Source organism: Lithobates pipiens, unplaced genomic scaffold (genome assembly GCF_037356315.1).
Source record: "Lithobates pipiens isolate NorthernLeopardFrog02 unplaced genomic scaffold, aLitPip1_a1.2 Scaffold_13, whole genome shotgun sequence".
In the NCBI taxonomy this organism is placed as follows: Eukaryota; Metazoa; Chordata; class Amphibia; order Anura; family Ranidae; genus Lithobates; species Lithobates pipiens.
Window position 1 is genome coordinate 154452604 of NW_027507718.1, and position 60948 is coordinate 154513551.

The 60948-nt window shown below is 47.8% G+C and overlaps 7 pseudogenes; all 7 read left to right on the plus strand.

Annotated features, from left to right (window-relative positions):
• The first annotated feature begins 48377 nt into the window (after window positions 1-48377).
• Window positions 48378-48496, plus strand: LOC143979857 (5S ribosomal RNA; annotated as a pseudogene).
• Window positions 48497-49015: 519 nt separating this feature from the next.
• Window positions 49016-49133, plus strand: LOC143979826 (5S ribosomal RNA; annotated as a pseudogene).
• A 1110-nt stretch (window positions 49134-50243) lies between these two features.
• LOC143979662 (5S ribosomal RNA) lies at window positions 50244-50362 on the plus strand (annotated as a pseudogene).
• Window positions 50363-51143: 781 nt separating this feature from the next.
• On the plus strand, window positions 51144-51262 carry LOC143979850 (5S ribosomal RNA; annotated as a pseudogene).
• Window positions 51263-51781: 519 nt separating this feature from the next.
• On the plus strand, window positions 51782-51900 carry LOC143979771 (5S ribosomal RNA; annotated as a pseudogene).
• Window positions 51901-52420: 520 nt separating this feature from the next.
• On the plus strand, window positions 52421-52539 carry LOC143979412 (5S ribosomal RNA; annotated as a pseudogene).
• A 1054-nt stretch (window positions 52540-53593) lies between these two features.
• On the plus strand, window positions 53594-53702 carry LOC143979793 (5S ribosomal RNA; annotated as a pseudogene).
• The last annotated feature ends 7246 nt before the right edge of the window (window positions 53703-60948 follow it).

The following is a 60948-nucleotide window of genomic DNA, read 5'->3' on the forward strand; positions in this document are numbered from 1 at the left end:
CCCTATGGGCGGGCCGCCACTGCCATAGAAAGGTTATCTTGTACCAGTCCAGTTGTTCCCAGCCCTATCAAGGCTCATACAGAGGGTAGATTGCGATAATCCACCATCCAGAGATGCTGTCAGGTGTGTGCCTGCTCCAGTTTGCCTGTCCAAGATGACATGCATTTGTGTCCGTGCTTGTGTACCCACTTCTATGGCCAGTCAGCATGACACTGATGCACACCTCTGCCAGCGGCTCTGTATGGAAGATGACACTAATTCTGTATTTTAAATTATTTTCTTGGAAGTTATTTTTTTAGGATCCTTTCAAACATGTGCTTGGGTTATTTGAAGTGTTAGCTCCATTTTTGTTTTCTAGGTGCTATTATGTTCATTGCTAAGTATAGCTGCTTATTATGCCCAGTGATATGCTTAAGACACTGACCTGAATTTACTTTTTCTGTCGGTTATGCTGCTTGCAGGAATAATAGGCAGAGTATAGTTGATATTGCTCAGTCAGACACTGCAGCCAGCACTACCGAGTATTTTTTTTTACCTACTCGGCTGCCTGTTCTGTACATTGCTGGCATTGGCTCAGTTTCCCAAATAGTCCTGATTCTAATTGCACTGTCTTTGATGCTCTAAAGTGGTGGGGTTGGCAGCCTATGGCCTACTCTAGCAGTCACCTGTCTGCGATTGACTGACTGTTAGATCCAATACTTTCTGAAAAATACCACAATTTTTAGCTTGATTCTTCAATAAAGTTGGATTACTCCAACATCCATTTATGGACACAGTGCTTCTGTAAACGTATGTGTGGGTATCTTTCAGAGTGGCTCTACAGTGGATATCCCTGGAGACGCAATGTCTTTTTTTATTGCAGTGCACAGGTAGGCAACATGTCAAAATGTTTTCTATCTTTTTTTCCACTTTATTCAGTCTCCTTTGCTTTTTCATTGGGGTTTTATTCTATCACAGCCTTGATTCTACAATAAAGTTTAAGTGGGATTACTGCAACATACGTGCAGAGTGGTTATCCCTGGCCTTTCTGGAGATGCAATGTATTTACTGCAGTGCACAGGTAAGCACCATATGTCAAGATGTGATAGATAGAGATATAGATATAGATTATATAATTTATTTTTTCACTTGATTTGTGATGGATTAGAACTATAAATTCGTTCTTGGTTATCTGCTGCTATTCCTAATTAAAAAGTATAAATGTGCATGCACATTAGAAGTAAACACTCTCTGAGATATGTTCAGCTCAGGCTACTTCTAAATACTGATTTATTGGTGGGCGGTGTTAATATTTTATACAGAAAGATACGTCATTACTATGTCAGTCTAATTGGTACATCTTATTGGTTACAATACAAGAGAAATGAAGAAACTTGATGCTTGAAGTTTGGTTGAAGCTGGTTCTGTTATCTCGAATGCATTCTTTTAATGCGTGGGATGTAGGGTGTAGACGCCATCTTGGCTCCGCAGAACAGGGTCAATCTGTATGCTACATAATAAGTAAGGAGCATGGGAACATGTATACACATAAGCAAATAGACATTTTCTGATTATCATTATGTACATTGGATTCCTTAACAGTCCCCCCTAAAATGTCTATTTTCTTCTGTCCCTCATCTAAAGGTCCTCCTCACCTGGCCCATTCTCCTCAGCAACTCTTTTTAAGCTGTATATAGAGTTGGGCAGCAACTAGTTCACTACCCCCCTCGATACAGCTGGAGAAGGGCAATCAGGTGCTATCTACCCCTATAACCCTAGAGGATTGTGAGATTTTGGACAGGGAGTGACTGTAGAGGAGTGAAGGGTTTGTCACCCTCCATCATAAGAGGGTCCTCTTCTTCTTAGTGGAGAAATGTAGGTGGTCTGTTGTCTACAGCCTTGCTCATTAACTTCTTTACGAAAGGTAGAATACAGCATACAATCGGGGGGTAAAAGAACCAGGATTATTAGTACTGTTACCCCTATCTGGGCGACCACCTTCTGCCACCCACTCATCCAGCTAAAATATTGATCCCATGGGTCTGTAATACCGGAGTTCTTCTTCAACTCCAATGACAAATCTTCTAATTTCTTTATAGCTAAAGTTACTTTACCATTTGGGCCGGTATTATCAGGAATGTAGGTGCAACAGGTTCCCGTTTTTTCTATTTTTACAGACACCTCCTTTCTCAGCTAACAGCATGTCTAAGGCCATCCGGTTCTGGAATGTCATGTAGGAAGTGGGGGGTAACTGGTCAGCAATTCCCTGGCTTTGAATTCATCAGGGACCCCCCTTGGGACCCCTATAGCATCTATGTACACATGAGGGTCAAAGCTTCCGGAGAGAGCTGCTCGCTTCCTCCTCTGACTGTGTGCTGGGTCAGTGTATGTATCAGGGGTATTTTCTGCTAGGATATGGAGGGGCGTAATCACCTTTTCAGGGCACATTCACCGGTCCAGATACCCTCTAATCTGGTCCTATGTTTCAACCCACTGTCCCTCCCAGGAACCACAATTCTGGCCCCAGTAACTGTCTGTAAAACACACATATTACCATCAGGGATGTCTCACCTTACCAACAGGGATGTCACTGTACCAATGGCATTGCCATGAAAGAGTCAAATGGACAAGGTACTATGTCACAGTAATCAAAGGTAAAGGTGGTCACATGTGTACCTGAAGAGTTGTACCAAAATGTAATTATGTTATCATTTTTTGTGATGACCCCCTCCTGGGCCTCCCCCCTAGACCAAACAGAAAAAGAATATGCAGCATGGTCGTCATGAAGTGGGCGGGATCTTGTCCTTGGGGGTGGAGCTTTCTTGCAGTGGGAGGCGTGTATTCAGGTGTTCTTCCCGGCCAATTCCACTGAGGTGGCTGTGGTCAGCAAAACGTGGAATGGACCATCATATCTGGGTTCAAGAGAATGTTTTCTCACAAATTTCTTTACCAGCCCCCAATCTCCAGGCAGTAGTTGGTGTGTTCCTGTATCTAATTCAGGATCTGGAATGGAAGAAAACACCTGGACATGCATTTGGGTTAATTCTCGTGATAATGAGGTCACATAATTAGTCAACACATCAGATTGCAACTGTAACTGTTGTGGAAAGTAACAGCCAAGTCTGGGGGCTGAACCAAACTAAATTTTATAAGGGAATAGGGCATGTCACCCACGAGGAGTGTGTCTGACACTGAACAGGGCAATGGGCAAACTGTCTGGCCGACTCATGTTAGTCTTTTGGGCCATCTTCTAACATCCTGTTTTTCTAGTGTCCCTTTCATCCTTTCTACCTTCCCGCTACTTTGAGGGTGGTAAGGGGTGTGTAGAGCCAACTGAACCCCCAGTGCTGCCCTAATCTTTTGTAAGGGTAGTTGTGAAGGCTGGGCCTGATCGCTCTCTATCACCTCTGGGACCTCAAATCTACATACTATCTCACTCAGTAGTTCCTTAGCTGTGGTCCTGGCAGTCATGTCCACCTCCACTAGGGGGCGTATTCGAATCTGTCACTCCTTTGGCATTTGGGAGTGATCAATTTGTATCCTCTGGAAGGGGTATAGAGCTTTTGCCAGGTGCTTCTTCTGTGCCTTTTCTGTACATTCTGGGTTACATTTGTCACAGATAGTGCATGATCTGCAGAAGTTGTTGGTCAATGAAGTAACTCATAAGTTCATAAGAGTCTTTGTCAAGTGGGCAGTTCCATTTCCCCATTGCACCATGGCTGGGTACATACTCCTGGGTAGACAAGGCTTCTTGTTGCACTCGAATAGTCCATCTCTGAGAGTTCCTCTTCTCCGTTTCCAGCTTTCCTTCTCATCCAGACTTGCTGCTTCCTGTAATTATTTCAGATAAACTCTGTCCACTGGGAGAGTCTGTAGGGTAAGCATGGAGTGGTCTTCTTCTACCACCCTGCTGTCCACTTCCCGTGGACCACTGGCTGTCTGTTTGGCAGCTGAATCGTCTAGATTGCCTCAAGCTTCCTTCGAGTTTAGTTTGTCGTGTGAATAGTCACTTGGGTTGGGAGAAGCAGGGCGTCCATCAAGTCCTTGATGGCTGAGCTGTTTCACAGGTGTTCCTGCAGCCATCAGGAACCCTCTGTCCTTCCAGATAACACCAAAATCATGGGCAACGCTGAAAGCATATCTTGAGTCCGTATAAATGTTGGCTCTTTTTCCCTCTGCCAATTTACATGCTGTAGTAAGTGCTTGCAGCTCTGCCACCTGTGCAGACATCACCGGTAATAAGGTTTCAGTTTGGAGAACCGAGTTTTCAGTGGTGACCTGGATCCTGCAGGGGTATTTCACTCATGGTGGGGATATGCATGGTTTTCACCCGCATTAGTTCGATGCAGTCATGGGGTGACAAGTCAAGACTCGACTCCTCCTCCTTACCCCCCTCGAGAAGTGGAAGAAGGGTGGTAGGTTTCGGTGTTTGACAAGGTAATAGAGTAATACTGTCTAGAAGGTGGGAACTCAGGAGTCTCAAGTGTCTGGCAGTGGACGGATGTTTCGGCTGGATCTTGGTTGAGTATGGGAGCAATGTCATGGGGAGCAAGCAGAACAAGGCAGAGTCCGAGAGCCAAGTCCAAAGTTTTGTCAAACAAAGCTTGTGCAGCAAAGACAGCTCACAGACACGATGGGCCTCCTCTTGCTATCGCATCCAGCCGACAGGAATAATATCCTATAGGGCATTGGCAGATGCCGTGTGATTGGGCGAGTACACCTGTAGCATGTCCCAGATGTTCAGATACAAAGGGCTTGAACGTTTTGTCGTAGTCTGGGAGCCCTAGCACCAAAGATGGTGTACTTGAAGGCCTCAAAGTTGGATATTGCTTCAGGAGACATCTGGAAGGGGTCTGATTTCAGGGCATCATACAAAACTTGCATCAGTAGGGAGCCTTCTGAAATCCATGCTCTGCAATAGGAAATTAGTCCAAGGAAGGAATGAAGGGGCTTCTGGCCTTGTGGCAGTGGTATGTCAGAGATTGCTTACACCCTGTCTTCAGTGAGGTGTATTGTCCCATGGGACAAGACAGTGTCCAAGAACAATTACAGATGTTGAGCACCACTGCAATTTGGGCTTTGAGGTTTTGCAGCCCTGTTTGGCGAGATAGCACAACTGGCTTTCTGAGGTGACTTCAACAGTGGGTAAGTCAGCTGCACAGTGGAGAAGGTCATCAACATATTGGAGGAGAATCACTTCCAGGTGATCCTCTTGTTATATGTCAAGGATGATAGCCGTAGCATTTGCAAACTAGCTTGGAGAGTTCTGTGCCCCTTTTTGGCATAATTGTCTGGGTACGTTGCTGCTTCTTTTCGTGGGAGAAGGCAAAGAGGTACCAGCATGAGGGGTGAAGGTGGACACTGAAGAGAGCGTTCGCATGGTCCACCACTGTGAGGTACTTTGCAGTCAGGGACACCCCCGCAACCAGCTTGTTCTCTTTTAGGGGTTCTCTTCTTCCTAGAGAACAGAGGTGTGTTGCCTGGAGATGCGCAGGGTATCAGGGCTCCATCTGACACGAGGGCCTTGACATGCTTCAAAATAGCTGCAGATTGAGCTAACTTTAGGGGGGTTATTGTGGTTTCCGGGCAATGATGTGCCCTCTTTGAGCTTGACTGAAACTGGTGGCACCTTTAAGTGACCAATGTCTTCCGGGCCCGTGGACCATAGACAGGTAGGAATTCCGTCAAGTACTTATTTTGGTATTGAACTTGGAGTCATTGCTTAATGAAGTGTCATCAGGAGAGGCAGAGAATACAAAGCAGATGAGTCTTCCAAGGATAGGGGAGTATGTAACTTCACCCCCCCTTCAGGTGTGAAAATGATTGATGCCTGTAGTCTGGACAGCACATCAGCTCCTAGTAGATTCAAGGGACATGTAGAGGACACCACAAATCTGGTAAGCAAATCAGGAAATGTCCTCACTTGGAGAGGCTCAGTGAGTGGACTGGAGCGGGGCACCCCATCCACTCCTACGCAGGAAACATCAATAGTGGAAAGGAAAGAATTATCAGGCAGGTCCTCAGCCCTCAACACACTCCTGGCTGCACTCATGTCAATGAGAAAAGTGGTAGGTTTTCCTTGTATAGGTAACGTGACCTTTGCTAGGGGTCCCCCAGTCTCATTTGAGGACACTGTCATAAGGGGTGACACGGGTTTGCCCATTTCCTAGCATGAGTTGGGGCGTGGTGGTGAAGGTTCATGTCCACGTTGCCCTTCGCGGGGATCCCTGTCATGTCTCAGATGTCTTGGGGCTCTGCATACTCTTCTGATGTGACCCCGCTTCCCACAGTTGTAACAGATGATCTTTTCCCTGGTATTGGGCAGTGGTGGTGGACGAGTGTAGGCGGGATCTTCGTCTTGTGTTACCATGAGGGGCGTTGTTTTTTTTTCCTTTTTGGTTTTCTATCCCTCTGGCCACCAACGGTAAATTGGACATTTTCATTGAGCGATATTCAGGGCGGGCCACCATCAGGCTTTTTCCTGATATCCTCTCTGAGTCCTGAGACAAAAGCAGATGATAACACGTGTGTGTGTGTCTTTTCATAGAGGGAGAAGCCCAGATCATCAAAGGCCTGTATGAGTCTAGCATGATACTTCTCCACAGACTCCCCTTTATCTTGGGCAATATCTTGGATTGTGGTGGTCTGATCTGCCAATTTCTCCTTTGCCCAGTCGCGGAGTTGTGCACAGAACTCCAAGCCTGAGGTATAAGAAGTGGCACTTGTCAGGCAGACATCATAGTAGGGCCGCCTGCATAACTGGCCAAAAGACATGTCCTGCTTTAATTTGGCATAGGCTGATCAAGTCTCTCCAGGCAGCTGAGTAAGCTTCTTGTATCTGCACTATCCTGCGGTAGAAGAGCATTGGCTGTTTCTCTGGGTCAGGCAGACTTGTCACTAAGGTTGCTGCTTGTGATGGGGTAAAAGCGACATACATCACCAGTGCCCCTTCTGGTAACCGAGACTGGTGTTGAGGCGGGGGGGGGCTGAGAATGGGCACTGTTTCTCATGGTTGTCAGCATATGTTTGAGATCCTCTCGGAACTGTGAGTCCGGAGCCGGATTAGGGGTTAAGACAGCAGGTGGCCTTGCTGCCTGTTGTTGGCCTTCCCACTCGGACGCTTCTTCATCATTAACATATCCGGCCTGTGAAGGTAGTGCTTCCATATTAGGGAAGACAGGTGTGTGGTAGGAACCATCCTGGTTTAAATGGGAAGAACTGGTTATATGCCACGGCTGGGCCTATTGGGTGTACCAAGATGGCCGCCGGCAGTAAGTGCACTGGGCTGTGCCTGAAGCGAGGGCTTGGGTGTACCAAGATGGCTGCTTGGGAGTGGTCACAGTGGGTTATGCTCGGGTTGGGGTGGTGAGAAGGGAGTGGGCGTTAGTTGTCCCTCTCCTCCTTCGTTCCAGTTTTTTTGTATATGGGGGCGGTACAGCCACATTTAACTCTGTGATACACATACATAGTACAATTTGCATCTTTCTTGATTTCCTCTTCTATCCAACCTTCTTTGTGCAATGCCCTTGCCGTCCTGTACCATGCTTCTGCCACATCCAATAAGCCGTTATCACACAGACTCTACTTTTTCTTCTTATCAGCACATGCCATTCTTCTGCTTCTTGCAACATCTTCTCTCCTCTTCTAATATCACATTCTAGCATTCCCTTCTCTCTCTCCTTCTCTCTCTCTCTCTCTCTCTCTCAGCGGACGGCTTAAGAGGAGAATACAGGCAACAAAGTGGTTAATACTCCTCTGACTGCTGTCTTATCAAAGAATTCCTAGGGTGGGGGCTCGCATCCCTGCGAGAGATCTGTCTCCTCGCACACTCCTGACTACACACTCCTGACTGTTCGAGGGTCAAAACTAGCACGTCAGAGGTGGTGTGGAGCAGTGGCTTATGGCCCAACTGATCCTTCAGGTAGCCACTTTCTCTCACTGTCACCCTCTTCGTGTATATCAAACAGTAATGGACAAATACACACACACAGTACAGGACATGACACCTGACACTCTTTGAACTGCAAAGATAGCTCTCGGGAAAAGCTCACCTGAGTCACAAGACTGCCAAATTCCAGCTAGCCTTCTTTCAAACTGCCCTAATTCACAGCTTGAGATAAACCCTCAAGGAAAGCTTTCCCGAGCAGAACATTCATAGACGTTTCGCAAGACTGCCACATCCGCAAGTCTTCTTTCAAACTGCCCTCTTTCACAGTTTGAGATTAACCCTCAGAGGTCCTACACAGCCAACCTCGAGTAACCCCGTCTATAAATGCCTGCAGAATTCCACCCCACCACTAGAGGTAGAATCTAGGGGTGAGGATGGACACACGCCTGCAGCTGCACTTTCAGTCTGCTAAATCTGCAGCCCTTCAGAATGACAGACACTGAACAGATAATAGTCAGCAGAAAACCATTAGCAGGTTCGTTAAAACGGCTTCAGGCGAGAAATAAGTTACCTGCCTCTTTGAACAATCGAAAGGAGCCAACAAGACCAAATCAACCAGGCAAACCAGAGAAGTCGTACAAATGGTAAGGATAAATATGCTTACCGTACTGTTAGGGCTGCGCGCTTAACCCCCTTCTCTGATCTGGCCAGCCGGTCAGTCCTGGAATGCGGTCTCCCTTCGATTGTGGCCTGAAAGCCGCCCCACACACGGGCGCCAGTTGTGATGGATTAGAACTATAAATTAGTTCTTGGTTATCTGCTGCTATTCCTAATTAAAAAGTATAAATGTGCATGCACATTAGAAGTAAACACTCTCTGAGATATGTTCAGCTCAGGCTACTTCTAAATACTGATTTATTGGTGGGCGGTGTTAATATTTTATACAGAAAGATACGTCATTACTATGTCAGTCTAATTGGTACATCTTATTGGTTACAATACAAGAGAAATGAAGAAACTTGATGCTTGAAGTTTGGTTGAAGCTGGTTCTGTTATCTCGAATGCATTCTTTTAATGCGTGGGATGTAGGGTGTAGACGCCATCTTGGCTCCGCAGAACAGGGTCAATCTGTATGCTACATAATAAGTAAGGAGCATGGGAACATGTATACACATAAGCAAATAGACATTTTCTGATTATCATTATGTACATTGGATTCCTTAACAGATTCAGTCTCCTTTGCATTTTCATTGGGATTTTCTACAGCTTGATTCTATTACAGCCTGTCTACATTTACACCATCAATCATCTGATGATCATTATTGATCTTGACCATGGGTCTTCAAACTGTGGCTCTTGGGGCACTATTCTTTCTACCGACAACCAACTGTCATAAATACACTGACCCCCAACAAGGATGGGGCAATATTTTGTCCTACTGATCACAGGCTTGCACTCCAATCCTAAATTATTGCTTACCCCCAATGCTGAGACATTTTCTACTCCCCTGTGCCACAGGCAGTACACTGGAACTTTTGGAGATCTCTGGTCTAGAACAACCACATGTTATTACTTTTTCAGAGAAGAGTTAAAAGGTACTCCTTACCTGGTTGGAGATTTCACTTCATTTAATCTTCTGGAGGCGCAACAATAAGTGTAAAATCCCTTTTTTATAAAGGGGTGAAAATCCATAAGTCTCCATGAGAAAATTGTAGCTGCATTACTGCATCCAATTTTTGGGGATTATCAACCAAGCAGTACTCCTTGGGCTGCCTGAAAGCTTCACAACAGTACTCGCTTGTTCTTCACAAGGCAGTATCACAACAGTACTCGCTTGTTCTTCACAAGGCAGTTCAGCAGCATACACGCGATTCCAGGAGCAAGAGTGAGCACATTGAGGCTGGAGTGAAATGCATGCAAAGAGTAATGGCCGCTCAGCCAATACAAACATGTCAGGCCGACAGCAACTGATCATGTTTTCATGTAGTCACACACCAAGGGGTGACGTGTGTTTAAGGGCGGATGTATGATTTTGGACAAAGCTGAATGCATCCAGGTTTCAACATTGAATCTTAAGAGCAGGCAACAAAGTGCTAGCTAGGCTTTATATTACTAAAATATTATACGTTTTCCCCAAATGTGAAAAATGGACAGCAATGAATGGCTGCAGGGACATGTGACCTAACATGTTTACACTATACATTTTACTATTTGGTTAGGGAAAATGCATGTATCTTTGGGCTTCCATTGATACCTGAATATTGTTTGGGAGAATAAATTGCTTGTCTGGTATGGACTATGTAAAGTGACAGGCTGAGGCTGACCATACAGTGTACAATTTATTTGAACCCTTTCACTGTCCGGTCCATATGTCGTACAGACCTGACAGCAGGGGTTATCGCAAACAATCCAGTGGCTGCAGCAGCCAGTGTATTTGGCTCCTGCCAGTGAGGGGAGAGCGGGACCAAGCAACACTGTCAATGTACAGTATGAAAATGATGCAGTTGGGCAATAAAAAGGAATGGCAAGAATCAACCATCCAAGAGATGTGCCACTGAGCAGCTTTAATGCTAATATTTGGTGAATTTAAAGTTGGTGAATTTAAAGTTGGCACACAACACAAGATGTACGAAGCCCCATCGTTTTCCAGCACTGCCATAACCATCTTAGGCATGGAGTTCACCAGAGCTTCACAGGTTGCCACAGGAGACCTTGCACTTTTCTTCCTTCTGTTTGAAGATGTTCAATAGGATTTAGGTCTGGAGACATACTTTGCAAGTCCATCATCTTTACCCTCAGCTTCTTTAGCAAGGCAGTGGACATCTTGGTGGTGTTTTTGGGGCCATTGTCCTGCTGGAATACTGCCCGGCGTCACAGTACATGTTGGCATTCATGGTTCCCTCAATGAACTGTAGCTCCCCATTGCCAGAAGATATCATGCAGTCTCAAACATGACCTTCCCACCACCACGCTTGACTGTAAGCAAGACACACTCGTCTTTGTACTCCTCACCTGGTTGCCACCGCACACGCTTGACACCGCACACGCTTGACACCATGTGAACCAAATAAATGTATCTTGGTTTCAATAATCTATGTCCTTAGTCTGCTCATCTTCAGCAAACTGTTTGCGTGCTTTCTTCCAGGATGACTGCCATGCAAACCAATTTGATGCAGTGTATGGTCTGAGCAATGACCGGCTGGTCCCAAAGGCATAACCTCAGGATATGACGCTGAGCATGTGCATTTCTCCTGTATTGTCGCATGAAAAGATATAATAAAATATTTACAAAAATGTGACGGGTGTAATCCTCATTGTGGTGTGTAGCTGTATGTACATTATCTCACAAAAGTATTGTATACACAATGCTGACTGGATAGATAACTTAACATCTGGACCAACTGTTGGATAACGAAGTGCCCTCTTTGTCTTGTCTGATTCAAGGAATTACTATAAAAAAAGCACAAAGTTACCCTCCTAACACAGGATAATTACAGGTTACAGGTCCACAGGTGCCTAACAACATCCGCTACAGTGTGAGGAGCCACTTCTTCAGAGCGCTTTGCAAGTGCTATTTTTAACGCCTCAGTGAGAAAGTAGCCTAAAACGCATGGATTTTTCTTGCATGCTGATGCTTCAAAGTTGGGTAAATGCAAAAGGTCTTAAAATTCTTAAATATATACTCTAATGTGCCAAATTCTTCCATCTGCCCTGGGAACCCCTAATAATGGCCACAGCAGGTGTACACACCTGGAAACTCAGCACAGGGATGGTGGGAAGCCTACATAATGGGCATAGCAGTTGTAAGTTGTATAGACGTGGGACACATCACCAGGATGGTGGGAACCCCTCATAATCACATCAGGTGTAAAGACCTGGGAAATCATCACAGGTTTGGTGCCAGCAGGTTTACAGAACTGCACAGGGATGGCGAGAACCCCTCATGGGTCTGTACACCTGTGCCCAAGCACTCAGCACAGGGATGGTGGGAACCACTCACAACTGGCACAGCAGCCAGCAGGTGTACAAACATGGGAGCCCCTCATAATGGGGAAAAAGTTATACAGACCTGGGAACAGAGCACAGGGATGGTGGGAACCATTAAGAATGGGCACAGCAGGTGTACATAACTGGGAACTCAGCACAGGGATGGTTGGAACCACTCTTAATGGGCACAGCAGCCAGCAGCTGTACAGACCCAGGAGCTCAGCACAGCAACGGTGAGAACTCCTCAATGTGCACATGTCTACAGATACGGGAACTCTGCACAGGGATGGTGAGAACCCCCTCATAATGGGGTCAGCGGGTGTACAGACTCAAGAGCTCAGCAGAGGGATGGTATGTACCACTCATAATGGCCACAGCAGCCAGCAGGTGTACAGACATGGGAATAACCAGTGTACAGATCCAGGAACAAAACACAGATCCCATGCCATTGTATATCGCTGGGGATACCCTTCAAAGCAAACTATTTCAAGAGATGATCACACTGAAGTAGTGACTACGTTAGAAGAAGGGCTGGCTCTATTACGGACATGTGACATCATTCCAGAATCTTCAACAGTTACCCCAGCTTCCACTGCTACACCGACAAATCCTGGCCAAACAGTTTCTCGCAAGCACAAAGCTAAGAAATGAAAATACACTGGTTGAACACCCTACGCTACCACTTTAACGCAACGTTTTAGTTCCTATGGCCACTTAGATGGCTAAGACATTATACTTCACCCCAAATATTGTTGGGCAGTCCTACTGCCTCAGAATTCAATTCGTAATCCCTCTTTTTACTCCTACTGTTTGGGATACAGACCTTTACCTGTTTCTACTATGTTTATTTTTGCTAGTTTTGGTTTGCTTTTTTGTTTTTACTCCTCTACTCTCTCCAGGATGGACCTCAGTACCAAGCATGTTTACTTCTTGTCACTCTGCGGAACTGAACCCTCGAATATGGACTCGTGGATCTTTTATAGACGTAATCACGTCCAATACGAACGCAACTACCTATCATCCGATAGTAAGGTAAAATGTTGAACATAATCTCTTTTAACACTCACGGCTTAAATCACCCTGTGAAAAGAACTGCTCTATGGAAGGAAGCTCTGAAACTGCAGGCTGATATTTTATGCATCCAGGAGTCCCATCTGCTACCATCTGATCAGTTTCGATTAAAACATCCCAGATATCCCCAAATCTTTTTTGCTTCTGCTACACAAAAAACCAGAGGAGTTGCCATCGCCATTAGAGATACTGTTTCTTTTAAAGTACTGGAGACAATCCCGGATAAGGAAGGGAGGTATTTGATCTTAATAGGAGATATAAACAACAAAACCTACACAATCGTTTGTCTCTATGCTCCAAACTCCCACCAGATGCGTTTCCTAAAACGGCTATTAAAGAGGATATCCACTGTTAAGAAAGGGGCCTTGGTGGTTTTTGGAGATTTCAATCTTACCGCCGACTATGCAATCGACACTACCACTAAGTCCAGATGCCCTTTGTCTTCCCTACAAACGCTCTTTCATTCGGAAGAGCTCTACGATGCCTGGAGGTGTCAGCACCCAGGAGAAAGGGACTTTTCATTCCACTCTGCCAGACATAATTCCTACTCTCGTATTGACATGATTTTAGTAGATAGAGTTTTGTTGCAACAGCTGTCCTCCTCCACCATCCACGACATCTCATGGTCTGACCACACTCCAGTGTCATTCGCAGTGGCGGAGGGGAACGCTTATTTGGGAGATTTTGTGTGGAGGGCCAATTCTAATCTGCTCAGGGTACCCGAACATGCGACCTTCATATCAAACAAATTAAAGGAATATTTTGAAATGAATTCATCCTCAGTCTCTGACCCGTCAGTTCTGTGGTGTGCCCATAAGGCATACATAAGGGACATAATGATACAACTAAATTTGAGAATTAATTAACAAAAAAACTAAACAACTAGATCTCCTATTACAAGAGATTAAATCACTTGAAATCCAGAATAAGGTCGCACCCATGGTTTCTCTGGCAGATAAATTGACCAAACTCCGTTGTGATCTTAGACGTATGCTTTTAGAACGCTATGATAAATATATCACAGCTATTAAGGTTAATCATTAGGCTCTGGGCAATAGAGCAAGTAAATTACTGGCCTATATTTTAAAAGAACACAGAGCCCGTACCAGAATCCCTTATATTAAATGCTCTGTGGGCAACGGCAGGATCATTTATCCTAAGGGTATTGCTGATGCCTTCGCTAATTATTATTCTACCCTGTACAACCTCCAGCAGGATGGAAACACCTATCAACCCTCAGAATCAGACATACAAGGTTTTTTGGAGGAGATAGCTCTCCCGGCCCTTTCCCGGGAACAACAATCTTTAAATGCACCAACCTCACCACTAGAAATACAGAAAGCAATCCACTCTCAACCGATTGGCAAATCCCCAGGTTTTGACAAACGATAACGAAAGTGCAGATTCCGAAAAACGAAAGATCCGACATAAATAAATGCTTTTTTTCGTTTTCGTTGTTACAACAGTTCGATATAGAATAGGAGATTCGAAGTGACCGTTCGATATAGAATAGGAGATTCGACATGACTCCATATGTCTATTGAACCTGTGGTCGAATGTGCCTAAGTTTCGTTTACCTCTATTACCTTAGGAGATTCGACGTGACTCCATATGTCTATTGAACCTGTGGTCGAATGTGCCTAAGTTTCGTTTACCTCTATTACCTTAGGAGATTCGACGTGACTCCATATGTTGTCTATTGAACCTGTGGTCGAATGTGCCTAAGTTTCGTTTACCTCTATTAGTCCTATTATATAGAAAAGCTTCGACAGAGAGTAAATATTCGACATAGAGAGAACAGAATCGACAGAGAGAAACGATACTGGAATTGGGTGGGGGAAGTAAAATAAAAATAAAATAATGATGATGATGAATGTTATTGGCTGATTGTAACCAGAGAGGAGGAGCAGTAAACTAACAGAACACGTGTACAGCCAACTTACATTCACTTACGATTTGCTAGCAGAGAAAGACAGACACACTGAATTATTTCAGAAGACAATCAATCTTAGCTAGTCTGTTTGTGTTCCTGAATCATTCAGCAATCAAGCATAAGCACAGCAGCAGAACAATAGTGAAGCAAGCTACAGTTGAACTTAGCTTTTTCCTAAAAATCTGATGCTATAGTGTTAGTGTGAGAAGCTTAGTGATTCTAGTGTTGCTGCTATAGCCTCAGAGGCTGCCTGTGTTGTGTGGGGATCTATTAGACTTGTGTTACCTGTCTGATCATCATCACTGTGATCGCTATCACCAGTCCACCTGTTTCTGTTCAAACGAGTACTAGTATATAATATATATACAGAAATAGCAATGTACCGTTCTGGAAACGCGAAGGCAGGTAGAGGTAGTGGTCGTGGACGCGGTCGCGGTGGACGCCTTGCTAAAAGAAGTGGCAAGGTCTCTGCTACTAGTGTCTCTGACACTTCTGCCACCACAAACATGCTGTCCACAACAGTGGGTGTGTCACGTACCTGGTGGTAGAGCCCGACTTGCAGAAGGAGACCTCTCTTGCAGCTCCGACTCGAGAGCCCTGGTAGTGTATACAGGTGACTCAGGAGTCAAGAGGAGCACGAGTGTCTGGCAGGATCAACAGCTGGGTAAGGAATGCTGGATCGGAGGGGAGCTGGAAAGCAGGCAGGTGCAGGAAGCTGAAGCAGGACAGCAGGCAGAGAGGTTGTAGCCGGACACAAGTGCAGGAGTTCTGGCAGAGGTAGGACTTCAGGCAGATGCTGGAACCAGTACAGGAGATGGGCAGCGGATGGCACCGGAACAGAAGGCTGGAAGCAGAGTCGTCAGGCGAGCCGGGTCGGAGGTCAGGCGGACAGCAGAAGTACCGAGGATCAGGCAGGTGGATGGTCGGGCGAGCCAGGTCAGTAAGCGGACAGGCAGCAAGGTACCGAAGGGATAAACAGAAGGGAGGTCAGGCAGGCCGAGGTCAGATGCAGGCGGATAGCAGGAGCAGTAGGTAAACAAGCCGGGTCAACAGGTCACAGGAAGCAGGTTCTCAGGATCAGGGTACTAGCACGCTGTAGATCAGACAGCAAGAACTGGATGTGACCAACAGGACTAAATAGCCCGCCTGGCGCCAACGAGCGCACACGCGCGCGCACGCGCGCACCCGCGGACGCGCGGCGGAAGGTCCGGGCTGATCGCTGCTGGCAGGATCTTCGTGACATTGCCCCCCCTCAAGGGGCAGCCTCCGGATGCCCAACCGGGCCCATCTTTCCGGGTGCAATCTTCTGAAAGCTTGGATTAGGGTCTTTGCATGGATATTTTCCACAGGCTCCCAAGAATTCTCCTCCGGGCCGTAACCTCTCCATTTAATTAAAAATTGAGCTTGGTTATTCCTTTTCCTACAATCCAGGATAGCTTCAATTTCAAATTCTTCCTCCCCGTTCACCATTACAGGGTCTGGGGGGTTCACATTCCAGTCGGGAAAAGGATTGGGGACAAAGGGTTTCAACAGGGAGACGTGAAAGACAGGGTGGATCTTGAGTGAATCCGGGAGCTCCAGCTCATAGGCTACCTCGTTGATCCTCCTCCTTACAGTGAAAGGGCCCAGGAATTTGGGGCCCAATTTCCTGGAAGGACACGACAATCGAAGATTTGCGGAGGATAACCATACGCGGTCACCTGGTTCGAGCAGCAATTCACCCCGCTTCTTCCTGTCGAACACTTCCTTATTCTGTTCCTGGGATCTTGCCATGGTCTTCTGTAGTAGTTGGTTGTTTGAAGAGAAAAAATTTATAGTCTCCAAGACTGCTGGCACAGAACATTCGGGAATGGAATTAGGAAGGAAAGCTGGATGAAACCCATAGTTAGCAAAAAACGGACTTTGCTTGGTAGCAGAATGCACAGAATTATTATAGGCAAATTCGGCCAACGGGAGCAGTGTGATCCAGTCATCTTGGGAATAGGATGAAAAACAACGGAGGTATTGCTCGAGAGTCTGATTGGTCCTCTCGGTCTGACGTAATTCCCAGGACTCTACACAGCGCTTTACAAAACCGTGAGGTAAATTGCACTCCGCGGTCAGACACTATATTAGTCGGGATTCCATGGAGTCTAATTATTTCCCTGATAAACGTCTGGGCCGTTTCGGATGCAGAGGGGGTACCCTTCATCGGGATGAAGTGGGCCATTTTAGACAGCCGATCTACCACCACAAAGATGGCAGTATGCCCAGCTGCAGGGGGCAGGTCGACGATGAAGTCCATAGACAACATCTTCCACGGCCTATCTGGGATGGGCAGAGGTTTCAGTAACCCCCAAGCTCTGGACCTACAGGTCTTGCTCCGGGCACAGGTGGTGCAGGACTCCACGTAACTCCTACAGTCCTTAAGTACTTGGGGCCACCAGAAGGTACGTTGAACAAGATCAGCGGTCTTATAGGCACCAAAGTGCCCTGCTAGAGCATGGTCATGGCAAAGTTCGAGAATGCTCACTCGCAAGCATTCGGGTACAAAGATCTTGCTGCCGTACCAAAACAGTCCATCCCTGACCTGTAACTCAGTTCCAACGGTGGGTGTTGGTCCCATGGAAGCTTGTTTCAACCGTGAGAGCAGATCTTCCTGTAACAGGAGAAAGTTCCCAGGGGCCAGGATAGTGTCAGGGGGTGGAGTTCCTTCGGATTTGTGGAACATCCTAGAGAGGGCATCGGGTTTCGTGTTCTTGGAGCCGGGCCGGTAAGTAACATGAAAAGAGAACCTGGAAAAGAACAGGGCCCACCTAGCTTGTCGCGGTCTCAGCCTCTTTGCAGATTTCAGGTACTCCAAGTTCTTGTGATCTGTGTAGATCAGGATAGGATGAGCAGCTCCTTCTAACAGGTATCGCCATTCTTCCAGGGCAGATTTAATGGCCAGTAATTCCCGATCGCCTACGTCGTAATTTCTCTCCGCGGGGGACAGCTTTCGGGAAAAGAAGGCAATAGGAAAAAGTGAAGCTTGGGTACCTTGTCGTTGGGAGAGGACAGCTCCAACAGCGATTTCAGAGGCGTCTACTTCCAGGACAAATGGTAGGGAAGAATCGGGGTGTTTTAAGACATCCGCGGAGGTAAACAGTCTCTTGAGGGACTCGAAAGCGACTTGAGCTACCGGGGACCAGTGAAAACGCACCCCTTGCTTGGTTAGCTGCGTGATTGGGCAGATGATAGTGGAGAACCCCTTGATAAATTTTCTATAGAAATTGGCAAAGCCAACAAAACGTTGGACCCCTTTCTTGTCAGTGGGAGCTGGCCAATCAAGGATTGCAGAAATCTTTTGTGGATCCATCCTTATGCCCCATACACACGAGAGGGATTAAGTCTGACAGACCTCCAAAGGAGTTCCGCCGGAGTTCCGACGGAGTTCTGGCGGACTTTTCGACCGAACGGACTTGACCACACACCATCACACCAAACTCCGACGGAGTCGAACGTGATGACGTACGACTGGATTCGACGTAGGAAGTTCATAGACAGTAGCCAATAGCTGCCCTAGCGTCGGTTTTAGTCCGTCGGAGTAGCACACACACGAGCGAATTTTTCGAAGGGGACCGGGTCCGGCGGAGTTCCGTCGGGAAAATTTGAAGCATGCTTCATTTCTAAAGTCCGTCAGACTTTTGCGAAGCTAAAGTCCGTTGCAGCCCACACACGATCGGATAGTCTGACGGACTCGGTCTGACGGACTTTGGATGTTGAAAAGTCCGCTCGTGTGTACGGGGCTTTATTCCTTTAATGGAAATAACTAGGCCCAGAAATGAGATACTCTCTTGTTCAAACGCACACTTTTCAGCCTTGGCGTACAGCCCGTGTTGCCGGAGCCGGTTCAGGACACATTTAACGTATTTGCGATGGGAATCTAGAGAAGGGGAAAAAATGAGGATATCGTCAAGGTAAACAATGACAAACAAGTCTAAACAGTCCCGGAAGACATCATTAATAAAATACTGAAAGGTAGCGGGAGCGTTGCACAGTCCGAAGGGCATCACCCGATATTCGAAATGCCCAAAGCGGGTTCGAAAGGCTGTCTTCCACTCATCCCCACTTCTGATACGAACCAGATTGTAGGCCCCTCTGAGATCCAGCTTAGTGAAGATAGAGGCGGTTCCCAGTCTCTGAAATAATTCCGGTACCAGAGGAAGCGGGTATCAATTCTTTATAGTTATCTTATTTAACTCTCTGTAATCGACACAGGGTCGGAGGGTATGGTCTTTTTTTTCCACAAAGAAGATGCCTGCACCCGCTGGAGAAGTGGAGGGTTGAATGAAGCCTTTCTTCAGGTTTTCGTCTATGTATGTCTTTAGGGTTTCCTGTTCCAGTTCGGTCAGTGGGAAGATCCTGCCAAAGGGAATTTTAACCCCCGGGAAGAAGTTCAATGGGACAGTCATATGCCCGATGGGGCGGCAGAGATTCTGCCCCCTTCTTACTGAAGACATCTAGGTAGTCGTGGTATACTTCGTGAACGGATTGGCGAAGCTCGGAATCGGAATCCAGACATAGTAGGGTAGAAGATTCGCCAGAATTTTTCAGGAGACAGTACTGCTGGCAGTAAGGAGAGAAGAACGTGATCTCCCCAGTGACCCAGTTAATAGCAGGGTTATGGGCCGGCAACCATGGCATGCCAAGGATGATTGGAAACAAAGGAGATGGAATGATGTCCAAGCGGAGCAGTTCCTGATGCAGGTTAGAGACAGAAACTGAAATGGGGGTAGTCTCTTGCGTAACTGGTCCAGATCTTATCGTGGAGCCATCGGCCAGGTAGATGGAGAGTCCTTGAGCCTTGTACAGCAAAGGGATTTGGTGTTTACTGGCAAAAGAAGAGTCCATGAAACAACTACAAGCCCCCGAGTCAATGATAGCGGGGACCTGCAAAGTCTTTCCTGGGAGCTGCGACGAGACAGAAAGGGCGAGGTGAGAAGAGGTCTTAAGCCAAGCAGTAGTAGAGCCAGACGAGACAGACATGCACTTACGAAGCTTGGCCGGACAGTTCCTGACGTAGTGCCCAGGTTCTCCGCAGTAGAGGCACAAATTGTTGACCCGACGACGTTGGCGCTCCTCCACCGTAAGAGCAGGGCGAAGGACTCCGAGCTGCATAGGCTCAGAGGTATCAGGTGCTGGAACAGGACCAGGAATGGGAGCCGGATGAGAGTAGTTAGGTACCCGAGGCAGCATCCAGGTGGGGCGAGTGAGCCCAGGACCTCTTTCAGCTCTTCGCTCCCTCAGCCGTCGGTCAATTTGGATGGCCAGATTAATCAAGGCATCCAGAGTTTGTGGGATTCCCACACGGGCCAGTTCATCTTTCAGTGGGTCTGAGAGCCCCATCCGAAACTGGTAGCGAAGAGCCGCATCGTTCCAGTCCGTATCAGTACTCCAACGGCGGAACTCAGCGACATAGTCCTCTACGGCCCTACGCCCTTGCTGAAGGGTATGCAGGGGGGCTTCGGCCGTGGCGGAGAGCTGAGGGTCCTCATAGAGCTGGGCCATCGTATCGAAGAAGGTGGTCAGGTTGGTTAGGACCTCTGCTTTCTGTTCCAGTAAACGATGAGCCCAAGCTTGAGGATCTCCCAGGAGTAAGGACACCACGAATCCCACCTTGGTGGCTTCAAGTGAGAAGGTGCGAGGCTGAAGGGCAAAGTACAGTTCACAAGAGTTCCGGAACGCTCTGAATTTACTTCGTTCCCCGGAAAACTTTTCAGGCATGGGAACCCTTGGTTCGGGAGGCAGCATTACCACCGTTGGAGAAGGGGTGCTTGAGCCGGCAGTAGACGGAAGAGACCCCTGAGCGGTTGTGGGTGAAGTGAGAGCTTGGACCCTTTCCTCCAAACGCGTGTAACCCTCCTGGAGACTCTTAACAGCCTGGGTGAGGCCAGCCAAATGCAGACAAAGTTCGTCCATGGGAGAGGCTCCCTGCGCGGGCTCGGACATGGCTGTCTGATACTGTCACGTACCTGGTGGTAGAGCCCGACTTGCAGAAGGAGACCTCTCTTGCAGCTCTGACTCGAGAGCCCTGGTAGTGTATACAGGTGACTCAGGAGTCAAGAGGAGCACGAGTGTCTGGCAGGATCAACAGCTGGGTAAGGAATGCTGGATCGGAGGGGAGCTGGAAAGCAGGCAGGTGCAGGAAGCTGAAGCAGGACAGCAGGCAGAGAGGTTGTAGCCGGACACAAGTGCAGGAGTTCTGGCAGAGGTAGGACTTCAGGCAGATGCTGGAACCAGTACAGGAGATGGGCAGCGGATGGCACCGGAACAGAAGGCTGGAAGCAGAGTCGTCAGGCGAGCCGGGTCGGAGGTCAGGCGGACAGCAGAAGTACCGAGGATCAGGCAGGTGGATGGTCGGACGAGCCGGGTCAGTAAGCGGACAGGCAGCAAGGTACCGAAGGGATAAACAGAAGGGAGGTCAGGCAGGCCGAGGTCAGATGCAGGCGGATAGCAGGAGCAGTAGGTAAACAAGCCGGGTCAACAGGTCACAGGAAGCAGGTTCTCAGGATCAGGGTACTAGCACGCTGTAGATCAGACAGCAAGAACTGGATGTGACCAACAGGACTAAATAGCCCGCCTGGCGCCAACGAGCGCCCACACGCGCGCACGACCGCGCGTGCGCACCCGCACGCGCACGGACGCGCACGCGTGCACCCGCGGACGCGCGGCGGAAGGTCCGGGCTGATCGCTGCTGGCAGGATCTTCGTGACAGGGTGCCACCACCACCACCACCAGTTCTACTATGAGTTTTCCTGCCAGACCACCATCTGCTGCTGCTTCCACTGCCAGTGCAGTGCTTCCTTCTGCTTCTACAGGTGTCATGGCTTCTTATTTTTATGGGATAGGCAAGAAACCTAGTGTAAAACAAGTGGCGTTGCCTGTACACTCACAACCACCAATCACACAGCCAGTGACACTGCCCAGCTCCCCAAACAAGCAATTGAGGAAGACAGCAGCAGAGACAGAGTGCGAGACTTTTATATCATTGTCCCAAGAGAATGATTCTGAATGTGATGCTCCTCTTTCCCCAACCACTGCAGACGTTTTATACACTCTTACCCCACAAGAGTTGCAGCATGACGTAGAGCACGTGCAAGAGGAATATTCTGTGAGGAGTAGGACAGGTAGCAGTCCACTTTTTTCATCTGCTGCTAACTCCCCTTCTCCCTCTGTTATTATAGAGGAAGAATCCTGTGATGATAACACCGACCTCCCCAGCACCCCTGCAACAGCTTCCACCACTGGTGTGCTACCTGCTGCAGCTATATCAGCCCATACTACTACTAGTGATCAGGGTAAAGGGGCTGCATCCCGCCGCAGCAATGTGTGGAAATACTTCCAAACAGTGGAAGGCGGGTTCTTTGCAAAGTGCAAGTTGTGTGGGAAGCAAGTCAGCAGGGGTAAAAAGTTGGGACATTTAACCAACGCTGGTATGAACCTGCATCTCAGAAATCACCACAGTTCTACTTTACTGCGGGCAGAGGCAGAAAAAGATGGTAGAGCAGGAAGCAGCATAACAGACTCTGACTGTACTGGTGGTACCTCCTCAGCCACACCACAGACTCAGAGCACAGCCCATAGAGAGGGTTCAATTAGGACAAACCGTCCACATGCAGTAGTTCCACTGCAGGCCCAATCAGGCTCCTCATCCTCCCAAGGACATTATCAGCCCACCCTAGATAGTTTTGTTGGCTTTAGCTCCAAGGGCATGTCAAAACAGCAGGCCAACAAGATCACCCGCCTCATTGGCCAATTCATTGCTGTTGGAGGAGCCTCTTTTCGCATGATTGAAGGGGAGCCATTTAAACAGCTGATGCATGCCGTTGCTCCACGATACGTTATTCCTGCACGAACAACTTTCAGCAGAAAGATTGTTCCAGCACTGTACCATTCGTGTGCTGCATTATTAAAGGAAAAAATGGCCAAAGCTGAGGGTCAGACAATACATTTGACCACTGATTTGTGGACAGCTCCCAGCGGTCAACATGCTTTCCTGTCTTTGACTGCACACTGGTGGCAGGCCACTGTGCCTGTTGGTGGTGGCACTACTGCAAGAGCTCAAACTTCATCAGGAAGCAGGTCTGCAGCTCAAGACCAGCAGGGTTATCAAGCTTTCCTGCTGCACACAGAAGTCTGCGATGATAGACACAGCTCTGCCAACATATTGCGGGCAATTAGAGCGATGTTGGCCAATTGGTTTGGAGAGCAGGCAGACACCAATGTTTCTGTTGGGTTCATAGTGACAGACGGAGGTTCAAACATGGTCAAAGCACTCCAAGATGGATCTTTTGTCGGTGTGCGCTGTTCTGCACACATACTGCATTTAGTGGTCAAGGGTGCAATCCCAGTGGAGAAAAACAACAAGATTGCTCACATTTTGGACCTTTGCAGGAAAATTGCAGGGCATTTCCACCGCAGTGTAGTTGCTAGTCAACTGTTGAGGGAGGAGCAAGAACAATCAGGGCTCCCCATACATCGCCTGAAACAAGATGTCAGCACCCGGTGGAACTATACCCTGGAAATGCTGGAACGCATTTTGGAGCAAAAGACAGCCATCCACAATATATCATCTCACCATAGCATTGGGATTGATTCCACACTGGGACGTGATGACTGGTGTATAATTGGCCAGCTTGTTTCTGTCTTAAAACCTTTTCGCAATGTGACGGAAAACTTGAGTCAGAGCAATGCCAGCCTAGGACAGGTCATACCCTTGTTTACCTATCTCATTGATAAGATGCGATCATTCCTAGAAAGCAGTGAGCCGGTTTGTGGCAGCCCACTTCATGCCGATGTAGCGTCTTTCATCAGAAAGCTACAAGACAATTTAAAAGATCGGCTAAATGACCGTGTCCGCAAAAGCCCTGAACTCATGCTGGCTACCCTGTGTGATCCCAGGATCAAAGGTAAACTGGCACTCAGAGACAACAGCCTTTCCTACTGGAAAGAAAAACTAATTGAAAGAGTCCATAATTTGCAGCAACAAAGAGGTATGCTGAATGAGGCCGATTTGGAACATTCACCTGCAATGACTGCTATTTCAAGGCCTGACACCATCACTCAAAAACAACTGAGTGGAGCATGTGCATGTTGGGTAGAGGCACTTGACAATCTGGTGGATGCAGGTCAAGCAGCAGGTAATCGAGAGGAGAGCAGTGCCTCTGAAATGGTCAGGGCCTACCTATATGAAGCCCCTTTGCTTCCTACAGAGGACCCTTTGACCTATTGGGATGGTAAGAAAAGTGTGTGGGCTGGTCTTTGCCTGGTTGCCCAGAAACTACTATCCTGTCCTCCAACCAGTGTGCAAAGTGAGAGAGTTTTCTCTATTACTGGGAACATCCTTAATCCACACCGTGCACAACTAACACCCCATTTGATGGAACAAATAACTTTCCTCAAATTTAACCTCCCCAAGCTGGGTTACCCTACCCTTAACTTGTGAGACCCGAATTATTGCCACCATGTGAAGAAGATACATGGGGCTCAGAGGAACCATCCAAATGTTGAGGAAAAGCATTTTTTTTTATTTTCTTACCACTTGAAGTTGACATTCACAATAGCAGTTCTCTTCGGTGTGACCCCAAGATTTAAATAGAATTTGTTTTTGTCAAGCAATCCAATTACTCTCTTTATTCCTTCCATCATCCTTTTTTGTAATGAATGTGTGTAATTGTGTATGTGTAGAGTGACTAGAGTGTGTGTGATTGCATGAATGAATGTTGTGTGAATGGACAGTAGCAAGGGTTGAAGCCTTGACGTGGCGCTACTGCTCACGTGTTGCTGTCTTTGTACATACAAATAGCAACCTGTGCTAATTTAACCATTTTTTTGTATGATGGTCTGGAAATAAGAGACAATGATTATTATTGATGGAGCGACTGTCAACTCAAGGATCAGAATATGTTACCAACACAACATAGAACAAAGAAACATACAGCTGGAAACGTGATTCTATGCAAGATAGATTAGTTGGTCACTGCTGAGCTGCACCCAGATGCCCATGACCCCTCATATTTGCCATCTCTGACCCAGGGGACACCAGGGCCCTCTCTGATCCTCTGCCTGTAAGGTCTCCTGAGACCAGGTGACAGATGCACTCCATAGAAGTTAGAAGTGCACTGCTAGGTACAGGTAGCTGATCTTAGGACTGACTGCTGCGGATTGTACCCAGGGAGATTCAGGACACAGGTCTACAGGATCACTAACACAGATCCCAATGGGAGCTGGAGCATAGATTCCCCCTGGGCGCGGAGTCTAAGAGCCAGCAGGTGTTCACCAGAGCCTCCAGTGGTGAGGATGGACTTCGCAGCAGTCTGGCTCCAGGTCGCGGCCCCTAGGGTCTCACAGCTCACACTCTCAGTAGACTACAAGAGAAGGAAGCAGCAGGCTGGGACAACAATGATAGTAAGGGTATAAGGCAGAGTTCAGGGCAACTAGCAGACTGGAACAGAGTACACGCCAAAGGTTCCGGGTCACAGGCAGACAGGGATGGTTGTGGACATGCCAAAAAGTGAAGGTCACAAGCAGACAGGAATCGCTGAGAACACACCAATGTCAGTAACAGAGACAAACATAGAGCACACAGCAAGCAGGAACCCAACCACACCTTGGATACTTTAGTGGTTTCTAATCACTACTAGCTTGCGGTGCACAGGTTAATATAAGGTTCCCTGATAGGGCCTGGGGTGGAGCCATGCTAGAGGAGAGGTTATAAAAACCACCAGGTGGAAGTGTCTGGCCTCTTAGTCTGAACACATGAGGGGAGGTATTGGTAAGCAGACAGAGGAAGATCACTGCATAACAAATAACAATTACACCGCCTGTTTCATGACCATCTGCAATTGTCTGAAGTCACTGGTGTGAGTAATCTACCCTGCTGCCATGTTACTCAAGCCCTGGAAATGATGCCTGCCCTTTGAGCTGTTTCCCCTTGTGATTGAGCTAGCCTCAGCCTGTGAACCTCTGTCCAGTTAACTGTTGCCCTCATGATTGCAAGCCTTCAACCTATGCCCTGTAAACTGTTGAGGGCTGTATGGTTAAAGCGGAGGTCCACCCTAAAATGGACCTCCGCTCATCGGAATCCCCCCCCCCTCCGGCGCCACAATCGGCACCTTTCAGGGGGGAGGGGGGTGCAGTTACCTGGATAATCCAGGTAACTGCACCCACTTCCGGGCTAGCTCTCTGCGGAACGAGCGTAGGTTACGCCCCCGTTCCGCAAGCGCCCGCCCCCTTCAGCAAGTGCCCCGCTGCCTGCTGGGAAACACACAGCTCCCAGAGGCAGCGGGGACCGTCCGGATTGCGCCGCGCGGCTCGCGCATGCGCAGTAGGGAACCGGGAAATGAAGCCGAAAGGCTCCATTTCCTGATTCCCATACCCAAGATGGCGGCGGGACCCGGCAGCCGAGCGAGCGATCGGCTTCGGGTGCCGACATCGCGGGCGCGCTGGACAGGTAAGTGTCACTATTTAAAAGTCAGCAGCTGCAGTATTTGTAGCTGCTGGCTTTTAAAAAAAAAAAAAAAAAACGCGGAGTCCCGGTGGACTCCCGCTTTAACCCCTGCTGTAACTATCTGCTGTGTATTTTGGTGGAGGGAATGCTGAAAGGCGTGACTGGACACCAGAGGCGTAACTAGAAACCTCAGGGCCCCGATGCAAGAAATCAGGAAGGCCCCCCCAAAAAGCATTATTTTGATACTTTGTTTTTTTTTTTACAATGTATAACAAAAGTAAAACATTTCTGTTTCTGATTTAAAGTTACCATAACTGTCAAGAGGAAGCTTCTATGAACAACTTTATCCATGCCCAAAAAATGCAGCCTGCCCATGTCCCCCAATGCAGCGCGTGTCCCCCAATGCAGCGCGTGTCCCCCGTGCAGCCTGTGTCCACCAATGCAGCGTGTGTCCCCCAATGCAGCCTGTGACACTAGTTCAGTGTGTGTCCCCCAGTGCAGCGTGTGACCCCCCATGCAGCTTGTGTCACCAGTGCAGTGTGTCCACCAGTGCAGCCTGTGTCCCCCAGTGCAGCGTGTGACACCAATGCAGCGTGTGACACCAATGCAGCGTGTGTCCCCCAATGCAGCCTGTGACACCAGTTCAGTGTGTGTCCCCCAGTGCAGCGTGTGGACACCAGTGCAGTGTGTGACCCCCCATGCAGCTTGTGTCACCAGTGCAGTGTGTCCCCCAGTGCAGCCTGTGTCCCCCAGTGCAGCCTGTGTCCACCAATGCAGCCTGTGTCCACCAATGCAGCGTGTGACACCAATGCAGCGTGTGTCCCCCAATGCAGCCTGTGACACCAGTTCAGTGTGTGTCCCCCAGTGCAGCGTGTGGACACCAGTGCAGTGTGTGACCCCCCATGCAGCTTGTGTCACCAGTGCAGTGTGTCCCCCAGTGCAGCGTGTGGACACCAGTGCAGTGTGTGTCCACCAGTGCAGCGTGCCGTGTATCCCCCAGTGCAGTGTGTGTCCCCCATGCAGCCTGTGTCCCCCGTGCAGTGTGTGTCCACCAGTGCAGTGTGTGACACCAATGCAGCCTGTGTCCACCAATGCAGCGTGTGACACCAATGCAGCGTGTGTCCCCCAATGCAGCCTGTGACACCAGTTCAGTGTGTGTCCCCCAGTGCAGCGTGTGGACACCAGTGCAGTGTGTGACCCCCCATGCAGCTTGTGTCACCAGTGCAGTGTGTCCCCCAGTGCAGCGTGTGGACACCAGTGCAGTGTGTGTCCACCAGTGCAGCGTGCCGTGTATCCCCCAGTGCAGTGTGTGTCCCCCATGCAGCCTGTGTCCCCCGTGCAGTGTGTGTCCACCAGTGCAGTGTGTGACCCCCAATGCAGCCTGTGTCCCCCAGTGCAGCCTGTGTCCCCCAGTGCAGCGTGTGGACACTGGACACCAGTGCAGCGTGTGGACACCAGTACAGTGTGTGACCCCCCATGCAGCGTGTGGAGCCCAGTGCAGCCTGTGTCCCCCAGTGCAGCGTGTAACACCAATGCAGCCTGTGTCCCCCAGTGCAGCCTGTCTCCACCAGTGCAGTGTGTGACCCCCCATGCAGCCTGTGTCCCCAGTGCAGCGTGTATCCACCAGTGCAGTGTGTCCCCCAGTGCAGCCTGTGTCCCCCAGTGCAGCCTGTGTCCCCCAATGCAGCGTGTGGACACCAGTGCAGTGGTGGTACTGCAGGGGGGCAATGGTGGTACTGGAGGGGCACTTCTTACTAATCCCATCCCCCCACCGATCTCATCCTTAAACACTGTGCAATCGCAGAGGGGAGAGCTCCTCCGTCGCCTTCAATGAATTGGTCAGCCCAGTTTTTTAAGTGTCTGCTCCACATCCCTTACAGTATCTCTGCCTATGGATAGGCGGGGGCAGAGCGCTTCTCTCTCACAGTCTCTCCCCTCACAGTTGATGAAAGCCCCCCTCCCCGCGGCATGAACCCAACAGACACAAACCCCCGACAGGCAGGTGGGCCCTTCACGCGTCGGGCGGGCGGCCAGTGGGCCCCCTGAAGTGGTGAACTACAGGGCCCTATCTCCCGGTAGAGGAAGACACCTAAGGGGCTCAAAGGTCCCCCTCTGAACCCTGAAGCTATTGAGACAAGCTCGCCTACATTTTACCTTGTTGGAGAAGATACAGGAATTGGCTAACTGAATTTAAGAGAGTATGGTGCAAAATCACCTCCCGTTGATGCCTTATACCATAAATATCTGAAGCCCTTATGCCAACCGCAGGCTCCTATACATATAAAAGTGTGATGTCGATGTGAAAATCGCTCTATCTGCCTAGAGAAATACTTTCTTGTGGTTCTCCTTTTTCTTCCTGCATATTTCTCTTGGGGTGCCCCCATGAAGAAATGTAAAAAATTGATAAAGCTCCTAAGGAAGCGTTGACCAAAACACGAAACATGTAGAGCGCCAGAATATATTTAAGATCGGTTCTGTAATTAATACCCTGTCTAGCGTAATCCTTTCTTATATTGAATATTAATGTACAATTTTTCATTCTTCGGGCATATACTATATATATAACTAATAGATAGATATGGTTAGGTTATTGCCTAAAATGTACTAATGTAGACAGGATATAAAGCAGTACTTGATATGCTTTTACTCTTCTATATTTTATACAAAAATATTTTTTTCTATATTCCTTTTCTTTTCTTGTTTTTTCCCTTTTGTGTACTTAAATATAATATTATGCCTAAAAAGTCCAACATAACCAACAGTTTTTTGAGGTTTTTTGCTGTGTGGGTTTTTCTCCCCTTTCCCTGTTTTTTTCCCCTCATTTTGCTTTATTTCAAGCTATTTAAAGGATGTGGCAATTGGATTTTTTAACTTGGAGTGTATCCACAGAAACCACCCTGTGATAGATACACACTACTTTTATTGTTAACTACAGGGCCCAGTCACGCTTGCGACTGTTGCGACTCTGATAATTTCGCCACTGCTGGACACAATATACATGGGATTACCCTCTGCACAGTGAAATAGTGTAGAGAGAAATCTCTTAAATTTTCTAAGTTCAGCCTGATGGTTAAATGTAGGAAAAGCACAATTATAAGGCCTCTACTAAGTTTATAACTATAAATGGAGTAGTTCATTTAGAGAAACAACATCACATACATATCATAATGAATCGAACTAGGAAAGCAAAACTCAAGAAAACAAGTAGTTTTAAACAACAATTTTTTTAATGTAGCAAAATATAAAAACATACAAAAATATATACAAATAAACTAAAAAAAACTATTTACAGATCCTGATCCTCCCCCGACCTGGTGAGCAGACGCTGTAGGGACATATTCATCCCAGCCATCTGCTCACCAAGGTGCCGAAGGCTCCTTCGGCACCTCTCCAGAGCCACATACTGACGGCGATTGTGGAGGCCCAAGGAACGCCCTAGCCTCCTCAAATAGGCGTACTGCCTTTCTTGGACCTCCAAAATGCGCCGCAGATAATCTATATGTGGCTCTGGAGGGGGGGGGGAGGGGTGGGGAAACCGCGGCTTGAGGCACGGAGGAGGAGGAGGCAGCACCCATGGCTGTATCCAGGTGGGGGGAGGATACTGGAGGATGGAAGGGCCCTGGAGAAGCTGCTGAGGAAGGACGGTCAGGCCAACCAGACGCGGGCAGGTTGGACTCATCCACATCCACGGGGTGAAGTTCAAGGATAAAGACTTCACCTGTGAGGAAAAGGAAATACATTAGATAGATAATACAATACATACATTACACATGGCTTCTGCACTCTAACCATACATAACATGGTAACATGGGGACGGTTACTTTGATTTAGTTCATCGGCGCAGAGCACTAGCCTATTGTCAGATTAGCTCAGTGTCATGAATTTTGGTGATACACAAACAACTGTGTTAGGCTGCGATTCCACTACGGGTTCCTCCATCGCACCCGACTCGCACAACAGTTCACAACGACATATGCGAACTGCTGGGGAGTGTCATACAATGTTAATGACACCCCCATTTCAGTTAGCATGTCGCACTGCAAAGTGTCAGTTTGGACATGAATCAGATCGCATGGGTGCCATGCGATCCGATTCTGGTGCGGAAACAAAAAAGGTTCCAGTGCGAGTTTAGTCCGAATGCGATACGATTTCAGTCATACTATCTGTATGGCTGAAATCTCATTGCACGGACATCGCCTGCAATTTGCACTGCAGTGGAAATCGCATGCGATTTTGCACTATGCAGCAGTGTGAACTGGCCCTGAGCCTAGGTTTCCACAAATTTGATGGATAGCAATGTTAACTGTGAAGTTGACTCAGAATGCAGTTCACATGCACACTAACCCCGCTTTTCATTTAGGCCATTTTAATGTGACTTGAGGTCCATATACCTCCAGAATACACAGGCATGGCTTCAAGTTACGGCAGAATCGTGCAACTTTCAGGCTTTTCAGGCCAACACAGCCTGAAATTTGTACAATTCTGCCGCAATTTTGATGCGACTTTAAAGCAATGCCTGTGTATTCCAGAGGTCTATGCATCTCAAGTTGCATCAAAGTGGGACCAAAGTAGTGCAGGGACTACTTTGAAGTCGCACAGATACGAATACAAAGTCGCAGGACAAGTTGCACAAGTGGAAATGGAGCCTAAATGAAAAGTGGGTTTTTGTGCATGTGAACTGCATTCTGATGGGCCAACTTTCCAGTTAACATTGCTAGCCATCAGATTTGCCCGTAGCCTTTACAGCGCATGCGCAGGAATGATGATCAGATTTTACTACCACTACCATGAGCTAGTTTCACACTTGTGCGACTTGAAAGTCAAATGCTTTTGCCATGATTTTTGCCATGACTTGAAGCAATGTTTGTGTAATCTTGATGTCTCTGCCACAAGTCGCATCAAAGTCAGACAAAAGTAGTACAAAAACTACTTTGAAGTCGCACAGATATGAACTGAACTCGTTGGTAATCATGGTGTGTGGCTTGTCATGCGACTTTGCAGTCTCAAGTCGCAGGACTAGTCGCACAAGTGTGAAAGGGCCTGAGGCTGTCCGTACCACCTGATCACTGGTTTAGTGTATTTTTTTTACTGGTGGTGACTCGTGATTCTTTCAGTGTACTGGGTTCTAAAAACTGATATGACTCTTTAACTCGGTAACAACTTGTATGATTCTTTATTTAACCACTTGCCGCCCACCCTATAGGCAATTGACGGCGGCAAAGTGGTTTCATAATCCTGACCGGACGTATTATGACGTGATCAGGATTATGAGCTGCTGCGCGCCCCCGGGGGCGCGCATCGCGGCGATCGTTGTTGCGGGGTGTCAGTCTGACACCCGGCAACTATGATCTCGGTAAAGAGTCGTAGTCGTACTCGTAGACGGAGACTCTTTACCACGTGATCAGCCGTGTCCAATCACGGCTGATCACAGTGTAAATGGGAAGAGCCGGTGATCGGCTTTCCCTCACTCGCATCTGTCAGACGCGAGTAGAGGAGAGCCGATCGGCTGCTCCTCTGACAGGGGGGGGTCTGTGCTGATCGATTATCAGCACAGCCCCCCCCGAGGATGACCACACTGGACCACCAGGGACACCACCAGACCACCAGGGAAAAGGTAATCCTCCCTAGACCACCAGGGATGCCAGTTAGCACAATGGGTGCCAATCAGTGCCCATAATGGATGCCAATCAGTGCCCACAATGGGCATCACTGATTGGCATGCATTATTGTTTGGCACTGATTGGCATCCATTACTATAGCATAACACCAATGCCGCCTATGAGTGCCCACCTGTGCCGCCTATGAGTGCCCACCTGTGCCGCCTATGAGTGCCCACCTGTGCCGCCTATGAGTGCCCACCTGTGCCGCCCATCCATGCCGCCCATCCGTGCCGACCATCTGTGCCGCCCATCCGTGCCAATTTGTGCCACCTATCAGTGTCCGTCCGTGTCGCCCATCAGTGCCGCCTATCAGTGCCACTTCATTGGTGCCCAACAGTGCCGCCTTATCAGTGCCCATCAGTGTAGCCCCATCAGTGCCCATCAGTGAAGGAGAAAACGTACTTATTTAAAAAGTTTTGAAACTGAAACAAAAAAATATTATTTTTTTCAAAATTTTCAGTATTTTTTTATTTGTAGCGCAAAAAATAAAAACCGTAGAGGTGATCAAATACCACCAAAAGAAAGCTCTATTTGTGGGAAAAAATGATAAACATTTCATTTGGGTACAGTGTAACATGACCGCGCAAATGGTCATTCAAAGTGCGACAGCGCTAAAAGCTCAAAATTGGTCTGGGCAGGAAGGTGTTTAAGTGCCCAGTATTGAAGTGGTTAACTCGGTGTACTGTGAATGAACTCCTGACTCTTGTTTTAAGTTTGTATCCAGTTCCTGAGTGTCACTGTGCTTAGAGTCAGCTGATCTCACTCAAGGATCATATTACCAGGCCTGCTCTGCTATGTACTGTAGTGTACTGAGTGCACAGAGTGAAGTGTTTCAAACGAATCAGTTCACTCAGATAAATCGATTCATCCAGTTCACTGAAAATAATCGATTAAAAAGAACGAATCATTCATGAACTGGACATCACTAAATCAGACATCATGAGGAAAGAGTTTTTTAACACCCTAGGCGAAACCTAATTTTGCCGCCCCTTTGGCCCCACCACTGACTCCACCCCTTTTGCCCTGCCCATGTATACCCCACCTTTTTATAGATTGCTAACATTTTGGGGGTGGAGTCCGTCACTGAGCCTGGAGGTGGTGGGTGGGGGCATCGGTAAGGCACCCAGGATTGATGTGTGCTCTAGGCCAGCACCTACCTTGTCTATAGGTAGCACTGGCCCTGTACAGGGGATATGTACACAGATAATTTAAGGCACTGATAATCAGTGCAGGCCCTTCAGTACCACCTATCAGTGCCCATGGGCACTGAGTGATACCTATATGCAGTGTCACCTCCATCACTGCAGCCTATCGGTGGGAACCCATCATAATGGGCACAACAGGTGTACAGACCTGGGAACTCAGCACAGGGATGGTGAGAACCCCTCATAATGGGCACAGCGGGTGTACAGACCTGGGAACTCAGCACAGGGATGGTGGGAACCCCTCATAATGGGCACAGCGGGTGTAAAGACAATTACAATCTGCAGTGTACAACAATCTCACACACATTAGTACAAAAACATTGAAACATGTATGATTGATCACTCAGCAGCAGATATACCAGCAAGATTATACTAACTTACATGTGGGCGTTGCCGCCTCAGCCTCCTCCTCCTCCTCAGTCTCCCCTTCGGACTGCATGATGACGAGACCTATTTAATAATAAAGGGGAAATGATGAACTTTACAATGTTCAAGCTTTAAAGATATTACTATAAATAAATACCGTATAAAGATAAAATTAAATAATTATCCATTAGCATGGCAATCCAAAAATAAATTACAAAAACAGTAAAAAAAATTAAAAACAGGGAGGCACTTACCTGTCCTGGTTCCAGCGGTGAGTGCTAGGTGCACGACACTGATCAGGCGCCTCAGTTCAGAGCGGAGACGTTCTGTCAGATTACGTAAGTTACACAAGCGCTTGCGTTACCTGACAGAACGTCATAGAGGCTCCACCTGTCACTGCTTGAGTGAGAAGCAATGACATTGGAATCGACAATGGAAGGCTGGATAAATGGAAAAGGATCCACTGTATTAGTGTCACTACTACAGTACTACTTACTGGGTGTTGATGCAGAGGATGATGAGGAGGACTCCTCCTCCGGCCTCGGCTTCCAGCGGCGCTCCTGGATACGATCTTTAAATAAAATCAAACACAACATGGTGAATGCCCGATGCTTGCCAATCAAAAAACCCTCCTGCACAATGTAATGCTGACACCAACCTTGATGAGCCAGGAGCTGGCTGATCTCCTCCTCCCCTATGCCCTCTAACAGCTCCGCCTCATGGGGGAGGAGAGGCACCCGCTTCCCTCTGCGACCCGACTGCCTGCGTTTACGTGCAATGGAGCTGCAAAACAAAAAGAGAAGAGAAACGGGTTCCATAATTAATCGACAATTGTAATCTGAAAATGACATCAACACAGGAAACAATTGTAGAATGAACCAGTAGTATGAAATGCAAATGGAATTTTTGGATTAGGCACTTTTTTTCATTTAGCCCAAGATTTTCACATTTTTTTTATTAACCAAATTCATTTTAAGAAAAAGGTATGCTTTTTTGGTCCATAATAAAATATAAAAGACACGATTGGGATTGTGCCGAGTAAATAAATATTCATATAAATGTCCACTGTCCAGTCCACCTTTCTAATAATTAGGCGCTTGTGTGAACTGTGTATGGTGTAAATTTCCTTTCTTGTGTCTTTTGCATTAACCACTTGTGGATTTGGACCCCTCCACATATGGTGGCAGGTCCGCAAGCTGGTTAAGTCCAGCCACCATAACAAAATATTTTTTTTTTTTTATACTTTAGGGCCGGTTCACACTGCGGGCGATGCGAGGCGACACGACTCGCCTCGCCGCTATCTTACAAGTCGCCCCCGTTCTGTACAATGGAACCGTTCTGAGAGGAGCGACTCGAGTCGCTCCGACTCAGAAAAAAGGTTCCTGTACTACTTCTGGGCGACCTCGGGGCGACTTGCATTGACTTCTATACAGAAGTCATTTGCAAATCGCCGCTGAGGTCGCGGCAGGTCGCGGGGAGGCAAGTCGGTGTCGCCTCGCATCGCCCGCAGTGTGAACCGGCCCTAACTCTTTTTTTCAATAACAAAATATGTAAAACCCAGTGTGGTGATCTAATGCCACCAATAAAAGCTCTATATGTGGCGGGAAAAGGGCATACATTTAATTTGGGTAGTACATCGCAGGAGCGTCCAATTGTCAGTTAACCACTTCCTGACCGGCGCACGACAATGTACGTCGGCAGAATGCCACGGGCAGGCATATTGGCGTACAGGTATGGGCATTTCTATATGCCACCCTGCCATCGCGTGCGTGCCGCGAGTCGGGACCCCCATGAGTCCGGTCGGGGGTCCCGCGGGCTCCATCGCTGTGGGGATACCCGCGATCGTCTCGCTGGGTGGATGAACGGGGAGATGCCATTGTAAACAGCATCTCCCCATTCTGCCTAGCAACAAGTGACTGATCTCTGCTACATGTGATTGGAGCAGAGATCAGTGTTCAGTCACTAACACACAGCCACGCCACGCAAAGTTAAGGCCCATACACATGGTGGGACTTTTTGACAACAAACATGCAAATGAGCTGTTTTGGAGCAACATCCGACTGTGTGTACGCTCCATCGGACAAACTTTTTCTGTTTTCATCTGACTTTTGTTGGCTGTGCGAACGGACAAACTTTCTGGCAACAAAAGTCCGATGGAGCAAAGTCCGAACCGTGTGTACGCAAAAGTATCGGACTTTTGTACAAGGTACAAACACGCATGCTCAGAACCAATGCAAAAGATCAGACAACAATACAGAAGTTCACCAAAGGTAGCGCTGGAGTCACTGAACGTCCTCTTTTGAAGCAGCGTCAGTACGTTGTGACATCATTACGTTCGTGTTTGTTATGAAAAAGTCCGACCGTGTGTATACAATACAAACTTGTGGACCACGCCCTTTGTACAAAAGTCCACGGAAAAGTTTGTACAAAGTCTGACCGTGTGTATGAGGCTTTAGTAACACTCCCCTAGGACAGACTTAACCCCTACACTGCCACCCCCTGGTTAACCCCTTCACTGCCAGTGTCATTTACACAGGAATCACTGCATTTATATAGCAGTGATTGCTGTATAAATGACAATGGTCCCAAAAATGTCCGATGTGTCCGCCATATTGTCGCAGTCACAATAAAAATCGCCGATCGCCTCCATTACTTGTAAAAAAAAAATAATAAAAAAAATGCCATAAAACTACACCCTATTTTGTACACGTTATAACTTTTGCGCAAACCAATCAATAATCCCTAATTGGGATTTTTTTTTTTTTTTTTACCAAAAATATGTAGAAGAATACGTATCGGCCTAAGCTGAAGGAAAAACATTTTTATAAATAATTGTTTTTTATTGCAAAAAGACAAAAAAAATAAAAATAAGAGAGCTTTATTTGAGGGGAAAAAAAGGCCAATTTTATTTGGGAGCCACGTCGCACGACCACGCAATTTTCAGTTAAAGCGACACAGTGCAGAATCGCAAAAATTGGCACTGTAATTTGGCAGCCAAATCCTCTGGGGCTGAAGTGGTTAAAATGTAAATACATTTTTTTTTAAATAAATCAGAAACGTTACTTACCGTTTTAGGTCGCTGAATTTTTTGCGACAGGCAGTCGGGTCACGCTGGTGGTGGTACAGCTCCTCCACCTTCCGGGCAATCTCCTCCCACTTCTGCCTCTTCCACTCTGGCGTGGTCTCTCTAGAGCGGGGGCCACACAGCTGCATCCAGCAAGGAAGAGTTTCTCTTATGAGGACCTGGGACTCTATATGAGTCCATGTGATATTCCTCTTCCTGCTGGATGCAGCCTGTTTCCCCCTCTTGCCCTGTGATCTCCTCACTGGCACTGGCACATCTGCTGCCACAGTAGATGGCCCTGCCAGTGCTTCCTCCGATGCCTCCGAGGCCGAGCGCATGGTATTGGTGTTGGTGTTGCTGCTGCTGCTGCTCGCCGCCATTTTTGATCTCCAGTCTCACTCTCCACTGACTGCCTGGACGGCGGACGCTGGGGCGGAGACGCACAGAAATGAACGACGCAGATTCGACATGAGCGACGCAGTTTCGACATAGCAACTTAAAACATACACGTATAATAATATTCGACGGGATCGTTGCACGTTTATAATAATATTCGACGGGATCGTCGCAACTATACGACACTGCAATCGTACATTTCGGCAATCGAATGCTCCGCCTATAGGCTATATAGTTTAGCAGCTCCATCGAATCTTCTTTATCCATTCGACAGATACCATAAGCCTTCCAAGACAGATTCGACCGTAATTCATGTGGATTTTCGGACGAATGCAATTTTTGCACGAAAAACGAAATAAATAAAAACGAATTTCGGGAGTAACTAAATAAATAAAATTTACAGACAAAAACGAAAAAACGAAACGAAATATTCTAGTCTGCACATGTCTAATTATAAAGTTAATTTCACCAAATCACTAATTCTCCCTATACATGTCCCACCTGCTCTTCAAAATCGACTACAACTTGTTAGGTGTGACTACAGCAAGTCACCTATCTGTCAAGTTATGTTACCGTTTCCCAATTATTAGTAGAGTTCTTATCTAAGCAAGGAGACACGGAAAGAAGTTCTCAGTATATCTGCTCAGACGGTCGCACCCAACTCTCTGAGTCTCTTTATTAACACAGCTCTTATATACACAAAAGACAGGTTTCAGGAATGTTGAAACACAACAACAAGTTTCCATAAAAGGCAATTCTCTAGGCGTCTTCTGCTTTTAGAGCTGATGTGGCAGATGGTCCTTAAGATAAGGTTTCCTCTTGTGTGTACGTGACTTAAGGATGAGGTGTCTTTAAGATACTAAGAATGAAACAGACAAGATAAGCATTTAGTGAAACATACTGTCAACCATCTTGGTTTCTTATACTTTGATCCTCACAATTTCCCCCTTTGACATCACCCTTCCCTCTTACCCTGGGTCCACCTGAACAAGTTCTAGTCGGCCTATGTCCAAAGTACTCTCCCTGACCGCGAGTTGTCAGAGGGGTATACACCCATCCCCCTGGATAGTACCAACATCTAAAATTCAGGAAGAGTGGCCTTTCTGAAAGATGGGTGATGTCAAGAAACTAAATCCACCTATCTCATCCAACTTATCAACTTACAAAAGTTCCATCTTTTCTACAGCATTTACCTTGGCTTTCTTGCAAAAACACATAAACAACTTAAAACACAAATAAATGAGAAATATGAATATAAGCACTACTATAATCATCATTGCTGCCTTCTTGAACCAAGAAAATAACCCTGAGAAACTAAAAGTTCCACCAAAAGGATCCCAGTCACGGCCAATATTACGGGCCTTCTCCTGTAGATCCTTTACTTCCGTGCGGTGTTGTGCAATGATGTCATAATAATCGGGTACTTCGATGCTGGTGTTATGTATCCAAGTACAACATTCATAGTCTTCTGTGGTCTCACAGAGTCCTGTTAATGCTGCACTCATACTTTCAATCGCTAACTCATGTAATTCTATTTGTTTTGTGATGGCTCTGGTCTCTAGATTTAACTTAGTAATGTCATCAGAGTTTTTCTCCAAAATATCATTAATTATTCCAGTATAGTTATTTAGTCGCTTCATTAAGTCTATACCCCATCCTGTCCAGGACGGGAACCAAGCCCATGCCATGTCCTGCTCTAAAAATATTTCTCTTTTGTTACGATATCTGAGGGGATATCTGGGGTGCATACTAGCTTCTAGTAGGTGATCACCTCGTTCATCACCCACTACTCCCATTACTGGTACCAAACTTGCGAGGTAGCACCATCCCTGAGCCCTTCTAGGTATCCAGGTATAACACTTATCCCCACAACAGATGTATATATTGTTTCCTAAGGCTACTGGACTTGAACTGATATTACGTCTATAACGAGAGGTGTATCCATAGAGGGAAAGGTTGGACACTAACCACCTAACCTTATTATCCACAATGTTAGTGAGGAAGTCAGATAATGTCTGGTGTGTACTGGTATTACTGGGGTAGAAGCTTCCATTTAATACGACAATGGACAAGTTAAACTTGCTGTCTTGGCATTTTCTATTTCCTCCCGTTGTGTTTCCTAGGTTGAAACACCAATCAGGGGGAAAGGCGAGGCCATTTGATTTAAACATTACTGTCTTGCTGGTATTTGTTCCAATTATGTTAATGCTATTGTTAGCAAGATCAGTATAATTTATAGGAACTGCCATCAGTGGTATTTTAGCCGTGCTGGGGTGTAATTTACTGCAAACCCAACATTTCTCATATCCTGACTTCCGAGCATAAGCATATTTAAACTTCAGTAATAACATTTTTTTAGAAAATCCTTCATCCTTGTGAATTTCATTCTGTGAGGTAACCAAACTATTGGTCAGGATTACTGAAACAAAAAGAATAAAAAGATACATATTGTCATTTGCCGACTGGCTCCTTTTTACAGTGTGAAGCGTGGATCCAGGTAGGTTTCCCTTCCAATTTCACTAAGGTTGCTGTAGTCAATAGCACCTGGAAAGGACCCTCGAACCTTGGTTCCAGTGTATGTTTCTTTACATACACATAGTCTCCCGGTTGTAAGTCGTGAGTACCTGTGACAGAATTAGGGTCTGGAAGAGAAGAATACACACTCTTGTGGATTTTAGTTAGACGCTGTTGCAATTGTATCACATATGTAGTTAAACTATCACATTGCAATTGCATACTTTGAGGAAAAATATATACCTAATCTGGGTACACTTCCAAAAAGTATTTCATATGGGGATAACCCGGTTTTTCCTGTTGGAGTGTACCTAATAGAGAACAAAGCTAAGGGTAGACACTCAGGCCATGGTTTATTTAACTCTTGCATGGCTTTTTGTATTTTTAGCTTTATTGTCCCATTTACTCTTTCTACTGATCCTGAACTCTGTGGGTGGTAAGGGGTGTGAAAACTTTGTTGAACCCCTAACATTGCCATCACATTTTGCATTATTTCTCCCGTGAAATGTGTCCCCCTATCCGATTCTATTGTTTCTGGGAGACCAAACCTAGGTATCAGTTCAGTAATCAGTTTCTTGGCGGTGGCTTTTGCCGTAGCTGATTTCACAGGATAACTTTCTGGCCAGCCTGAAAATAGGCAGATGCACACGAGAACAAATTCAAAGGGGCCGCTCTTAGGCATTTGTATGTAGTCAATTTGCAGTCTCTGAAAGGGATATTGGGCCCGAACCTGATGTTTACGTGGGGTTTTCACTCTCTGTCCTGGGTTATTTAACAGACAGATTTGGCATGCAGCACAGTAGTTCCTTGCAGTACTACTGAATCCAGGGGCTAGCCATCCTTGGCTTACAATCCTATACATAGAATTGGAGCTGACATGAGTGGGCAAGTGGACAGCTGCTGCCATTGCGGGGTATAGAGAGGCGGGTAGACATATTTTTCCTCCCTCTCTCCATACATTGTCAAGGCCTGGTGCAGCTCCCTCCTTAACCCAACGGTCCTTCTCAGTAGTCCCTGCTTGTTCCTGTAGTTCGATCAGCTGCTGCCATGTGGTTTCGGGCATACTCACCTGTACCGTGGCTAAGGTCTCAGGGCTTACTTCCCCTAGAGCTGCCTTCTTTGCAGCTAAATCTGCAAATGCGTTTCCTTTTGCCTCAGTTGTTTTTGCGCTCGTGTGTGCCGCTATCTTCATAATGGCTACTCTTTTAACTTTTTGAAGATTGTTCAGGACTCTTTTGATTCCTTCACCATGTTTAACAGGTGTGCCTGCTGCTGTAAGGTAACCTCTAGCTTTCCATATGTGGCCATAATCATGTGCCACACCGTAGGCGTATGCAGAATCAGTGTAAACGTTCCCTTCTTGTCCCTCTAAGTGTTCTAAGGCTTTTTCTAAAGCTGTTAGTTCCGCTTCTTGTGCAGACATGTGTGCTGGTAGTGACTTTGCCTCAATTACCTGTGTGTCCGTTACCACAGCATAACCTGTGTGATATTTACCTTTGTCATCGGCAAATCTACTACCATCTATGTACAGTGTGTGTTCTGCATTTGCAATGGGTGTGTCTGTGACATGTGGGAACCCCGTGATCTCTTGTTCCATAAGTTGAAAACAATCGTGTTCATCAGATGTTATGTCATGAAATGAAAGTGTGTCAGAATCCTGAGTTTCTTGTGCTGTGCCTTCACCATTACTCCCCCCTGTCAAATCTGTCTGTAAGGGTAAAAGTTGTGCTAAGTTAAAAGAAGTGCATCGCTGGAAGGTAACATTGGGAGGTAGGAGCAAGGTGCATTGCAGACGCAGCTGCCTCGCCATTGATATGTGTTTTGGCTGAACCTGTGACAAGATGGCATGTATGTCATGTGTGGTGTGTACCACTACAGGATTGTCTAAGACAATTTCTGAGGATTTGTCAATGATAATTGACACTGCTGCGACTGCCCGTACACAGGACGGTGATCCTCTAGAGACAGGATCGAGAGCCGCTGAGAAGTATGCTACCGGCCTTTGTTTGATGTGTTGTTGTGTCAACACCCCTGTTGCGTGTCCCGTGATTTCAGCAATGTACAAATGAAATGTTTTGGTATAGTCAGGAATCCCGATCGCAGGTGCCGAAATTAGTAACTTTCTTAAGGTGCTAAAAGACTTATGACCTGCTTCTGTGAGTACATAGGGTACTATTTTCAAGCAATCATATAATGGCTGCATCAGAGAACTGGCATGTGGTATCCATTGTCTACAATATGACACCATTCCCAGAAACATTTCATTTGTAGAGTAACCGGGGGTATCAAAAACGCACAGCAAAAAGGCACTGCAGAAATAGATCAAAAGCAAATTGCATAGGCCTGCACCAAGCTCCATGCTGGCCACACATATAAACTCTCAGGCGAGAAAACATTGAGGAAAAATCCATGTACATTCACTGAATGTTTGAAATTTAACTTGTTTTTAACATAAAATCAACGTAATTTCTGAATGAAAACCACACACACCGCCAAAAATTCCTTTAAACAAACACAATTTAGTAAATGCACCTTTTCAGTTCATTAGTACAAGTCTTGGCTCAGGTCATTTGCATGTCAATACAGTTTGCTTTACATTCTCACTGACCTGGTCAGAAAGAAGGGGGGGTCATTTGAATGGGCTGTCAGCAGCTGTGAACAAACTTCACAGGACACATCAGTATTGCATACTCCACACCCCCCACACTCACAAAATTAGGTCAAAGATGACCTCTAGATATGACACCTACTAACATGTTTTCTATCAGAACCTGTACTTCTTGTTAAACCCATAACGTCTGTTTGGTAAGTTTGAAATTCTTTCCGAGCATTTATAATGTTTACAGGTCTAATTACAAAGATTACCATCCACAGTTAGCAGTTCACAAAAAGACAGATTCATACTAGGGCCGAAACAACTAATCGACAATCAATCGGCCATGAAATCAATTGACTACTACCTTCACAAATCGATCAATCGGCCAGTAACATAATGGGGTTAAAGAAACAAAATTGAGCCCTCTATTGTACAAAAAAAAACAACACTTTCACAGATCTACAGTACAAATTAACCCCTTATAGTAGTGACTATCTGCTCCTCCTGCACCACAAAGGGCCGTCCCTAGCCTTCTCAACACCATTATGTTAACAAATGTCCTAGGCCTGGCTCACATCCATGTCCGCGCCCTCTGGTGCTTCCTGTTCGTCCTTTATTCTTTTCCTACAGTTTCTTCTTATATGTCCCACCTTGTTGCAGTAATAACAGGTAAGAGGTTTACGGGAGGAATTCCCTCCTTCATTGACCCGGGCAACAGTGTTAACTCCCGGTGTCCTTCTGTGTTTAGCTTCTGCTAAATCAGCCTCTATGCCTTGTGCTTTCTGCAACAATGTTCCTCTGTCCCGTATGGCTCTCCATTCGGGAGTACATGCCTTCAATTTGTCACCTATTTGGGGTACTAGTCCTTCCATAAACTGTCGATTGAAAGCCCTAATGGTGACGGGTAAGGCTAAATCTAGACCTTCGTCAGCCATCATGCTTTCCATGTTGAGGTAAAATTCTGTAACAGTCTGACCTGGGGCCTGTTTTATGGGCGCTGTCGAACCCCTTTCCTGCTGTTTCCCTTGGCAAAATTCTCGTAACTGATTAATAAACAGGGGTCTAGAGTCTATATGACGGGGGTGTATTCCTGGTGGATCTGCCGCTGGATCCCCTTGTGGTCTATGTGGAGCAATTTCATTCATAAATTGATTAAACATCGTCAGTGTCATTTTATGTCTACACAAATCTTCCCCATCTTGCCAAGCTGCTTCATGTGTGTCTAGTAATTGTGTCACGAATCTACAGAATGCGGCAGGTTTTGCTACGGGATCAGGAGCATTCTGTATTAATGCCATAAGAGTGTCAGCCGACCAAGGTGTCCATGTCCTCAGAACGACTTGTCGAGTCACTGTAGGTGGCTGTCCTGCTTGACCCGCATTTGGATTATTTACTTGTATTACCCTAGTCCGGCTGTGGACTGGAGCTACGGGCTCTGGTCTTTGAGCTCCGCAATGTACACATTCCTGTGCCCAGTCTGTATTCTGGGTACCGCATACTCGGCATACCCATCCTCTTCCTTTTAAGGAAGGATAAAGTTTTGGTCTTTCGTTACCCGGTTTGGTAGTGCTATAAGGAGGTGGAGTACCTTCCGTTTCTACTCCATCCTCGGGAGCTGAAGGGAGACTCTTGCGTCGGACCTTCATGTCCCATCCACCCTGTTCATGACAATACTTCCATCCCTCCTCTTTAGCCCTGTTGGAAACCTTAATTAAACATTGTATTTGTGATACCCATCTGTTCTGCAGGACCTCTCCCTGTCTGTCTCTCTTTATATTCTCCCAACCTTCTACACTTAGCCCATTTTCTCCATCCATTCCAAATTTCTTGAGAACCCTATTCGTGCCCTGTGCCTTGTCCTTCCCATACAACATTGTAATTATGTCTTTAACAGCATAACATTTCTGAGATTCCTCCTGGGGTATACCATGTGTCTGGCCCATTTTGACAGTCTTGCCTAGGTGACGTTTGGATCACTTACTAAGTGTCTCGTTGCCTTCTCCTCCTAGGGTGCCAAAATACTAAAAACCTCTCCTAGATGAGATTTCTGAAATCGAATTACTTTATATGCTAGCCAACTGACAAATATTATGACCAGACTGACGGCTACAACATATACAAGCATTCCTTTTGGTGGCCAAACACATATAACTAGATCTCCGGACTTTGTGGAGACCTTATTCCCTTCCCATTACCATGGAATCTCTCAGCATTTGTTTCTTATTCCTGCTTTATCGAGGCAGTCAGGACTTATACTTTCAACCCGTTTTTAGGCTCATGAATCAAAAAGCGTATATCAAACTTAAGTGTCGGACCCCCAAAGTACTCTTACGAGTTAAAGGCGCATTCCGTTACTCATTGGGATGATATATGTTTCAATTCACACCATACAAGCAGGGCTTATCTCAGTCACAACAGACAGATGACAAGGAGACAGACAAGAAACAACGGTAACATAAGTCAAAATATTAAATTCAAGACTCGCTTACTACAGAGGTTGGTATTTACCTGAAGAACAATACAGACAGATCGGGTGGGCACAAATCTAAGAAGCACAGAGTTTATAAGAAAATAAAGCTTTTCTTACCTGCGCAGGTTTTGTCTGTGGTTCCTGATGTGCCCGACCTCTTTGTTCCGTCCTTATGTTCGTTCGCCTCTTGTAGTTTCTTCAGCGAAGTCCGTGTTCGGGCGCCAAAAATGTTAGGTGTGACTACAGCAAGTCACCTATCTGTCAAGTTATGTTACCGTTTCCCAATTATTAGTAGAGTTCTTATCTAAGCAAGGAGACACGGAAAGAAGTTCTCAGTATATCTGCTCAGACGGTCGCACCCAACTCTCTGAGTCTCTTTATTAACACAGCTCTTATATACACAAAAGACAGGTTTCAGGAATGTTGAAACACAACAACAAGTTTCCATAAAAGGCAATTCTCTAGGCGTCTTCTGCTTTTAGAGCTGATGTGGCAGATGGTCCTTAAGATAAGGTTTCCTCTTGTGTGTACGTGACTTAAGGATGAGGTGTCTTTAAGATACTAAGAATGAAACAGACAAGATAAGCATTTAGTGAAACATACTGTCAACCATCTTGGTTTCTTATACTTTGATCCTCACAAACTCCAATTCCCCTACTCATACACTGCAGAACAAATAACTTATCTTGGCCTCCAAATTACCAAAGACCCCTCTAAATTAGCAGATACTAACTATCATGCCCTTATACAGAAATGAACCTTACAAACCGCTCGACTTGCCAAATCCAAATTAACATGGTCTGGACGCCTAGCGTCTTTTAAAATGTTACTTCTTCCCCAAATCTTATACATCTTCCGCACCCTCCCAATACCCCTCAAGACCACCCATTTAAAAGCACTAGATTCCATACTGACAAAATATATCTGTAACTCAAAAAAACTGAGATGTACCACAGTCATATTAGCTAAACAAAGAGGGGCAGGGGGTATGGGGTTCCCAGTCCTGCTGGACTACTACCGTGCATCTCTGCTCACTCAACTTTGAACATGGTTCCTATGTGGAGCGGACATTCCGTGGCGCAAACTAGAACAGACCCTAAGCCCCACCAGAGATCTTTCTCACCTTCTTTTCCTTGATAGTTGGAGCCATGTTCCTTTACAAAACTTACCCATGATCCTCCAGGCCTCATTTAGGGCCGGTTCACACAGCGGGCGATGCGAGGCGACACGCCTCGCCTCGCTCCCGCAAGTCGCCCCCGTTCTGTACAATGGAACCGTTCTGAGAGGAGCGACTCGAGTCGCTCCGACTCAGAAAAAAGGTTCATGTACTACTTTCGGGCGACCTCGGGGCGACTTGCATTGACTTCTATACAGAAGTCATTTGCAAGTCGCCGCCGAGGCCGCTGCAGGTCGCGGCGAGGCAAGTCGGAGTCGCCTCGCCTCGCCTGCAGTGTGAACCGGCCCTAAAAGCTTGGAGGGATCTATGTGGTGCCTTAACCCCGTCAGATAAACAAATAGAAATACCAATACCCCTGGTTACAATTGAAGGTGCTATTCCAAACATTAGACTTATTAATTGGACGTCCAGGGGGATTACCCAGTTAAGTGATATGTTCCATAACGACTTCCTAAAAACATTCCCACAGCTGCAAGAACAATACGGTCTTCCAAGTAGTGAACGTTACACATATGATCAGATCTCCCATCTCTTAAAACCGTTAGGGGTTCATCATTTATATATTCAAGAAGCTGTGTGGAAATGTTTCACAGTCTCTGCTGCTACCCCAAAAGGGATCTCCATTTTTTTCAACGCAAAACCACCTGTATAAATCATCAAAGTGTGTGAATCACTGGGAATTGACTCAGAAAATCATGTTGAGATGGTACTTGACTCCATACCGTCTTCATAAGTTTTTTCCAGGTCATTCCTCTTTATGCTGAAGGGGATGTGGAGAGGTGGGTAACATTATGCACATCATGTGGACCTGTAAACATATAACTAGTTTTTGGAATGCTGTGTTTCGATTAATTTCCTCTATTACCGGGTTGATTACATATCCAAAGAACAGCTTGGCTCTATTGAACCTGGGAATTGAGGTATTTCCGCCAGATTTTCCGCCAGATTTTCGCACAGTGGTTGCACATATACTAATTGCGGCTAGATTACTTATTACTAGGAAGTGGAAAAGTGATGTTCCCAAAAACATTTCGGACATATATCCTATCATACAAACACACTACAAATGGGAAGCCTTATGGGCTGTAAAATCAGGTTCCAAGAGACAGATTGATGGTAGGTGGAAATGCTGGCTGGAAAAATTTCCACAGTAGTCATGAGATTATACTGGTAAATACTGAAGTTTGCTCTTCAGATTATATTTTGTTAGAGGATTTGTTGCCAGACCACTTAAATCCTGGTCTTGGTTTTTCTCAGTTCTCTTTTTCTTTTTTTTTTTTTTCTATGGTCCTCTTTTTCTTTCACCTTTTCTATATATCTGCTTTCCTAACTTAGAGGCGTATATATCCTTTTACGTGTAAAGGAAAGTCTGCAACTGTTAAGTACTACCGTACATTAATCACCTGTAACATTTTTGAATCAATGCTGTTGACTATTGATCCAAATGTTCCATGTGTGATATATGTATACGGTCTCAAGATTTACTGCTGATTGTTGATACTATCACGACATTCTGGAATTTTATACACCTATAACGACCTCTTGTAACAAATATGTATGGAAATGTATACTTCTGTTATGTTCTGAAAATATTTCTAATAAAAACTAAACTAAAAAAAAAAAAAGAGGGTTGAAGGTGCCCAAAGAGATTGCCTACGGCCACATCACCCTGAAAGCGCACCATGTAATCTGATCTCGGAGACTAAGCAGTGGCGGTCCTGGTTAGTACTTGGATGGGAGACCGCCTGGGAATACCAGGTGCTCTAGGCGTCTTTTTTTTTGCCGTTGACTTGTTTTTACTTTGTTTTCCATGGTGGCAATCTTGGCGTTTGTCAAGAGGGTTGAGGGTGCCCAAAGAGATTGTCTATGGACTCATCACCCTGAAAGCGTCTGATCTCAGAGGCTAAGCAGATTCAGGCCTTCTTAGTACCTGGATGGCAGACCGCCTGGGAATACCAGGTGCCATAGGCCTCTTTTTTTTTTTTTTTTGCGTTGTTTTTTTTTTTTTCCTTGTTTCCCAAGGTGACCATCTTGGCATTTGTCAAGAGGTTGAGGGTGCCCAAAGAGATAGCCTACGGCTACATCACCCTGAAAGATCCTGATCTTGGAGGCAAAGGAGGGTTGGGCCTCGTTAGTATCTGGATGATAGGTGACCATCTTGGCGTTTGTCAAAGAGGGTTGAGGATGCCCAAGAGATTGCCTACGGCCATATCACCATGAAAGTGCCCAATCTCATCTGATCTACCTGGATGGAAGACCACCTGGGAATACAAGGTTTTGTAGGTTTCCTTTTTTTTTTTTTTTTTGGGGCGTTGACTTGTTTTTTCCCTTGTTTCCCAAGGTGAATCTTGGTGTTTCTCAAGGGGGTTAAGGGTGTCCAAAAAGATTGGCTACGGCCACATCACCTTGAAAGAGCCCCATTTTGTCTCACCTCGGAGGCTAAGCAGGGGCTGAGCCTGGTTAATACCTGGATTGCAGACCGCCTGGGAATACCAGGCCCCTGGGCTTCTTTTTTTTTGCATTTACTTGTTTTTTTTCCCTGGTGTCCCAAGGTGACTATCTTGGCGTTTGTCAAGATGGTTGAGGGCGTCCAAAGAAATTTCCTATGGCCACATCACCCTGAAAGGGACCAATCTCATCTAATCTTGGAGGCTAAGCAGGGTCAGGCCTGGTTAGTACCTGGATGGGAGACTGCCTGGGAATACTAGGTGGCATAGGCTTCTCTTTTTTTTGGCGTTGACTTGTTATTTTCCCTTGTTTACCAAGGTGAATCTTGGTGTTTGTCAAGGGGGTTAAGGGTGTCCAAAAAGATTGGCTACGGCCACATCACCTTGAAAGAGCCCCATTTTGTCTCACCTCGGAGGCTAAGCAGGGGCTGAGCCTGGTTAATACCTGGATTGCAGACCGCCTGGGAATACCAGGCCCCTGGGCTTCTTTTTTTTTGCATTTACTTGTTTTTTTTCCCTGGTGTCCCAAGGTGACTATCTTCGCGTTTGTCAAGATGGTTGAGGGCGTCCAAAGAAATTTCCTATGGCCACATCACCCTGAAAGGGACCAATCTCGTCTAATCTTGGAGGCTAAGCAGGGTCAGGCCTGGTTAGTACCTGGATGGGAGACTGCCTGGGAATACTAGGTGGCATAGGCTTCTCTTTTTTTGGCGTTGACTTGTTATTTTCCCTTGTTTACCAAGGTGACCATCTTGGCGTTTTTCAAGAGAGTTCAGGGTGCCCAAAGCTATTGCCTAAGGCCACATCTCCCTTAAAGCAACCGATCTCGTCTGATCTCGGAGGCTTAGCAGGGTCGGGCCTGGTTAGAACCTGGGTGGGAGACCCCCAGGAATACCATGTGCCGTAGGTTTCTTTTTTTTTTGGGCGTTGACTTGTTTTTTTCCTTTTTTTCCCAAGGTGACCATCTTGGCGTTTGTCAAGAGGGTTGAGGGTGCCCAAAGAGATTGCCTATGGCCACGACACCCTGAAATCAACCGATCTTGTTTGATCTCAGAGGCTAAGCAGGGTCAGGCCTGGTTAGAACCTGGATGGGAGACCCCCAGGAATACCATGTGCCATAGGTTTCTTTTTTTTTTGCCATCGACTTTGTTTTTTTCCCTTGTTTCCCAAGGTGACCACCGTAGCGTTTGTCAAGAGGGCTGAGGCTGCCCAAAGAGATTGCCTATGGGCACATGACCCTGAAAGCGCCTGATCTCAAAGGCTAAGCAGGGTTGGGCCTGGTTAGTATCTGGATGGGAGACTGCCTGGGAATACCCATTGCCACAGGCTTCTTCTTTTTTCTTTTTTTTGGCGTTGACTTGTTATTTCCCTTGTTTCCCAAGGTGAACATCTTGGCATTTTGTCAAGAGGGTTGAGCATGCGCAAAGTGGTTGCCTAAGGCCACATCACCCTGAAAGCGACAAATCTCGTCTTATCTCGGAGGCTAAGCAGCTTTGGGCCTGATTCGTACCTAGATGGGAGACCGCCTGGGAATACCAGGTGCCGTAAACATTTTTTTTTTTTGGTGTTGACTTGTTTTTTTCCTCTTGTTTCCCAAGGTGACAATCTTGGTGTTTGTCAAGAGAGTTGAGGGTGCCCAAAGCAATTGCCTATGAGCACATAACCCTGAAAGCACCCCATCTCGTCCGATCTCGGAGGTTATGCAGGGTCGGGCCTGGTTAGTACCTTTTTTATTTTTTTGGTGTTGACTTGTTTTTTTCCCTCGTTTCCCAAGGTGACAATCTTGGCATTTGTCAAGAGGGTTGAGGGTGCCCAAAGAGATTGTCTACGGGCACATCACCCTAAAAGCGCCCCATCTCGTCGCATCTCCGAGGAGAAGTAGGGGCGGGCCGGGTTAGTACGCAGATGGGAGACCGCCTGGGAATACTAGGTGCTGTAGGTTTCTTTTCTTTTTTTCTCTTTTTACCCATGGATACCATCTTGGCATTTGTCAAGAGGGTTGAAGTTGCACAAAGAGATTGCCTACGGCCACATCACCCTGAAAGCGCACCATCTCATCTGATCTCGGAGACTAAGCAGTGGCGTGCCTGGTTAGTACTTGGATGGGAGACCGCCTGGGAATATCAGGTGCTTTAGGCTTCTTCTTTTTTTCTTTTTCTTTTTGGCATTGACTTGTTTTTTTCCCTTGTTTCTCAAGGTGACCATCTTGGCGTTTGTCAAAAAGGGTTGAGGATACCCAAAGGGATTGCCTACAGCCATATCACCGTGAAAGAGCCCAATCTCATCTGATCTCGGAGGCTAAGCATGGTCGGGCCTAGTGACCATCTTTGTGTTTGTCAAGAGGGATGAGGGTGCCCATAGAGATTGCCCATGGGTAGGGTCAGGCCTGGTAAGTACCTGGATGGGAGACCACCTAGGAATACAAGGTGCTGTAGGCTTCCTTTTTTATTCATTTGGGGCGTTGACTTGTTTTTTCCCTTGTTTCCCAAAGTGCATTTTGGCATTTGTCAAGGGGGTTGACGGTACCCAAAAAGATTGGCTACGGCCACATCACCTTGAAAGCACCCCATCTTGTCTCACCTTGGAGGCTAAGCAGGGGCTGAGCCTGGTTAATACCTGGATGGCAGACCGCCTGGGAATACCAGGTGCCGTAGGCTTATTTTTTTTTTGCGTTTACTTGTTTTTTTCCCTTGTTTCCCAAGGTGACTATATTGGCGTTTGTCAAGATGGTTGAGGGTGTCCGAAGAAATTGACTATGGCCACATCACCCTGAAAGTGACTAATCTCGGAGGCTAAGCATGGTCAGGCCTGGTTAGTACCTGGATGAGAGACTGCCTGGGAATACCAGGTGCCATAGGCTTCTCTTTTTTTCTTTTTTTTGGCTTTTTTTTCAAGAGGGTTCAGGGTGCCCAAAGCAATTGCCTACAGCCACATCTCCCTGAAAGCAAATGATCTCATCTGATTTCGGATGCTTAGCAGGGTTGAGTGTGGTTAGAACCTGGATGGGAGACCCCCTAGGAATACCAAGTGCTGTAGGTTTCTTTTTTTTTTTGTTGTTGACTTGTTTTTTTTCCCTTGTTTCCCAAGGTGACCATCTTGGCGTTTGTCAAGAGGGTTTAGGGTGCCGAAAGAGATTGCCTATGGGCACATGACCCTGAAAGCGCCTGATCTCGGAGGCTTAGCAGGGTCAGGCTTGGTTAGAACCTGAATGGGAGACCCCCTAGGAATACCAAGTGCTGTAGGTTTCTTTTTTTTTGTTGTTGACTTGTTTTTTTTCCCTTGTTTCCCAAGGTGACCATCTTGGCGTTTCTCAAGAGGGTTGAGGGTGCCGAAAGAGATTTCCTAGGGCCACATCACCCTGAAAGCGCCTGATCTTGTCTGATGCGGAGGTTGAGCAGCATCTGGCCTGGTTAGTAACAAATGGGAGACCTCCTGGGAATACCCAGTGCCACGAGCTTCTTTTTTTCTTTTTTTTTGGCGTTGACTTGTTTTCTCCCTTGTTTCCCAAGGTGATTATCTTGGCGTTTGTCAAGACGGTTGAGGGCGCCCAAAGAAATTTCCTATGGCCACATCACCTTGAAAGCGACCAATCTCGTCTAATCTAGGAGGATAAGAAGGGTCAGGCCTGGTTAGTACCTGGATGGGAGACCCCCTGGGAATACCAGGTGCCGTAGGTTTCTTTTTTTTTTTTGGTGTTGACTTGTTTTTTTTCCCTTGTTTCCTAAGGTGACCATCTTGGCGTTTGTCAAGAGGGTTGAGGGTGCCGAAAGAGATTGCCTATGGGAACATGACCCTGAAAGCACCTGATCTCGGAGGCTTAGCAGGGTCGGGCTTGGCTAGAACCTGGATGGGAGACCCCCTGGGAATATCAAGTGCCGTAGGTTTCTTTTTTTTTTCTTTGGCGACGACTTGTTTTTTTCACTTGTTTCCCAAGGTGACCATCTTGGAGTTTCTCAAGAGGGTTGAGGGTGCCGAAAGAGATTTAATATGGCCACATCACCCTGAAAGTGCCTGATCTTGTCTGATCTCGGAGGCTGAGCAGCGTCTGCCCTGGTTAGTAACAAATGTGAGACCTCCTGGCAATAACCAGTCCCATTTGCTTCTTTTTTTTTTGGGCGTTTACTTGTTTTTTTCCCTACTTTCCCTAGGTGACCATCTTGGTGCTTGTCAAGAGGGTTGAGGGTGCCCAAAGGTATTGCTTATGGCCACAACACCCTGAACACAACCGATCTCGTTTGATCTCAGAAGCTAAGCAGGGTTGGGCCTGGTTAGTACCTGAGTGGAAGACCGCCTGGGAATACAAGGTGCCGTAATTTTTTATTTTTTTGCCGTTTGTTTGACTTGTTTTTTTCCCTTGTTTCTCAAGGTGACCATCTTGGCTTTGTCAAAGAGGGTTGGGGATACCCAAAGAGATTGCCTACAGCCATATCACTGTGAAAGCGCCCGATCTCGTCTGATCTCGGAGGCTAAGCAGCGTCGGGCCTAGTGACCATCTTTGCATTTGTCAAGAGGGATGAGGGTGCCCAAAGAGATTGCCTATGGGCAGGGTATGGCCTGGTTAGTACCTGGATGGGAGACCGCCTGGGAATACAAGGTGCTGTAGGCTTCTTTTTTTTTTTTTTTGCGGGGGGGGGGGGCCGTGACTTATTTTTTTCCCTTGTTTCCCATGTTTATTATCTTGGCGTTTGTCAAGATGGTTGAGGGCACCCAAAAAGATTTCCTATGGCCACATCACCTTGAAAGCGACCAATTTCGTCTAATCTCGGAGGCTAAGCAGGCTCAGACCTGGTTAGTACCTGGATGGGAGACTGCCTGGGAATACCAGGTAGCATAGGCTTCTTTTATTTTTATTTTTTTGGGCGTTGACTTATTTTTCCTTGTTTTCCATGGTGACTATCTTGGCATTTGTGAAGGAGGTTTAGGGTGCCCAAAGAGATTGTCTATGGCCTCATCACCCTGAAAGCTCAAAATCTCGTCTTATCTCAGAGGCTAAGCAGGGTCGGGCCTGATTAGCATCTGGAGGGGAGACCGCCTGGGAATACCAGGAGCTGCAGTCTCCTTTTTTTTTGCGTCGACTTGTTTTTTTCCCTTGTTTCCCAAGGTGACCATCTTGGCATTTGTCAAGAGGGTTGACGGTGCCCAAAGAGATTGCCTGAGGCCACATCACCCTCAAAGCCCTAATCTCGTCTGATCTCGGTGGCTAAACAGGGTCAGCCCTGGTCAGTACCTGGATGGGAGGCCGCCTGAGAATAGCATGTGCTGTAGACATCTTTTTTTTTTTTTTTTGCCGTTAACTTGTTTTTTTTGCCTTGTTTCCCAAGATGACCATCTTGGCGTTTGTCAAGAGGGTGGAGTGTGCCCAAAGAGATTGCCTACAGCCACATCACCCTGAAAGCACCTGATTTTGGAGGCTAAGCAGAGTCGGGCCTGGTTAGTACCTGCATGGGAGACCGTCTGGGAATACCAGGTGCTGTAGGTTTTTTTTTTTGGAGTTGACCTGTTTTTTATTTCTGGTTTCCCAAGATGACCTTCTTGGCATTTCTCAAGAGGGTTTTGGGTGCCAGAAGAGATTGCCTATGGCCACTCCACTCTGAAAGCACTCGATCTCATCTGGTCTTGAAGGCTAAGCAGAGATGGGCCTGCTTAGTACCTGGATGGGAGACCGCCTTTTTTTGTGGTTCCCCAAGGTACCACAAAGTCTTGGCATTTCTCAAGAGGGTATTCCCAGGCGGTCTCCCATCTAGGTACTAACCAGGCCAGTCCCTGCTTAGTATCAGATGCTTTCAGGGTGATCTTGCCATAGGCACTCACTTTTGGCACCCTCAACCCTCTTGACAAACACCAAGATGGTCACCTTGGGAAACAAGGGAAAAAAAGAAGTCAACTATGCCATATTAGCACCTCAAGAAATGAGATAGGCAGTCATAAACTAAAAGATGCGTAAATTCCAGAAAATGTACCATTGTTTTCAGACGCTATAACATTTGCGCAAACCAATAAATATACGCTTATTAACATTACCAAAGACATGTGGCTGAATAAATCTTGACCTAAAAGTATGAATAAAATTGAGTTTATTGGATTTTTCTTATAACAAAAAGCAGAAAATATAATTTTCTTTCAATATTTTAGATTTTTCCGTTTATATCGCAAAAAAAATACAAATTGCAGAGGCAATCAAATACCTTCAAAATAAAGCTCTATTTGTGGGAAAAAAGGATGACCTACGTGACCCACACTGACCTACCCGACATACATACACAGACCTACGTGACCCACGCTGACCTAGCCGACATACATACACTGATCTACCTGACCCACACTGACGTACGCGACACACTCTGACCTACACTGACCTACCTGACATACATACACTGACCTACACGACACACACTGACATACATTGACCTACCTGACACACACACTCTGATTGACCTACCTGACCAGGAGGAGATAGACTTCATGTGTTCAGGTACTACAGCAGCAGCTCATCCGTGTTGCTGGTGTGCAAGGCAGCCAGAGGAGAGCCGCCCGCCCAAGTGGGTATTGATGTAGTGCGGCCGCCGCGTTGTCATTTCTACTTTCTTCCTGCTCCAGCACAGCAAGCTGGGAGAGGACTAAGATTGGAGGAGTGTAGGCTAAGGGACCCGCTGCGAATTCTGCTCAGGGTGGCGGCGTCATCCCTTTCTCTCCCTCCAGCGGGACAATCCAGACCAGAAGTCGTAGGCCAGGCCCCACGAGCACTAGCGCGGAGGAGGAGGAAGTGCAATCCTCCTATGCTTTGAATGTTGGGCAGTGTGGGCACAGTGGGCAGTGACGTTAATGGTTGCTAGCCGCCAGCCGGCTATAGCAATCAGTGACCAAGAGTAAAGTCGGGTGGAAGCGGGGCAGAGCTAAAGCTGGAGCTGGAGCCGGAGCCAACCATGGCTCAGTCTGCCCCTGTTCCCTGCATTCTGGACCGAGACTCTGGGCTATTGGTCCCAGACTACGGCCACCCCCTAAAGACGCCTCTGTTCGTCCCCAAAGTAGGGACGTACATCAGAGTGCAATGGTCGGCAAGTGGTTAAAGCGACGCAGTGCCGAATCGCAAAAAATGCTCTGGTCTTTGGCCAGCCAAATGGTCCGGTGCTGAAGTGATTAAATTCCCAAAATGGTCCTTGGTGACTAAAAAAGGCACACTCCTGACCTTTGAATGCCAAAAGGGTCCTCGATGACCAGGGGCGGACTGACAACTAATGGGGCCCCCAGGCAATAGAAGCTCATGGGGCCCCCTTGGGCGGCACACCAGCACAGGGAGACACGGGGGAGCACACAGGGGTAAACTGGAGGAAGAACGCACACGCATACACAGGGACACACACACACACACACAGGGGGGCACACACACACACAGGGAGACACGCTCGCACACACACACAGGGGGACACACACACACAGGGGGAACCACTCACACACACACGGACACACACTGACGCACACAGGGGGACACGCACACAAGGGAAGACAAACACAAACACACACAGGGGGACACACTCGTACACAGGGGGAAAGACACACACAGGGGGAGAGACACAGGGGAAGAAACACACACTCACACACACACACACACACACAGGGGGAGACACACACACACAGGGGAAGAAACATACACACACACACACACACAGGGGGAGACACATACACACAGGGGGAGACACACAGGGGAGACACACACACCACACACAGGGGGACACGCACACTCACACGGGGGGCACACACACTCACACGGGGGGCACACACACTCACACGGGGGACACACAATCACACGGGGGGACACACAATCACACGGGGGGACACACAATCACATGGGGGGACACTCACACGGGGACACACACACACAGGGGGACATAAACAGGGACACACACACACACCACACAGGGGGACATACTCACACAGAGACACTCACACAGGGGGACACTCTCTCACACACACACACACACAGGGGGAAGACTCTCACACGCACACAGGGGGAGAAACACACACACAAGTGGAGACACACACAAGGGGAGGCACACACACAGGGGGACACACACACACAGGGGGACACACTCACACCACACACACACACAGGGGGATACACTCTCACACACACACACACACACACACACAGGGGGATACACTCTCTCACACACAGGGGGATACACTCACACACACACACACACAGGGGGATACACACTCACACACACGCGCACACACAGGGGGACACGCACACTCACTCACACAGGGGGACACACACAGGGGGGCACACACACAGGGGGACACACATACACACTTACAGGGACACTAGACACACACAGGGGGACACTAGACACACACAGGGGGACATTCACACAGGGGGACACTCACACAGGGGGACACTCACACAGGGGGACACACACACAGGGGGACACACACACACACACACACACGGGGACACACACACAGGGGGACACATACACACAGGGGGACACACACACACAGGGGGACACACACGCACACACAGGGAGACACACACACTCACTCACACAGGGGAGGACACACACAGGGGGACACACACTCACACCACACAGGGGGACACTCTCACACACACACACACACACACAGGGACACTCACACACGGGGAGACACACACAGGGGGGCACTCACACAGGGGGACACTCTCACACACACACACACACACACACACACACACACACAAACACAGGGACACACACACACACAAACACAGGGACACACACACACGGGGACACAAACACAGGGGGACACTCACACAAGGAGAAAACACTCACACAGGGGGACACACACACAGGGGGACACACACACACAGGGGGGACACACACACACAGGGGGGACACACACACACAGGGGGGGACACACACACACACACACAGGGGACACACACACACGGGGACACACACACAGGGGAAGACACACACACACAGGGGACACACACACACAGGGGGGACACACACACACACACAGGGGGACACACTCGCACACAGGGGGACACACTCGCACACAGGGGGACACACTCGCACACAGGGGGACACACTCGCACACACACACACACACAGGGGGATACACTCACACACACACACAGGGGGATACACTCTCTCACACACAGGGGGATACACTCTCTCACACACAGGGGGATACACTCACACACACACACACAGGGATACACACTCACACACACAGGGGGACACGCACACTCACTCACACAGGGGGACACACACAGGGGGGCACACACACAGGGGGACACACACACACACACACTTACAGGGACACTAGACACACACAGGGGGACATTCACACAGGGGGACACTCACAAAGGGGGACACTCACACACACACACATGGGGACACACACACAGGGGGACACACACACAGGGGGACACACACACACACACAGGGGGACACACACACACACACAGGGGGACACACAGGGGAAGACACACACAGTGGGAGACACACACACACACACAGGGACACACACACACACGCACACAGGGGGACACACACACAGGGGGAGAGACACACACACACACAGGGGGAGAGACACACAGGGGAAGAAACACACACACACAGGGGGAGACACATACACACAGGGGAAGAAACATACACACACACACAGGGGGAGAAACACACACACACAGGGGGAGACACGCACACTCACACGGACACACACACACACACACACACACAACACAGGCGGACACTCTCTCACACACACACAGGGGGAGACACACACACACACAGGGGGAGACACACACAAGGGGAGGAACACACACAGGGACACACACACACGGGGGAAACACTCTCTCAAACAGGGGGACACACACACACACGCGGGGACACTCACACACACACCACACACATGGGGACACACACACACTCACACCACACACACACACACACACAGGGGGATACACACTCACACACACAGGGGGACACGCACACACTCACACAGGGGGACACACACACAGGGGGACACACACACAGGGGGACACACACTCACCACACAGGGGGACACACACTCACCCCACACAGGGGGACACACACTCACACCACACAGGGGGACACACTCACACACACACAGGGGGACACTCTCACACACACACAGGGACACTCACACACGGGGGGAGACACACAGGGGGACACACACAGGGGGACACTCACACACACACAAACACAGGGACACACACACACAAACACAGGGACACACACACACATGGGGACACAAACACAGGGGGACACACACAGGGGGACACACACACAGGGGGGACACACACACACAGGGGGGACACACACACACACAGGGGGACACACTCGCACACACACACACACGGGGACACACACACACAGGGGAAGACACACACACACAGGGGACACACACACGGGGACACACACACACAGGGGGACACACTCGCACACACACACAGGGGAAGACACACACAGTGGGAGACACACATGGGGGGGCACACACAGGGGGACACACACACACAGGGGGAGAGACACACAGGGGAAGAAACACACACACACAGGGGGAGACACACACACAGGGGAAGAAACACACACACAGGGGGAGACACACACACACACAGGGGAAGACACACACAGGGGGACACACACACTCACACCACACACGGGGACATGCACAATCACACAGGGGGCACACACACTCACACGGACACACACACACACACACAACACAGGGGGACACACTCACACAGAGATACACACACACACTCATACAGGGGGACACTCTCTCACACACACACAGGGGGAGACACACACACACACAAGGGGAGACACACACAAGGGGAGGCACACACAAGGGGAGGCACACACACGGGGACACACTCTCTCAAACAGGGACACACACACACCACACACACACACACACACACACACACTCACACAAGGGGATACACACTCACACACACAGGGGGGCACGCACACTCACTCACACAGGGGGACACACACACAGGGGGGGCACACACACAGGGACACACACACACACACACATGGACACACACACACACAGGTGGACACACACTCACCACGCAGGGGGACACTCTCACATACACACATACAGGGACAAACACACGGGGAGACACACACACACACACGGGGACACTCACACACACGGGGATACACACACACACACAGGGACACACACACAGGGGGACATTCACACAGAGGGACACTCACACGGGGGGACACTCACACACACACATGGGGACACAAACACAGGGGGACACTCACACACACATGGGGACACAAACACAGGGGGACACTCACACAGGGGGACACTCACACAGGGGGGGACACACACACAGGGGGACACACTCACACGGGGGGCACAGGGGGACAAACACACAGGGGGACACTCACACACGGGGGGCACTCACAGAGGGGGACACTGTGGGTTGGGGGGATCCGGGGCCCCATGCATTCTGTACCGCCGCCTCCCATCACTCACACAGGGAGACACACACACACACACAGGGGGGCACACACACAGGTGGACACACACTCTCACACAGGGGGACACTCTCACACACACATACAGGGACACTCACACACGGGGAGACACACACAGGGGGACACTCACACAGGGGGACACTCACACAGGGGGACACTCACACAGGGGGGGACACACACACAGGGGGACACACTCACACGGGGGGCACAGGGGGACAAACACACAGGGGGACACTCACACACGGGGGGCACTCACAGAGGGGGACACTGTGGGTTGGGGGGATCCGGGGCCCCATGCATTCTGTACCGCCGCCTCCCATCACTCACACAGGGAGACACACACACACACACAGGGGGGCACACACACAGGTGGACACACACACAGGTGGACACACACTCTCACACAGGGGGACACTCTCACACACACATACAGGGACACTCACACACGGGGAGACACACACAGGGGGACACTCACACAGGGGGACACTCACACACACACACACAAACACAGGGGGACACAAACACAGGGGGACACTCACACAAGGGGAAAACACTCACACAGGGGGAAAACACTCACACGGGGGATACTCTCACACACACACACACACACACACACACACACGGGGACACAAACACAGGGGGACACTCACACAAGGGGAAAACACTCACACAGGGGGGACATACACACTCACACAAGGGGACACTCTCTCTCACACATACAGGGGGAGACACACACACACACACACACACAAGGGGAGGCACACACACAGGGGGACACACTCTCTCAAACACGGGGACACACACACACAACACAAAGGGGGACACACACACACTCACACCACACACACGGGGATACACACTCACACACAGGGGGGCACACACACAGGGGGACACACACAGGTGGACACACACTCACCACACAAGGGGACACTCTCACACAGGGGGACACTCTCACACACACACATACAGGGACACTCACACACGGGGAGACACACACACACGGCGAGACACACACACACACGGGGAGACACACACAGGGACACACACACGGGGACATTCACACAGGGGGACATTCACACACACACACACACACGGGGACACAAACACAGGGGGACACTCACACACACATGGGGACACTCACACAGGGGGACACTCACACAGGGGGACACAAACACACACACATGGGTACACAAACACAGGGGGACACACTCACATGGGGGC